Source organism: Hyaena hyaena, unplaced genomic scaffold (genome assembly GCF_003009895.1).
Source record: "Hyaena hyaena isolate Hyena2069 unplaced genomic scaffold, ASM300989v1 scaffold_1630, whole genome shotgun sequence".
NCBI classification, from domain to species: domain Eukaryota; kingdom Metazoa; phylum Chordata; class Mammalia; order Carnivora; family Hyaenidae; genus Hyaena; species Hyaena hyaena.
In genome coordinates, this window is record NW_024082280.1 from 77,596 (window position 1) to 144,574 (window position 66,979).

General features: G+C 41.8%; 2 protein-coding genes across 6 annotated transcripts in view; one reads left to right on the forward strand and one right to left on the reverse strand.

Annotated features, from left to right (window-relative positions):
* Positions 1 to 999, reverse strand: part of FGD1 (FYVE, RhoGEF and PH domain containing 1) — a 40,630-nt gene extending 39,631 nt beyond the window's left edge. For all 3 annotated transcript variants that reach the window (XM_039224462.1, XM_039224463.1, XM_039224461.1), the window contains exon 1: positions 627 to 999. In XM_039224462.1, coding sequence (XP_039080393.1) covers positions 627 to 933 — 307 coding nt within the window. In that variant the 5' untranslated portion in view covers positions 934 to 999. The remainder of the gene's footprint in view (positions 1 to 626) is intronic.
* Positions 1,000 to 33,442: 32,443 nt separating this feature from the next.
* Positions 33,443 to 60,599, forward strand: GNL3L (G protein nucleolar 3 like). 3 transcript variants are annotated; one of them, XM_039224466.1, is made up of 16 exons: positions 33,443 to 33,512; positions 35,697 to 35,833; positions 42,324 to 42,364; positions 43,262 to 43,369; positions 44,124 to 44,240; positions 45,002 to 45,085; positions 45,242 to 45,377; positions 46,223 to 46,326; positions 48,176 to 48,320; positions 50,697 to 50,784; positions 51,284 to 51,458; positions 51,541 to 51,683; positions 52,011 to 52,147; positions 54,170 to 54,297; positions 58,520 to 58,739; positions 60,305 to 60,599. In XM_039224466.1, the coding sequence occupies exons 2-16, from the start codon at positions 35,815 to 35,817 to the stop codon at positions 60,385 to 60,387; spliced, it is 1,728 nt and encodes a 575-aa protein (XP_039080397.1). In that variant the 5' UTR covers positions 33,443 to 33,512; positions 35,697 to 35,814; the 3' UTR covers positions 60,388 to 60,599. The 3 variants fall into 3 exon arrangements, with proteins under 3 accessions (XP_039080397.1, XP_039080399.1, XP_039080398.1); XM_039224468.1 differs by having other exon boundaries at positions 51,284 to 51,362; XM_039224467.1 differs by having other exon boundaries at positions 35,768 to 35,833.
* The last annotated feature ends 6,380 nt before the right edge of the window (positions 60,600 to 66,979 follow it).

Here is a 66,979-nt window from a genome sequence, read left to right on the forward strand (position 1 = left end):
AGAAGGCTTGGCATTAATTTCATGGTCTCCAACCTCAGTTTGGGGAAGGAGAAAGACCACAGACTTTGGACTCAAATATATCTGGTTTTGGATCCTGGCTCCATACTAGCTGTGGGACCTTGGGAAAGTTACTCAACTTCTCTGGGCTTCAGTTTTCTGCCCTACAAAATGATACCTACTTCACAGGAGGCTCCTGAAGATGAAATGAGAACCCATGTAAAGCACCCAGCCCAGTGCTTGGCGCAATGTAGGCCTTTGGCAAATTGGAGACTCCTTCTCTCCTATTCCCCCAAACAAACCCTGTTTCCCCAACCAAATTCCCCTTACTGCCTTGCAATCCTGCCCATTTTTCTCGGGAGTGCTCCCTCTCCCATTAGTCTCGGCGGATACAAGATAAGGGTGTGGGAAGGACTGAGGGGGCAAGGGGATGGAGAAAGAAGACCGCGGGCAGAGGTTGAAAGAACTGGACGGAAGAGGAGCGAGGGAAGGGGGTGGGGGTTGAGAAGACTCGAAGGGCTGGGGTGAGCGGGCCGGCCCCGAGGTGGGGCTTAGAGGGCCCGAGAACAAGAACCCGCTCCCAGTACCAGGCCCGTGGCCCGGGCTCCCATGCTCTTTCGATCACTCACCAGGCCGGGGCTGTGAACCCTCCAGGTGGTAGGAGAAGCGTAGGGCCCTGTGGTGCTGTGGACTGGGGCCGCAGGGTAAGACCCGGGGGCCTGGAGCAGAGCCCAGGTTGGCGTCCGACGGTCCGGCAAACTGGGGATCCAGGGGGCCGCCGAGCGCGGAGCCTGAGCCCCTAAGCACCGGCAGTCCGGACTCGGAGGCTCCAGGGTCCGTGTCGGCACTGACCGGTGGAACGGCGCCGGGGGGGTTCGTAGTTGGGTGTTCGGGCTCCGAAGGCCCGGCACCCCCTGAGGCTCGGTGGCCATGCATGGCCCGGGCCTGGGCGCGAGGCCCGGGCTCCCCGCTTGGCTCCAGCTACTGGGGCGGAGGCGCGGGCGGAGGAGGCCCGGCGCCCGGCAGAGCAGCGGCCTCAGGCTCGGGGGGCGGGGCTGCGGGCTCAGCCCCACTGCGGAGACTTAAGCCCCCGGCCCGGGCCCGGGCCAGCAGCCTTGGCAGCAGTGGCAGTACCAGCAGCAGCCGCAGCCACTGCCGCTGCCGTGCCAGGCATCGCCGGCCCGGGCCCCGCGCGGGGATTGGGCTCGGCGGGGCCGGTGGCCCGCTGAGGAGCGCTGTCTATGCGGCAGCGGCTGGGTGAGGGTCGGGGGGGGGGGGAGGGGGCTGCGCTCCGCTTGGGATCTCTCGTAGGAAGCGAGCCACTTCCGTGGCCCGGGGCGAGCGGTCGGTCGGTTCGGAGTGCGGGGTCTCTTTCTCCCCGAATGGGAATCGATCTGGGCTCTTCTGACTGGTCGGAATGGGTTCTTCCTCCCGCCGCAGCGGAGGCTGGGGGGCGGAGGGGAGGGAAAGGGAGGGCTGGGCTGGGGAGGGAGGGAGGAGAGGACGGCGGTGGCGGGGGGCGCGCGTGTGCGTCGCGCGCTTGGGCTGCGGGGCTCGCCCTCAGCCAATCCCTCTGGACGATGCTTCAGCCGCGGGGGCAGGGTAACAGCCTCGGCCTAGGTCTCCGCGGCGGCGGGCAGGAAGGAGCCGGAGAAGGGGGTTGGGGAGGCGGGAGCCGTTGCCGAAGCAGCCGCAGCCACAGCGGCGCTGGGACCTAGTTACCCGGCCCCGCCCCCCCGCCCGGGATTTGCGCTTGGCCACGCCCCCCTCTCTCCGACCTGCCGCACTTCTCTTGCGACCGCCCTCAAAGGCCCCCCTTCTATCCCTTAAAAATTTCCCTCAGCCTTCGTTCCCCATCCCTCCGTGGTCCCCCATAGACAAGTCTCTGAGCTCAGACTCCAAATCTGCTTTTCTCTCCCTCTCTCAGGTCTTCCTCTGTCTGCTCACAATCTCTTTTCCAGAAACCTTTCCATAGGTTCCAGAGTCTCCCTAGTGCTTGGCTCATAGAAGACTTGTCTTTGATACAATTCTCTCCACTCAAACCAGACCTTACGGTCCTTCGCCACTCTCCTGCCAATAGCCACAGTTCTCAGGATTGTTGCATCTGCCTGGCAACATCCCAACCTTCGATCAGCCCAACTGTCCGCTTTTTCCATGCCTGTGCAACGGCCTCTAAACACTGCTGGAGAAAACTATTCAGCCTCACAGCTTTGTGCCACTATAAACTCATGGTCTCCAGCTTCTACCAGGTCCTCAGTACTGACCCGCAACCCTACTGTGTCCCTAGTCGACTCTCTCTCCCATGCTCCACAGCAGCCCTTTCAAACCTCCCTTCTCAAACCACCAACTTCTCTATCTACTCTCAAGCCTCAGCAGATGACCCCACCTCTTACTTCACAGAGTAAACAGAGGTCACTGAAAGGAAGTTCTTGACTTCTTGCTACCAAATCTGCAGAGTCCTTGCTCCTTCCCTTCATCATCTAACCATACTCAGGTCTCTTCCATCTGAAAACAAGTAAACAATTACTGTATCCCTCTCCAACCACAACCCTCTCTACTCCTCTCTGTAAACTCCTCAGAAGAGTTTCCTACACTTAACTGTCTCAGTTTTCCCACTTCCCACTCAGTTTTCCCACTCCAGTCTGCCTCCACTACTTGCCTAATACTGCTCTCTCATCAAAGTCTGCCACAGCCTATGTCACAAAATCTAATAGAATCTTTTCAAAGGCTATCCTACTTGACTTCTTCATAGTATTTTGCACTTATGGCCACTCCCTCCTTCTTAAGCCACTTCCATGACACCACACTCTAATTTTTCTCCTACTACCTTGGTTAAATTCCTTTACTTTCCAGTATCCTCTTTGTCCAGCTTTTAAATGTTGGTGTTCCTTAGGGATTTGGCCTGAGCTCTCTTGTCTTTGTGTTCTTTTCTTCAATTATTACATTCACTCCCATGGCTTCGATTATCATCTTTTTGCTGATGACTCCCAAAATGACACCTCTTGAGGAGGTCCAGATATTTCTCCTGATCCATGCATTAAACGGGTTGTTAGACAGATCTACCTGACTACCCCAGAAGCATCTAAAACCTCAGCTTTTCATCATCTGAAGTCATCCTCATCCCAACCTGTTTGTCCTTCTTTGTACATCACTTTTGTGAAAGAACCCAGTTAAAGCAGAAACCTAAGTTATACCCCTGACCCTTCTCTCTTCTCCATCCCTATGCAATCACCAAATCTTGTCATTTTTACCTCCTGAATATCTCCCAAATTTATTTATGTAGCCTCTTCACTTCTCCTGATATGACCTTAGTGTAGGCCAGCACCACATCCAAACTGAAATACTGTCACAGCCTCCCCGTGTCAGTCTTGTTCCCTGGAATCCCTTCTCTACACTGTAGGCAGTACGATCTCTTGAAAAAGTAAATCAACTTATATCACTGTCATGCTTAGAATCCTTTAGTGAGTCCCCACTGGCTCAGAAGGAAACCTACCTTCTTCAACAGGGAAGATTAAGCTGGTCCTTTGATGATTTGTTTGGCATCTGCCAACTCTCAGACTTCATTCTTGAGTCTAAGCTAAAGTCTTAGACCATTCCTTAGTCTCTCTAGCCTCTCAGTCTTTGCATATGCTGTTGCGTCTGTGTGAAACTCTCCACATTTCCTCTATCCCACTTCATTTGTTCTTCAGATCTCTGCTTATTTGATGAATGTCTTTTGGAGCACACAAAATGGGCCAGGCACCATGTGAGGCACTAGCTATGCAGTAGTGAATGAGACAGACATGAATAAGGCCATGAGTTTATGGTCTGGTGCTGGAAAGGATGGGAGGTAAACAAACACATAATTACAACACATAAACACACACATAATTACAAATTGTGATAAGAGTGTATAAAGAGATAGAACAGGGTGATAGGAAGGAGAATAACGGGTGGGGACAATTTAGTCCGAGGGGGTCAGGCAAGGCCTGATATTTAAGCTGAGATGTGAAGGGGTAGGAGTTAGCAGATGATGGGTGGAGGCAAAAGTGTTTCACACAGAGGACAGAGCAAGTGGGAAGGCCCTGGGGAGAAAGGGAAATGGTATACTTAGGAACTTCAGGAAGACCAAAGTGGCTGGAGCATAGTGAGCTGAGAGTAAGAGAAGTGGGATATGAAGTCAAAGAAGTAGGCGGGAGCCAGATTATGTAGGGCTTTATAGGACATGGGAAGGAAAAAGGATCTTATTCTATGAACAATGGAAAGGTACTGAGGCAGTACTTTTAAATGTATGTCAAACTGCAGAAGGTACTGAAATCAATTTGAGAAAACAATAGAAAATACTAATGTATGATATAATTGTGTAAGAGAGTAAGTTTGTTTCATGAAACTTTTGTTTCAGTTTGTATCATATGAACTGGATCATGATAAAATAGTATCTCTTTTGTAGATAATTCACATCTCCCAATGCTGAAATACATTACATTGAAAGGTTTTTAATTTGGGACTGACATGGTATAATTTATTATTTTTTAATTTTTTAATGTTTTATTTATTTCTGAGAGAGAGAGAGAGACAGTGTGAGCAGGGGATGGTCAGAGAGAGAGGGAGACACAGAATCTGAAGCAGGCTCCAGGCTCTGAGCTGTCAGCTCAGAGCCGGACAGGGAGCTTGAACCCACAAACTGAACCGTGAGATCATGATGTAAGCGGAAGTCGGATGCTTAACCACCGACTGAGCCACCCAGGCGCCCCTTGACATGGTATATTTTAAAAGAGTACTTTGGCTTCTGTGGATTGGATTGGAGGTGGGCAAGGTTAGAAGCCTACTGCAGTCAAGATAATGGCAAGTGGACTAAAGTGGTGGCTGTGGAGATGGAGAGATGTAGACAGATTTGAGAGATATTTAGAACTGAAAGGGGTTGGGGGTGCCTGGATGGCTCAGTCGGTTAAGCGTCCGACTTCAGCTCAGGTCATCATCTCACGGTTCGTACGTTCAAGCCCTGCGTTGGGCTCTGTGCTGACAGCTAGCTCAGAGCCTGGAGCCTGCTTCAGATTCTGTGTCTCCCTCTCTCTCTCTGACCCTCCCCTGCTCATGCTGTGTGTGTGTGTGTGTGTGTGTGTGTGTCTCTCTTCTCAGAAATAAATAAAAGCATTAACATTTTTAAAAAAGAACTGAAAGGGGTTGGTGTGGTGGCTTGGAGTGGGAGGGAAAGGGAGGCATTAAAGATGCGTCCTAGGGATCTGATGTGGGCTACGTCATTCACTGAGATGAAGAAGACAGAAAGAACAGGTTTTCAGAGGGAAGATCAAGGGTTCAGTTCTATACTTCCTTAAGAGAATCAAGTGGGGAAGTTAAAGCAGGTAATGGTATATATATCCCAAAGGAGAGGTCTGGGTTTCAGATATAAATGAGGATTGTGAGTATAGAGATGACATTAAAAGTCATGACAGAAGAGGTCAGTGTGAAACAGAGCAAAGAGAAAGGAAGAGGATCCTTGACTGAGCTCCAAGGAACTCCAGCTTTAGAAATTGGGTGAAGGAGCAGGAGGTTGTAAAGAGACTGAGAAAGAGGTAAAAGAGATAGGGACATAACTAGGGTTGTTTTGGAGATTTTTAAAAAGAGTACTGAGAAGTCAACTGAGATGTGGATTGAAAAAGGTTCATTGGATATGGCAACATGGATATTGGTAGTGACCTTGATAGTAGTTTTGGTGGAGTGGTAGGGGTGAACACCAGAATGAATGAAGAGGGAATGGATACACCATTGGTGGGATACAACTACTTTCTAGAAAAAGTTGGATATTTTCTAGTAAAGCTGAATGATGCACATACTCTATGACCCAGCCTTTTTAAGTACATATCCTGAAGCAGTGGTTCTCACAGTGTGGTCTGGATTATCCTGGGGGCAGAAGTAGGGGGGCAGGGAGCCAAAACCATAATACTAGTAAGGTGTTATTTGCTTCTTTTACTCCCATTCTCTCAAGAACATAGAAAGGAGTTTTCTAGATATCACAACAGATAGAATACAGAAGCAGGTATGAGAATCCAGATGTCTCCTATTAAGCCATACAGTAAAGAGATTTGCAACAATTTAAAACAATACCACTCTCCTCACTGAATTATTTTTGTTTTGGAAAACAGTTATTTTTCATAAAATATTTGTTTAAATATGATGGATCTTCACACTGTTTTCCAGAGGGGCTTGCAGTTTTCATTTCTAATGTAGCAAGTATCAATTGATATAACCCACATTAATGAAAGCTCTTTGGGGGTCTTGCAGTGATTTTTAAGAATATAAAGGAATTTCTGAGTTTAAAAAAAGTTTGAGGATTTCTCCCCTAGAGAAATTCTTGTACATGTGTGCTGGGAGACACTACAAGAATATTCACTGGAGCCTGTTCGTAACAGCAAGAAATGGAAACAAGAGTATGGGATGAATAGATTCAGACATATTTATACAATGAAATACTATAAAGAAATAAATGAATGAATGAACTCTAGCTACATGTATTAACATGTATGATGAAACCCAGAAAACCTAATGCTGTTTCAAAAAAAGTTATAGGAGAATATGTTTATATAAAGTGGAAAAACATGAATAATTACACAGTATACAGATACGGTCATATGTTATAAAACTACACTGAAAAGCAAAGAATGAAAAATGAAAATTCAGGACAGTGGTTACCTCAGGGAGGGGAAAGAGATGTGACTGTGGAGGGTTACCCAGGGGGTTTTGTCATCTGGAAATGATCTGGTTTTTTTTTTTTTTTTTTTTTTATTTTTTTCTAATGTTTTTTTTATTTATTTCTAGGAGAGAGAGAGAGAGAGACAGCGTGAGCAGGGGAGAGTCAGGGAGAGAGGGAGGCACAGACGGAAGCAGGCTCCAGGCTCCGAGCTGGCAGTCAGCACAGAGCCCGACGCGGGGCTCGAACCCACGAACTGCGAGATCATGACCTAAGCGAAAGTCGGATGCTTAACCGACTAAGCCACCCAGGCGCCCCTGATCTGGTTTTGAAGCTAGGTGATGGTTCAGATATTTATTATTTATTCAAACAGTTCATATATATATATATATATTCTAAGGTATATAAAGTGTATCATGAAAAATAAAGAAAATTCATTTAACAAACAGGAATAATTGTGTAGAGTGCTGTTGAGAGTGTAAATTATTACAAGACCCTCCATGAAATCTGAGGAAACAGAACACCTCCCTCACCCCCATTGAAGTGGACCTGGGTGTGTAGGCAATTCCACTGAGAAGCTTTACTGTGAAGGGGAACAGAGCTCAGAGAGATAAGAAGACGGTAGGAGGAGGGTTAAAGAATAATTTTTTACAAGTTTATCTGTTTATTTTGATAGAGAGAGAGAGGGGGGGGAGAGAGAGAACAAGCAGGGGAAGGGCAGAGAGAGAGGGAGAGAGAGAATCCCAAGCAGAGCCTGATGCAGGGCTGGAAACCATGAGCCATGAGATCATGGCCTGAGCTGAAATCCAGAGTCAGCTGAAATCCAGAGTCAGATGCTTAACCAACTGAGCCCCCCAGGCACCCCAAAATAATGATTTTTTGAAGATGGGAGATAGTAGACTATGCTCATTTGTTGCTAGGAATGGTCCGGTAGAGGTGGAGACGACAAAGATGCGGAAGATAAAAGGAAAGGAGGGGTTGGGAGCTGGGGCGCTGAACCTCCAAGAGGCGGAGGGTCTTCAGGCCCCTCGGTTGTAGCTGGGAGGAACAAGACAGAGCTGAACACAGTTAATGGGAGATTTAGAGACTCAGTGGTGAGGAGATGAGCACCCAGTAACCATTCGTGATGTCTGGTGGCTTCTATTTTGTCACTGAAGCATGTGGTAAGGTCATTTTCTACAGAAAGAATAAAGACATTAGACTTTCTTAACAGAGTGGTGGGCAGAAATTTGTGTTTTAGAAAAGTTTCAGCTTCAAAATAATGTACATTTTTAGGATCTGTCAAATTTGGGAAAACTTCTGTTTAGTTTCTTTCATATATGAGCTGTCAGATGTTAAAGCATTTCAAGTTTCTTGCAAAATAACAAATCCTCAGTACTCTTTGATTTTTCACTGATTGTTAAGCAGAGTGTTAGAAGGGACTTGTGCAAATAAGGGGTCCTGAATCTTTACTGACTTCTTTTTTAAAAATTTTTTTATGTTTATTTATTATTGAGACAGAGAGAAATAGAGCATGAGTGGGGGAGGGGCAGCGAGAAAGGGAGACACAGAATCCGAAGCAGGCTCGAGGCTCTGAGCTGTCAGCACAGAGCTCAACACGGGGCTCGAACCCACAAACCGTGAGATCATGACCTGAGCCGAAGTTGGACGCCTTACAGACTGAGCCACCCAGATGCCCCATCCTGACTTCTGTATAAATCTGCCTCTGGCCTCATTGAACTACGCTCTCCTCCAGGAAGCATTCTCTGATTGTCTCAGGCTGGGGTTCTTCCACAGTTTATTACTGCCACTCATAGGACTTTTTTCCAGTCTCTCTGAGCTAGCCAGGTCAGCCTTTTTCACTGGATGGAGGGAGCTCAAAAGGGTAAGGAGTCACACATGCTTACCTTGGCTCAGTAGGTTTCCATCAGTGTCAGTAAGTCTTCACTGAGGCAGTGTGGCATGGTGGTCAAATGTGTAGACCCTGGAGCCAGGCAGACTAGAATCTGCTTGTTTGCACCTCAAGTTCATGATCAGGAAAAGATTCATCCTAATCCTTGGTTCATGAAATACTTTTGCCATTGGTCCTGGCTGGGGCTTCACTCCTAGTTTCTCTGTGTGACCTTGGGCAAGTTACTCATCACTTTGAGTCTTGGTTTCTCTATCTGTAAACTGGGAATGATGATAATAGTACCTATTACATCTGAGTTGTAAAGATTTTTTTTTAATGTTTTATTTATTTCTAGGGGAGAGAGAGAGAGAGAGAGAGAGAGACAGTGTGAGCAGGAGAGGGTCAGAGAGAGAAGGAGTCACAGACTCCGAAACAGGCTCCAGGCTCTGAGCTGGCAGCCAGCACAGAGCCCGACGCGGGGCTCGAACCCATGAACCTAAGCGAAAGTCGGACGCTTAACCGACTAAGCCACCCAGGCGCCCCTGAGTTGTAAAGATTTAATGGCAAACCCGTGCAACGCATACACAATTCACAGGACCTAATATTTAACAAACGGTAGTCCTCCACATGATTGGGAATATATTGTAGGTAGAGGATACAGTAGTAAATAATGAAGCCTTGCCTTCCCAAGCTCATAGTCTAGTGAGCACCACACAGCCCAGTGCCAGCCCTAATATATCCAAGATACTTGCAAGTTGTTGGATCAAGATGACTTTGTCTTTATTATTTTTTACTGTCTCCCCCTCCTCAAGTTCATCATCATTGTTAACCACCTCTCAGACAACCCCCATCTCTGTCTACATTTTGTTTTCTCTTATCTTTCTGGTTACATCTGTCTGGTGGTTTCTTTTTCCTGTCTCTCCTATTCTCTCTCCATCTCTCTCCTCTCCTTGATCCACTCTCTCTATATTGAGTATGTTGGGGGTTGCCTTGTCTCCATCCTGTCCCTATCTAACTCATCTTGGTCTGAGGCTCTGTCCTCATATATATATACATATATATGTATGTATTATGTATATTATATATACATATTATATATATATATATAATGTGTATATACATTATATACACATTACCCTACCTCATCTGTTTCTGAATTTCTATGTGTTCCAGATTTTCTGTCTTTTCTATTTCTCTTTCAGTTCTCTTTGGCTCCTTGGCCTCTTTACTGTCTGCCTTTCTGTCTCCACTGCTCTGTCCCTACTTCTCCCTGGATGTTTCCCAGTCCACATCTTTCTGTTTGTATTGCTGCATTCATCTGTCTCTATTCCCAACCTATCTTTATTCTCGCCTTTCTGTTCCATTCTATCATCTCCTCTCCTCACTGTAACATTTATACTCTTTGTCTCTATCTCTCACACAGCTTTTTGTTGGTGTTTTTGCCCTTGTTTTCCTATTTTATTCTCTCCTCATCTTTTCCTTTTCTCTCTCTTACCATCTCTCTTATTGGGTTGCTCTCCTCATGTGCCTGTTTCTCGTCTCCATCTCTCTGCCCCTACATGGGGCTCATCTGTTTGTTATCTTGTCTCCAGCTCCCCATTCCTCTGTCTCTCTTTGTAACTGACAGAGTAGTCAAGAGTACAGCACAGTGCTAGATTGTTTGAATTCAAATCTTAGTTGTGCTGCTGACTTGCTGTGCCTCAGTGTCATCTGCAAACTACGGTTGATAACAGTACCTGCTTAACAGAATTGCTATGAGCATTAAATGAACTAACACATGTCCAGTTCAAAGGGCCATGCCTCAGACATACAAATGCTCAAAAATGTCAGCTTCTACATCATCAGGCTCTCTCTTCATCTTCATCACTATCTGTTTCTATCTTTGTTTATCACATCCAGTCACCCTCTTCCTATAATATACCTGGCCGTTAACATCTCTGTGTCCCTCTTTGTCCTCATCTTTTATATAGCTGCCTCTCTGACCTCATCTCTCTCTCTCTCTCTCTCTCTCCCCTTCATGCCTCATTCCTATCAGTCCCTCTTTCTCCACCCTGCCCACTCCATCTCTGTATATCTGTCTGTCCCCATCCTTATTTATTTATCCTTGTTTCTGAGTATTTTCTCCCACCTTTCAGTCCCTGTTTCTTTGTCTTTGTCTCTTTGTCTTTATCTCCTGTTATCATTTCTGTATCTGTTCATCTCTTCCAAAATCTAATCTTTATTTACCTATTTACTTTAAAAAATCTTATTCTGTTTCTTTGTCCTCATCTCCTCGTGTCTTCCCCTGGCCTCTCTGGACAATTTGGATCAGAATTGGTCTGGTAGATAATGTGGAGCTATAAAAGCGTTTAGGAGGAAGAAGTAAGCCTGGCAAGAGGCAAGTGGCAGGGTGTGGAATTTCATGGCTCTGCCAAATCCTCCTGAAAGACAAGGCCTCTGAGGTCAAGGTTAGCATAAACCCCCTCAACTCAGCCTCTTGAAAAAAGACAAAGAATGCTGCAGTTATTGGGAGGACCAGGAAGGGGTATTTTTCTGAGTGAAATTCCATCCGGAAGCTGGAATCCAGAGCATTTCCTGTTGTAATGTTTCTTCCAGACTTGGAGAGTCTGAACTTGCCACGTAGCATGTGCACTCCGTGTATATATTTCTACAGTGAAACATAGAGATGCATACAGAATTCTCCCCACCCTTAGAAACACAGACGTGTGCAGAGACATAAAGATGCACACAGAATCACGAGCCCTCATAGTTGCAGATATTCTGAGACATGGAAAAACACACAGAATGAATCAACACGGGCAGAGATGCAGACATACACAGAGACACTGAGAGACCCATGGAATTACCCTCTTACAGCTCAGGGACGCATACAAACAGATAGAAAAATAGCTACACAGAGGATCATCCAGCTAATTTCCCTTTGAAAAATTGTTCTCTTTCAGTTTATTTTCATATAAATAGAAACATTAAAGCATCATGTCTAAACACACACATTTACAAAAGTGCACACGTTCATATACAATCACAAATATCCGGGGCGCCTGGGTGGCTCAGTCAGTTAAGCGTCCGACTTCGTCTGAGGTCATGATCTCACGGTCCGTGGGTTCGAGCCCCGTGTCGGTCTCTGTGCTGACAGCTAGCTCAGAGCCTGGAGCCTGTTTCAGATTCTGTGTCTCCCTCTCTCTCTGACCCTCCCGTGCTCGCGCTGTCTCTCTCAGACTCTCAAAAATAAATTTTAAAATTAAAAAAAAATTTACAATCACAAATATCCAAAGCAATAGAGAAGCACATAGTCATTGCTTCTCTGGAAGTGCAAAGGTAGCCAAACTCCCTCTGGTCCCAAATGACAGATATGCTGTTCCTTCAGTGCTCCCCTGTCCATGAAGGTACTAGGTAGTCCAGCCAGAAATCTATTAGGAATTAGATAAAAATAATTGGGAAATCTAGGTAAAACTTTATTCCTAGAAAAATATAAAATGACAAAAAAGGAATAGCAAGAAGTAAAAGAACTTGAATAGACCATTATTAATGAAATTGAAACGGTATTCAAGGACATCCTTTCCACCCAGAATCCAGGACCAGGTAAATTTACAGGTGTATTGTGCCAGAGTCATAAGTAATACTTACTTCCCTTCTTATACAAGTTATTCCAGAAAATAGATAAGGAGAGAAAGCTGCCTAGCTCATTATATTAGTCTGGGATAATCTTCAAACCTTGATTCTAAAACCAGATAAGGGCAATAATAGGCTCATTTCAATTATGAATATAGATGCACAGATCCCAAATAAAATATTTGCTAACTGCATCCAACAGTAGTATGTTAAAAAGTACATCACAATCGAATGGAGTTTATTCCAAGAATGCAAAGAGAATTTGTTCAACCTCAGAAAATCTATGGATGTAATTTACCAGACTAATAAAGGAAAATACTTATGGTATTATCTCAATTAATGTAGAGTAAATAAGTTACATTCCCACTTATGATGAAACTCTTAGCAAACTAGGAATAGAAGGCAAATTTCCTTTTTTTCATAAATAAGCTCTATGCCTAACATGGGGATTGAACTCATGACCCTGAGATCGAGTTGCATGCTCTACCAACTGAGCCAGCCATGTGCCCAGAAGGCAAATTTAACATGGTGAAGGTTACATATCAAGACCTTACAACATATTTTATACTAAATGGAGAAACTGAAGATGCATTTCCTTGAAGACTGGGGATAAGACTAGATACTCTCACCAATTACGTTCAACATAGACCTGGAAGTCTTGGTCAATACTATAATGAGAGAAAAAGAAATAAGGTGTATAAGGATTGGAAGAGAAGAAATAAAATCAACTGATTCAACAGACACACTATTAGAATTTAAAAAAAGGAGGCCAGGCACAAAACCAACTTATAAAAATCACAGTTGACACACAATATTACATTAGTTTCAGGTATACAACTTAGGAATTTGACAAGTTTATACATTATGCTATGTTCATCGCAAGTATATATAGCTAACCTCTGTCCCATTACATTGCTCTAATAATATCACTGAATGTATTCCTTATGGTGTGCTTTTTATTCCTGTGACTTATTCATTCTATTTATAGAATATATATCCCTGTATATCCCTCTCCCCTTCACTCATTTGACCCACCCCATCTTCTTCCTCTCTGACAACCATAGGTCTGATTCTGCTTTTTGTTTATTCATTTTTTAGATTCCACTTATAAATGGAATCATATAGTATTTGTCTTTGTCTGACTTATTTTACTTAGCATAATACCCTCTAGGTCCATCCATGTTGTCTCAAATGGCACAATCTCATTCTTTTTTTGTGGCTGTGTAATATTTTATTTCTATCTATCTATCTATCTATCTATCTATCTATCTATCATCTATCTATCACTTCTTCCTTTTTTCTCTTCTTCTTTCTTTTTTAGTTAACATATGTTGTAATATTGGTTTCAGGAGCAGAATTTCATCACTTACATATAACACCAAATGCTCATCATAACAAGTGTTTCCTTAATACCCATCACCCATTTAGCCCTACCACCACCCACATCCCTCCATCAACCCTCAGTATGTTCTCTATCGTTTAGAGTCTCTTAGGGTTTGCTTCTATCTCTCTTTTTTTCCCTTCCCATATGTTCGTCTGTTTCTAAATTCCACATGGGAATAAAATCATATGGTATTTGTCTTTCTCTGACTTATTTTGCTTAGCATAAATCACTCTAGCTCCATCCACATTGTTGCAAATTGCAAGATTCATTCCTTATGATGGCTGGGCAATATTCTATTGTATACATATACCACATCTATATCCATTCATCAATCAGTGGACGCTTGGGCTCTTTCCATAGTTTGGCTATTTTTGATAATGTTGCTATAAACATCGGGGTGCATGTACTCCTTCAAATCTATATTTTTGTATCATTTGGGTAAATACCTAGTAGTGCAATTGCTGGACTGTAAGGTAGTTCTATTTTTAATTTTTTGAGGAACCTCTATACTGTTTTCCAGAGTGGCTGCACCAGTTTGCATTCACACCAACAGTGTAAGAAGGTTCCCCTTTCCCCACATCCTTGCCAACATTTGTTGTTTCCCATTGTTCATTTTAGCCATTCTGACAAGTGTGAGGTGTATACCACATCGTTCTTATGTATTCATCTATTGATAGACACTTCAGTTGCTTCCATATCTTGGCTATTGTAAATAATGCTGCAATAAACACAGGGGCATATATATATATATATGTGTGTGTGTGTATATATATATATATGTGTGTGTGTGTGTATATATGTGTGTGTGTGTGTGTGTGTGTATATATATATATATATATATGATTTCTGAGAGAGAGAGAGACAGGCAGCATGAGCAGGGGAGGGTTAGAGAGAGAGGGAGACACAGAATCAGAAGCAGGCTCCAAGCTCTGAGCTAGCTGTCAGCACAGAGCCCGATGTGGGGCTTGAACCCATGAACCGTGAGATCATGACCTGAGCTGAAGTTGGACGCCCAACCGACTGAGCCACCCAGGCACCCCTATATTTTTGAATTAGTTTTCATTTTCTTTGGTTAAATATCCAGTAATGGAATTACTGCATCATATGTGGTTGTATTTTTAATTTTTTGAGGAACCTCTATACTGTTTTCCACCGTGGCTGTGTTCCACCTACATACTTTTGGTAGGTATGATACAAGTTCTTTATATATTTTGAATATTAACCCCTTATTGGATATATCATTTGTAAATATCTTTTCCCATTCAGTAGGTCTTCTTTTTGTTTTGTTGATGGTTTCCTTTGCTGTGCAAAAGTCTTTTATTTTGGTATAGTCCCAATAGTTCAATTTTGCTTTTGTTTCCCTTACCTTAGGAGACATATCTAGAAAAATGTTGCTAAGGCTCATATCAGAGAAATTACTGCCTGTGTTCTCTTCTAGGAATGGTGTTTATTTACATCAGCAATAAACAAGTAGGAAAAAGTTAATTAAAAATAAGATACCCAAAATTAGTCACTAGGCCAAAATATAAACTTTTCTAAACATCAGGGTAACTACAAAAATACCAAACAAAACAGACTACATAGTAAAATAGTTTTTTTTTTAATGTTTTTATTTATTTCTAGGAGAGAGAGAGAGAGACAGCGTGAGCAGGGGAGGGTCAGAGAGAGAGGGAGTCACAGACTGAAACAGGCTCCAGGCTCTGAGCTGGCAGTCAGCACAGAGCCCGATGCGGGGCTCGAACCCACGAACCGCAGGATCATGACCTTAGCGAAAGTCAGACGCTTAACCGACTAAGCCACCCAGGCGCCCCTAAAATAGTTTTTTTTAATGTTCATTTATTTTGAGAGAGAGAGAGAGAAATTACAGGTGTCCACATGTGCACATGAGCAGGAGAGGGGCAGAGAGAAAGGGAGAGAATACCAAGCAAGCTCTACACTCAGTGCAGAACCAGATGCAGGGCTCGATCTCATGACCGTGAGACCATGACCCAAGCAGAAATCAAGAGTCAGATGCTTAACTAACTGAGCCAGTCAAGTGCCCCTAAAATACTTTTAATATATAAACATATAGCTAAAAAAGAAAATAAAAGTTAAAATAATATGACAATATTAACACCAAACATCTTTTGTATCAACAAATATAATGGTCTTAACTTATTTGCTTAAAGAAAAATATTTTTCCATTGGATCACTGAGTAAAACCCAAATGCTGTATTCAAGAAAATCAATGAAAAATTTATTCAGAAAGGTTAAAAATACAAGAAAGGACAAATGTATACCAGTCAAATGTAAATAAAGAAAATATGGATTGTAATCTTAGTTATGAGATAAGTCAGGAACTCAGAATGAAAAGGATTAAGTGATTATCAAGGTCATGAAAAACAAGGATAGATTGAGGAAGTGTCACATGACTAAAGGCATTATGGAATTCTGGGTGGGAGTCTAGAACAGAAAAGAGGCATTAGTGGAAAAATTGGTGAAATCAAAATAAAGTCCAGAGTTTAGTTAATAGCTAATTTTAACCAAATTAGCTAATTTACTAATTACTAAGTTTAGTAACACTTAGTTTTGACAAATGTAGTCATACAATATATTAACATGAGGGGTAACTAGGTGAAGGGTATATGGAAACTTTGCACTAACTTTTCGGCTGTTCTATCAATTTAAAATTATTCCAAAATAGAAAAATGTTACCAAAAAAAGCATTGATTGACGCAAAAAGGCCACAATTCACAATGGGCATATAAAGTTATGGCTATTTTTGCACCAAATAACATAGAGCTTTCATAAAGCTGAGATGTTAAGGGATACAAGGAAAAAAAATAATAGATTAAAACACACTAAAAACATGAAAAATTTAACTCACCTTTCTCATTCCAGGACAGATGAAATCATCATTATCATCATCATCAACAACAACAACAACAAAACAGTAAGAATATAAACAACCTAAATAACAAAATCAATATTAGGCCAAGAAGAAAATCTTAACAAATTCTAAAAAAGTAGAACTAATAACAATGTTCTCTGATCACACTGGATAAAATTGGAAATCGACATAAAATCGATCTTCCATTTGAATATGTAAAATCTCTTTGTCACACAACTCTGGGATCTGAAGGGAAACTCAATTCAAAACTTCTGAATTTCTAGAAAATAATAATGAAAACACTACATATCAGAATCAATGGGTATAGATAAAGCTACTTTGTAGCCTTAAGATACTTGTGTTAAAAACAAGGGAAAAAATTAAATAAATAAGCATCCAACTAAAAAAATTAGAGAAATAAAAAAATAATAATGTTAAGGAAAGTGGAAGGAAAAAATTAACAAAGAGAAAACTTCAAGTAAAAGAATTAGAAAACATTACAGTAAAACTAATACATAAATAAATGAGCTGGTTCTGTTAAATAGAAATATATAAACCATCAAATAACATAATCAAGAAGGAGAAAGCACAATAAACAAAATAGGAAATGAAAAGTTGGACATAACCATAGTAAGAGGACATTTTAAACATAAAAGACTTCCTTGTCCAACTCTATGCAAGTTGTTTTAAATATCTGGAAGAAATGGTAAACACCATAGGAAAATATAATTTACTTTAATTTGACTCTAAAAGAAAAAGACCCATATAGGTCCATTTTAATGGAAGAAATAGAGAAAGCTATAAAAGAGCTACATTTCTCCGAAGGTTACCAGCCCATGATGCTTTCACAGAAGTCTAATCCTACAAAGTAGATAATTTAGGTGCTATTTTTATTTTCCTCAGTCTAGATAAAGAAGGAACACTTCCCAATTCTTTTAGAAAGTAAGTATAATATTGATACCAAGATCAGACAAAGATTCTACAAGAAAAAGAAAATGATACAGACCAATATTCATTTATGAATAGCTATGTAAATTTCTTTTTTTAGCAATTCAAAACTTTTTATTTTTTTATTTTTTAAATTTTTTTTACAAATAGTTTATTGTCAAGTTGGTTTCCATATAACACCCAGTGCTCATCCCCACATAGCAATTCAAAACTTTAAATAAAGTATTACCAAGCAGAATCCATGACTGTTGGGGATTTATTCCAAGAAAGCAAGAATCATTCACTATTATAAAATCCATGAATATAATTTAACATATTGTTAAGTTTAAGGGAAAAAAAATCACATCATCATTTTCAGAGATGCCAAAGAATCATTCGGCAAAATTCAATACCTATTCTTTTTTTTAATTAATTATTTATTTTTTAAAATGTACATCCAAGTTAGCATATAGTGCAACAATGACCCATTCTTTTTTTTTTAATGTTTGTTTATTTTTGAAAGAGACAGACAGACAGACAGACAGAGCAGAAGTAGGGGAGGGGCAGAGAGAGAGAGAGACAAAGAATCTGAAGCAGGCTCCAGGCTCTGAGCTGTCAGCACAGAGCCCCACTTGGGACTTGAACTCACAAACCGTGAGATCATGACTTAAGCCAAAGTTGGACGCTTAACTGACTGAGCCACCCAGGTGCCCCAATATCCATTCTTTATAAAAAACATTCAGTAAGAGAAATATAGGGTTTCTTCCTTGATATAATTTAATTGTGTGTGTGTGTGTGTATTTCCAAATCTAGCAATCCAACCTTTCACTTAGCCAGGAAACACGGGCAGTATTTATATGCTAAAATCAGAAACCAGGTAAGGATATCTACTCTCTCCACTACAATTTAACGTTATATTGGATGTAGCAAGCATTGTAATAAAAAAGAGAAAGAAATCATAAGTATAAGACTGGAATTGAGGTAAAGCTATCATTATTTATGGATGAATTTGTATAGCCAGAAGACCCAAGCAAATCAATAGAAAAACTATGACAAACAAGATAAGGTAGCAGGATATAAATTTAATATATTAAAATCATTTGGTTAGAAGATATATGGAACAGGGGTGCCTGGCTGGCTCAGTTAGTAGAGTGTATGATTCTTAATCTTGGGGTTGTAAGTTTAAGCCCCAAGTTGGGTGTAGAGATTACTTAAAAATAAAATCTTTAAAAAAAAAAAAAAAAAGAAGAGTGGCACCTGGGTGGCTCAGTCTGTTAAGCTTCAACTTCAGCTCAGATCATGATCTCACAGTTCGTGAGTTTGAGTCCCACATCGGGCTCTCTGCTGTCAGCCTGGAGCCCACTTCAGATCCTCTGTTTCCCTCTCTCTATCATTCCCCCACTCGCATGTGCTCTCTCTCCCTCTCTTAAAAATAGATAAACATTAAAAACATTTTAAAAAAGAAGATATATGGAAGAGAAGGCTCCTTTAGTGTGGTGACAGAAAAGGTAAAATACTGCCTTAATACGTTATGGCTGCTATAACAGAATGCCGTAGACTGGGTGGCTTATAAACAACAGAAATGTATTTTTCACAGTTCTAGAGGATGAAAAGCCCAAGATTAAGGCAGACATACTTGGTGTCTGTTTAGGGCTGCTTCCTGGGTCTAGCTGTGTCCACTGGGGCCTCTTTTATAAGGGCACTAATCCCACTCATGTGGGCTCCACCCTCATGACCTAATCACTTTCCAAAAGCCGTACCTCCAAATACCATCACAGTGAGGATTTGGTTTCAACATCTGAATTTTGAGGCACACAAACATTTATTTATTTTCCCTCTCCTCCTTTTCCCCCCTCCCCCAAGGCACACAAACATTTAGTTTATAGCAAATACTTAGAAACAAACTTAGTAAGAAATGTCCAAAACCTTTATTAGAAAACATTCATAACACTAAGAAGGAACAAATGGAAAGGCATTTCATGTTCTGAAACAGGAAGATTCAAAGTTATAAGGATGTCAAATTAATTTATAAAGTTAATATAAACTCATTAAAATTCCATTTTTCCTTTTTTCCTGAAACTAGACAAACTGAATTGAAGTTCAAATGGAAAAATAACAAGCAAGCATAGCCAGGATATCTCTGAAAAGGAAGAAAAATGATGCGGGACTATTGCTACAATAATGCTCTATAAAAAGACAAAATGAACATACCCAAAGCAATCTACATATTCAATTCAGTCCTTATCAAAATAACACCAGCATTCTTCACAGAGCCAGAACAATCCTAAAATTTGTATGGAACCAGAAAAGACCCCAAATAGCCAAAGAAATCTTGAAAAGAAAAGAGAGAAAAAAAAAAAAAAGCTGGAGGCATCACAATCCCAGACTTCAAGCTGTATTACAAAGCTGTAATCATCAAGACAGTATGGTACTGGCACATTGACAGACACTCAGATCAATGGAACAGACTAGAGAATCCAGAAGTGGACCCGCAAACGCATGGCCAACTTATCTTTGACAAAGCAGGAAAGAATATTCAATGGAATATAGACAGTCTCTTCAACAAGTGGTGCTGGGAAAACTGGACAACTACATGCAGAAAAATGGACCTGGATCACTTTCTTATACCATAAACAAAAATAAACTCAAAATGGATGAGAGACCTAAATGTAAGACAGGAAGCCATCAAAATCCTCAAGGAGAAAGCAGGCAAGAACCTCTCTGACCTTGGCTGCAGCAACTTTTTACTCAACACGTGTCCAGAGGCAAAGGAAACAAAAGCAAAAATGAACTATCGGGACCTCATCAAAATAAAATCTTTTGCACAGCAAAGGAAATAAATTAGCAAAATTAAAAGGCAACCGATGGAATGGGAGAAGATATTTGCAAACCACATATCAGACAAAGGGTTAGTATCCAAAATCTATAAAAAAGTCATCAAAGTCAACACCAAAAAAACAAATAATCCAGTGAAGAAATGGGCTAAAGACATGAACAGACACTTCTCCAAAGAAGACATCCAGATGGCCAACAGACACATGAAACGATGCTCAACATCACTCATCATCAGGGAAATATAAATCAAAACCACAATGAGATGACACCTCACACCGGTTAGTATGGCTAAAATCAACAAGTCAGGCAACAACAGATGTTGGTGAGGATGCAGAGAAAGAGGATCTCTTTTGCACTGCTGGTGGGAATGCAAACTGGTGCAGCCACTCTGGAAAACAGGATGGATATTCCTCAAAAAATTTGAAATAAAACTACCCTACAACCCAGCAATTGCACTACTAGGTATTTATCCAAGGGATACAGGTATGTTGTTTTGAAGGGACACATGAACCCCAATGTTTATAGCAGCGCTATCGACAATAGCCAAAGTATGAAAAGAGCCCAAATGTCCATCAACGGATGAGTGGATAAAGAAGATGTGGTATACATATACAATGGAATCAGCAATCAAAAAGAATGAAATTTTACCATTTGCAACTACGTGGATGGAACTAGAGGGTATCATGCTAAGCAAAATTAGTCAGAGAAAGACAAATATCATATGACTTCACTCATATGAGGACTTTAAGATACAAAACAGATGAACATAAGGGAAGGGAAGCAAAAATAACATAAAAACAGGGAGGGGGACAAAAACATAAGAGACTCTTAAATATGGAGAACAAACGGAGGGTTGCTGGAGGGGTTGTGGGAGGGTGGATGGGCTAAATAGGTAAGGGGCAATAAGGAATCTACTTTTGACATCATTGTTGCACTATATGCTAACTAACTTGGATGTAAATTTTAAAAATTAATTAAAAAAATTTAAAAAGATAAAATGAACATTTACGTATCTAACTTAGAGTCTGTGGATCATTTGAGAGGTTCTACAATCTGCATCAAGCTCTGTTGATCTCAACTAGGCTAGCCCATGTGTCTATACTAAGTTTATGGCTTGGCTAGAGATTGGCTACTATAGGATGCCTTGACTGGGAGGATAAGTCTCATTTCTACATGTCTCTCACATCCTTCCAAGGCTAGCTTAGGTATGTTCTTGTAGCAGTGGCAGGGGCCCAAGGGATGAAACAGAATAGGCAAGAGTTTTTAAAAGTCTCTTCTTATATCAAGTTTGTGAATATCCTGTTAGTTAAAGGAAATTATATGGCCACACTCAAGAGTCAATATGGGAAGGCACTATCAAAGAGTGTGGATACATAGAGATAATGAAAAATTGGGGTCATTAATGCAATCTATCACAAACAACGACTCAAAATCTAGAATCCATGAAAGAAAACATAGATAAATTTGTTTACATAAAATAAAATAAAACTTCCCTGGAAAAAATCCATTAGCAAAGTCAAAAGGATAACATATTGGGGAAAAAATTGACAAATGATATAATTCACAAAGGTTCAATCTCTCTATTTATGTAACAACATTCTAGAAATCAAGGAAAGGCCAATAATCCAACAGAAAAATATAGGATATAAATAGATACCTCATAGAAAAAGACATAAAATTGACACTTAAGCATATGAAAAGATGCTCAACCTCACTTATAAGAAATGTAAAATACCATGAGATACCATTTCTTACCTATCATATTGTTAAAAAAAAATCTAAGTCTTTAATAATATACTTTGTTGGTGAGGCTGCAGTAAAACTGATAAACTCATAAATGGGTGTTAAGTGCAAAATAGTATACCTATGGAAGGAAATTTTGGCAATATCTACCAGTTACAAATATAATTATTGGAATTTATCCTACATAGTTATCTGCGTATGTATGAAATGTCTATTCATTACTATTCATTGCACTATTTGCAATACCAAAAGACTAAAAACATCCCAAGCATCCATAAATAGGGGACTACAGTCATTAAAAAAAATTGAAAGAATTTAAATTCTCTTTTATTAAGCCATGGTCAAGTCATGTTCTTAAGTCCAACTTAACTAGCAGTAAAGACGACTGTTGATCAAGAAAACGTTTTTTAAACAATTTTTATAATGTTTATTTATTTTTGAGAGAGAGAGAGAGAGTAGGGGAGGAGCAGAGAGAGAAAGAGGGAGACAGAATATGAAGCACACTCCAGGCTCTGAGGTGTCAGCACAGAGCCCGATGCGGGGCTCGAACCCACTAACCGTGAGATCATGACCTGAGCAGAAGTCAGACGCTTAACCGACTAAGCCACCCAGTAGCCCCCAAGAAAACGTTTTTAATAAATAAATAAATTATCTCTCTTACTATCTCTACTTTTCTCTCTCTGATATAATGATTTTATAATGACCATTACAGATTTTTAAATATTTTAATACCCACAATCTCAGGAACATGTGTCATAGAAAACTTATATTTTTAAAATTTTAGTTACAGCATTTATAAAATTGACGAATAAATCAATAATTATTTATTTTGATTCTACAATGTGCTTATAGATTACTTCATGTTTAGGAAATTCATGCTATTAAAGCCTTAGAAAATTAGATGGCTATTTTCTTGGCAGTGCTGAATTTGAATGTTTGTGAATAAATATTTTGTACAAATGGGAAAAAAAACTATTGTATATCCACATAATGTAATACTTCAAATAAGTACTCTATACGCTTTCATACAGTGACTTTCTATGTACAGGAAACTCTAATGCTTTGATATAGAAAGATCTCCAGGATGTATTATTAGGAGAAATAAGCAACATGTAGAATAGAATATGCAGTATGTCACCTTTTGTGTAAGAAAGGAGGAGACGGACTAAGATACACTTATGTTTGGGGTGACTGGGTGGTTCAGTCAGTTAAGCATCCCACTTCAGCTCAGGTCATGATCTCGCAGTTTGTGAGTTCAAGCCCTACAATGGGCTCTCTGCTGTCAGCGTGGAGCCTATTTTGGATCTTCTGTTTCCCTCTCTTTGTCCCTCCCCACTCATGTGCATGCATGCCCTCTCTCTCTCTCTCAAAAGTAAATAAACATTAAAAATATTAAAACAGATATATTTATGCTTGTATCTGCATAAAGAAATACTGGAAGAATACAAAACAAACTAATAAAACTGGTAACTGAATCAACACAGTATGGTACTGTCAGAAAAATAGGCAATAGATCAATGGAACAGAATAGAGAGCCCAGAAATAAACCCATGATTGTATAGTCAGTTAATCTAAGACAAAAGAGGCAAGAATATATAATGGGGAAAAGACAGTCTCTTCAACAAATGGTGCTGGGAAAACTGGATGGCTATATGCAAAAGAATAAAATTGGACCATTTTTCTTATACCATACACAAAATAAATTCAAAACGGATTAAAGACCTAAATGTGAGATCCATAACCATAAAACTCCTAGAAGAGAACATAGGCCATAATTTCTTGGACACCAGCTATAGAAACATTTTTCTAGATAAGTTTCCTCAAGCAAATAAAAGTAAAATTAAACTATTAGAACTATACCAAAATAAAAAGCTTTTGCATGGCAAAGGAAACCATCAATAAAGTGAAAAGGCAACCTATTGAATTGTAGAAGATATTTGCAAATGATATATCTGAGAAGGGGTTAATATCCAAAATATATAAAAACTTATATAATTCCTCTCTCTCTCTTTCTCTCTCTCTCTCTACCTCCCCCCCTTAGAATAAATAAATAAACATTTAAGAAATATAGGAACACGTGTTTGGTTCAGTTGGTTAACTGTCTGATGCAGGTCATGATCTCGAAGTTCTTGAGATTGAGCCCTGTGTTGGGCTCTGCACTGATAGCACAGAGCCTACTTGGAATCTTCTCTCTCCTTCTCTCTCTGCCCCTCCCCTGCTCACTCTCTTTCTTAAAATAAATAAATAAACATTAAAAAAAAGAACTTACACAACTCAAAACCAAGAAAAAAAACCAATGTGATTAAAGAATGGGCAGAGGGCCTGAATAGACGTTTTTCCAAAGAAGACATACAAGTGGCCAACAGACCTATGAAAAGATGCTCAACGTCACTAATCATCAGGGAAATGTAAATCAAAACCTCAATGAGATGTCACCTCACACCTGTCGAAATGGCTAGTATGGAAAAGACAAGAAAAAACAAGTGTTGGAGAGGATGTGAAGAAAAAGGAATCCTTGTGCACTATTGGTGAGAATGCAAATTGGTACAGCCACTGTAGGAAACAGTATAGAGATTTTTCAAAACATTAAAAATAGAATTATATGATCCAGTAATTCTACTACTGGGTATTTACCCAAAGAAAATGAAAGCACTAATTTGAAAAGATACCTGTACCCCTGTGTTTACTGCAGCATTATTTACAATACCCAAGATATGGAAGCAACTCAAGTGTCCATCAATAGATGATGGATAAAAATTAAGTGAGATAGATAGGTAGGTAGATAGATAGATAGATAGATAGATAGATCTCACATCTTTTTTCTTTTATTAAAAATTTTTTAATGTTTATTTTTTGAGGGGGTGGAGGGGCAGAAAGAGAGGGAGTCACAGAATCTGAAGCAGGCTCCAGACTATGCACTGTCAGCACAGAACCCAAACACACGAACTGTGAGATCATGACCTGAGTTGAAGTCAGATGCTTAACCAATTGAGCCACCCAGGCACCCCTCATATCTTTTTTCATTTAATGCTTTCTTTTTAAAAAATTTTTAATGTTTTATTTATTTCTGAGAGAGAGAGAGAGAGAGAGACAGCATGAGCAGGGGAGGGTCATAGAGAGAGGGAGACACAGAATCTGACGCAGGCTCCAGGCTCTGAGCTAGCTGTCAGCACAGAGCCCAGCGCAGGATTCGAACCCACAAACCGTGAGATCATGACCTGAGCCGAAGCCAGACGCTTAACCAACTGAGCCGCCCAGGCGCCCCTCATTTAATGCTTTCTATTTCTTTTTGAGAGAGAGATCATGAGAGGGGGAGAGGCAGAAAGAGAGGGAGCAGAGGATCCAAAGTGTGCTCTGTTCTGACAGCAGTGAGCCCAGTGCAGGGCTCGAACTCCTGAACTACAAGATCATGACCTGAGCTGAAGTCGGATGCTCAACCGACTGAGCCATCCAGGCACCTTTCACATCTTCTTTATATATATATCACATCATCTTTATATATAATATACATTTGCATATACATTAAAATCTTGGATTGCAAGTAACTTGTTCTGTGAGTGTTCTGCAAGACGAGCAAACATTTCTAATAAAATTTAACTTGATAAATGAGTGATGTCTTGCAATACTGGTAGTATGTGATGCCAAACGTCATATGATTACAACTGAGCTAATGGTCTCTCTCTCTGTCTCTCTGTCTCTCTGTCTCTGTCTCTCTCTCTCTGTGGGATTGTGTGTGATCATCTCCCATGCTTGGATGCTCAGCTCTGTCTCAGGCCGCGGTGTTTGGCATAAGTCAGTGATTTTTCAGAAAGTTGAAAGGTGCCCACAACTGGCACTAGTGTATTTTTTGTCACTTCAAAGCACCTATGGACAGTCCTTTTCTTTTCCATATGAATAAGCTTAGGAATGCTTTGCTTCATTCTAGGTCAGGCTGCCTGCACATATAGACCCATTCCTCTGCTGCCTTATTGCCAGTTACATTAAATCCAGTATATGACAAGAATTTTTAAATATTGTACTGTAATCAATATCCGTGCAAGCATATACAATGGCCCCATGCAGAAAAAGACTTCATTGAGCCAATAGATAGCAGTGATTCCATTAGTGATCATGAAAGCTGTCTTATGCAATAACACTCGTGTCTCTTGTCTCCCTCCCACCATCAATGATGGTTTTTAAAAGTAAGTGCAGGTTGGGGCGCCTGGATGGCTTAGTCGGTTAAGCGTCCGACTTTCCCTTGGGTCGTGATCTCGTGGTTCGTGGGTTTGAGCCCCGCGTCGGGCCCTGTGCTGACTGCCAGCTCAGAGCTTGGAGCCTGTTTCAGTCTGTGACTCCCTCTCTCTGACCCTCCCCTGCTCACGCTGTCTCTCTCTCTCTCCTAGAAATAAATAAAAATATTTTAAAAAAAGTTGCTGATGAGCAATTAAAAGTAAGTGCAGGTTAAGTTGTTTATTTTTCTTTACATTTTGTATTTTATCATTGTGTATTATATTACAGTATTGTAATAATTTTTATATGAATATTTTTGGTTTGTGGAACAAATCATCTGAGTTTCCATTATTTCTTGTAGGGAAATTCACCTTGATATACAAGTGCTTTGGATTATAAGCATGTTTGGATATAAGCATGTTTCCAGAACAAATTGTGCTCACAAAGCAAGGTTTTACTGTACAGTATATGTGTATATATATTTGCATGTCTATATATATAGACATGCAAATATATATACATACATGCAAATATATATATATACTGTGTGTGTATATATTTGCATGCATATATGTATATATACATATATCTCACATCTTTATATATATATCACATCTTCTTTATACACACACACACACACACACACACACACACACACACACACGAGACAAACGAACAAACAGAAACCCAGACTCTTAAATTCAAAGAACAAATTGGAGGTTGCCAGAGGAAAGGTGGCTGAGGGGAAGAATGAAATAAAGGGGATTAAGAGTACACTTACCCTAATGAGTACTGAGTAATGTATAGAATTGTTGAATCATGACATTGTACACCTGAAACTAATATAACAGTGCCTGTTAATTATACTTCAATAAAAAACAAATGAAAAAAAAAAAAACCCTGGTACCTGCTAAGGTGTGTATGGTGGCAACCAGGTGGAATGAACAAAAGTGATACTTCTTAAAGTATATTTTTTATATGGTTTTGATTTTCAAATTTATGTGTATTATCTATTCAAAAAGAAATAAATTTAAAATATTCACAATAGTAGGAAAAAGTGCAAAGCAACTTGGAATTAAATTAGTAAAAACACAAAATTCTAAAGAGAAAACTTGAAATTCTTAATAAAGAACCCAGGTAGAAGGTGAACTGAACAAATGAGATATTCCATGTTCTTGGATAAAAAGAGTTAATATTTTGATGATGTCAACTCCCTCAAGTTAATCTATACTTTAGTGTGATCCTAATAAAAATTCCAGTAAGATTTTTGAAGAGCTTGATAAACTCTTTTTTAAAATTATGTGGAGGGGTGCCTGAGTGGCTTAGTCGGTTAAGCGTCCGACTTTTGCTTAGGTCATGATCTCGCGGTTCGTGGGTTCGAGCCCCCCGTCGGGGTCTGTGCTGACTGCCAGCTCGGAGCCTGGAGCCTGTTTCAGTCTGTGACTCCCTCTCTCTCTGACCCTCCCCTGCTCACGCTGTCTCTCTCTCTCTCCTAGAAATAAATAAAACATTAAAAAAAATTAAAAATAAAATAAAATAAAATTATGCGGAGATATAGCTGGCAATACTAAAAGAAGACTACAATGGAGGCACTTGCCCTACTAGATGTTACGTTATATTACAAAATATCAAAAATAAGGTAGTATTAATACAAGAACAGAAACATATTTGTGTGTGTACATTTCATAATATATGACAAAGGTGGCATAGCAAATCAATGAAAAAGTAAGAACTGTTTAGTATTTGATAGTGGGAAATATGGCTCATTGTGTCGAAAAAAATAAAATTGCATCCTTACTTATCACTTCATTTGAGAGTGGATTCCAGATAGATTAAAATCTAAGGGTGAAAGATAAAACTATAAAGTTAATAGAAAAAAAGCAGGAGAATATCTTTTTAAAATTAAAAAAGAATTTATTTCTGAGAGAGAGAGAGACAGCGTGAGCAGGGGAGGGTCAGAGAGAGAGAGGGAGACACAGAATCTGAAGCAGGCTCCAGGCTCTGAGCTAGCTGTCAGCACAGAGCCCAACGCGGGACTCAAACCCACAAACCATGAGATCATGACCTGAGCCGAAGTTGGACGCTTAACTGACTGAGCCACCCAGGTGCCCTGAGAATATCTTTGTGACCTGGGAGGAGGGAAATGCTTTTTATTTTTTTTTTATTCTTTTTAAAATATTTTTATTTATTGCTAGGATAGAGAGAGAGAGACAGCATGAGCAGGGGAGGGTCAGAGAGAGAGGGAGTCACAGACTGAAATAGGCTCCAGGCTCCGAGCTGGCAGTCAGCACAGAGCCCGACGCGGGGCTTGAACCCACGAACCGCGAGATCATGGCCTGAGTGAAAGTCGGATGCTTAACCGACTAAGCCACCCAGGCGCCCCAAGGGAAATGCTTTTTAAATAAAACCCCCAAATCAAACATCATAGAGCAAAAACTTGATGGATTTGATTATATAACCATTTTTGTTCAAAAAAAGGCTAATATGGACAAAGTTAAAATAGGGAGATAATATTTGCAGTGTCTGAAACTGATAGGGTACTAATAGCTAGACTAAATAAGGAACTCTAGCAAATAGATAGGAAAGACAGTAATCTCAATGGAAAAAAAATGGGCCAACTCTATAAGCAGGCAATTTACAGAAAGAGGTATTTAGCACACACATGAAAAGATTACTAAAAAAATTCATTAGTAATCAGAGAAATGCAAACTAAAACAAAATATTACCTTATACTTGTTAGACTGGCAAAAACTATAAATCTAGAAAATGTCAAGTGTTAGTGAGCATGTTGGGGACACAGGAATCCTTGTACATTGATGGTAAAACTGTGGACTGGTATAGCCCTCCCAGAGAACCATCTAGCAGTAGTGGTGTTCTTAGTCAAGTTAAGTATATGCACACTTTATGATGCAATCATTCTGGTTCTGAGTGTATGTTCCAGAAGAAATTCTCATACAGGCCAATAAGGGGACATGCACAAGTATGTTCATTGAAGTATTATTTGTGATATCAGGGAGCTGGAGGCAATCTGCTGTCCATCACTGGGGGAATATTCAGGGAAAGTATGAAAGCACACTGTAGTTAGCATGAGCAAGTAGAGCAATGGGTTGGATGTATACACAGTCATAAGTATAGATTTTAAAAACATAAAGCCAAATGAGAAAAGAAATGAGATACCGTTTATGTAAAATAAAAATGCACACATAAAGCTTCCTCCATAGTGGGACAACCTGATGTTATGTTCCTCCTGAGGTGATACAATATGAAGTAAATCATTATTGCTGAAAATATTTAACCTGAATCTAATCATGTCAAAAAAGCAGATGAATCTAGAATGTGGGACATTCTACAAGAAACTGCCTGGACTCTTCAAAAACATTAGTGTAATACAAAACACACACAAAAAAGTATAGGAGTACTGTTCTAGATTTAAAAAAGTTTAAAAAAAGGGGGGGTGCTTGGGTGGCTCAGTCAGTTAAGCATCTGACTTTGACTCTGGTCAATGAGGTCAGGCTCTGTGCTGACAGCTCAGAGCCTGGAGCCTACTTCGAATTCTGTGTCTCCCTCTCTTTCTCTCTGTCCCTCCCCACTCATGGGCTCCCTCTCTCTCTCTCTCTTTCTCAAAAACAAGAATAAACTTTAAAAACAGAAGTTAAAGCAATACAACAACCAAACGTAATGGATAAAACTTGGTTAGATACTGGAATCAAAAAATGATCAGATCTAAAAACATTTTGGACATAATTTGAAAATTTGAATATAGGGTATCTTTGATGGTATTATTGAATTATTGTTAAATTGTCTTAAGTATGATAATGGTATTGTGGTTGTATAGGAGAATGTCCTTCTTCTCGTAGGTGTTGCTGAAGTATTTAGGAGTGAAGTGTTACGTTGCCTGCAACTTTTAAATGGCTCATCAAAAAAGAAAATGTATACATACACATAAAAAAAGATGTAGAGCAAGTCTGGCAAAATATTAAGGGCATATGGGCTTTCACTGCACTAGTCTTTCAAGTGTTCTGAATTTTTAAAATGTGAAAAATAAAAATGTGGGGGAATTACATGCACACAAAACAGCAATACATATTTTGCCAGAACACATATAAAGAAAAAGATCCGCATAAAATATCATAGAATGGATGCCTACAGGAAGAAAATAAGAGTTTGAAGTAAAGATTAAGGTGAATTAAATAAAAACAAAACAACAAAAACCTCTCTGTAAAGTAATTCATATTCATTGACTATATGGAAAACACAGAAAAGCACAATGAAGACAACAAAATTCATCAATAATCTCATTTTCTCTGTGTGTAGTTCTCAAAATATGGTACCTGGACCAGCAGCAGCTGCAGATAATTCTCCTCTCTCTCCCCTCTTCCTCCTCCTCCTCCTTCATCATCATCATTATCATCATCATCATCATCACTTGGAAATTTGTTAGAAATTCAAATTCCTGGGCCTTACCAGACTTACTGAAACAAAACCTGGGTGTAGGGAACAGCAATCAGTGTTCTGACAAGCCCTCCCAGTGATTCTGATGCTGGCCAAGGTTTGAAAACCACTGATCTAGATTTAACCTTCATTAATTTTGTTATTGATACTTGTAGTCTTTCTAAAAAGAGTATGTAATATTTCAGGCATACAAATAGGTATAAAGAATAACATAACACACACCCATGTACCTACTACCTGGATAAAATATTAGACAAACTGTGTATCTCTCTCTCATTCTGTTCCTTTGTTTTCTTCTCTGGAACGAATCAAAATTCTGGATTTGGTATTTAATGTTTTTGAAATTTATCTGGGTTGATATATGCAACTGTTTCTTTTCTTTCTTTCTTTCTTTTTTCTTTTTTTTGCTGCTGTATAGTATCCTGTTGTATAGATGTACTGCTATTTATTCATTCTCTTGTTGGTGAGCTTTTAGATTGTTAATATTTTTTCTCTATTACAAACAGTTATGCAATGAATTTTCTTGCACATGCCTCCTTGTACATATGTTTAAGAATTTCTCTTGGATGGGTGGCTTAGCTGGTTAACCATCTGAATTTATCTCAGGTCATAGTCATGTGGTTCATTACTTTGCACCCTGAGTAGGGCTCTGTGCTGACAACTCAGTGCCTGGAGCCTGCTTTGGAGTCTGTCTCTCTCTCTTGCTCTCTCTTTGCTCTTCCCCCACTGGCACTCTCTCTCTCTCTCTCTCTCTCTCAAAAATAAATAAACATTAAAAAAAGAATTTCTCTAGGACTTAAAGTCTAGAGGTTATATAAATAGTTACCAGTAGAATTCCTGGGTCCCAGGGCCTGTCTTTAACTATTCTGTATAACTTCCTAATTGTTTTCCAAAGTTGTAACACCAATTTTCATTCTTATCAAACATTTCATTGCATTTTCCCCTTATAGTTTGCACATTTGGGACTTTGTTGAAAGTCTTTCACCATCTTATATGGAAATAAGTCAGGATCCAGTTTTATTTCTCTCTTTATGGTGAGCCAAATTTCCTAATGCTATCTACTAAACTGTCCATTTTCCATTGATTTGTGGTACAGGCCTATACACTCACCCATTTCACATATATTTGCTGAAGCCTCCCTTGTACTGATCTTGTGCTGGGTCTTGTTGAGATCTTGAAGATATATGGCCCCTAGTCTCAGGAGGTGAGACTGTATCTCCATTTGTGTGGAGATGTAGCCACATAAATGATCACAGCATTAAGTGGTAAGTGCAGAAAGGTGTTTTGAGTTTCTAACTCAGCTGGGAAAGTTCATAGAAGTGACCAGAGTTAGGTCTTAAACAGGAAGAATTTGCTAATGCAGGGAGAAGTGTGAAGGTGGTCAGGACTGGTTTGGAGTGCAGAGGAATTTTGTGTGTCTCCTGGGTGAGAGGTTAGAAGCCTTCCATGCGCATAGGCGCAGTGACTAGAGCACATGTAAGGGGTAGGAGTAGGCAGAGGGAGTCAGCTTCTGCTTGGATACTCTTTTTTTTAAATAGTTTATTGTCAAGTTGGTTTCCATATAACACCCAGTGCTCATCCCAAGTGCCTTCCTCCATGCCCATTATCCCCCTTCCCCTCCCCCCACCCCCATCAGCCCTCAGTTTGTTCTCAGCATTCAATAGTCTCTCGCGGTTTGCCTCCCCCCCCCCACTATTTTTCCCCTTCTTCTCCCCCACGATCCTCCGTTAAGTTCCTCCTAATCCTCCTATACATGCAAACATATGGTATCTGTCCTTCTCTGACTTATTTCGCTCAGCATAGCACCCTCAGGTTCCATCCATGTTGCTACACATGGCCAGATTTCATTCTTTCCAATTGCCATGTAGTATTCCATTGAATAGATAAACCACATCTTCTTGATCCCTTCGTCAGCTGATGGACACTTAGGCTCTTTCCATGTTTTGGCTCTTGTTGAGAGAGCTGCTATGAACATTGGGTACATGTGCCCCTATGCATCAGCACTCCAGTATCTGCTTGGATACTCTTGAGGTGGAGGGACACATCCCTGGGATAGTAGGGGCTTGGCCCCACCCCCAAAGTTTAGGTTTGAGGAAGAGGCTGTGATTAAATGATCACAAGGAAAGCATTTTCAGACTAATATTTACTATTTTTAAGGGGAGATCTCATTCTCCAGCCAGGTCAGGAGCTCCTCAAAATAGTTTCTAAAGAAATCCTTATTTGTACCCACTTCAGAGATATACATTCATTCCCTTCTTCATTTGCTGCTCTGGGGCCAAAGGGGAGGGAGGAGGAGGAGGGGAAGAGAGCAAACGGGTGGGAGAGGCTTCCAGTTCTTCCGCTCCTGGGCCTGGCCATGAATTTAAACTTCTGCAGAAGGCGCTGGGAGCGGCTGCCTCAGGGTTTGTTTGGGGCCCTACAAGCCAGAAAGAAGTTGGGAACGGCTAACCAAGTCACTTTTAGGTGGTGAGCATTCGACAAGACATGTGACCTAGGCGGCCATTTTATCACACCAGCCCGCGGCCATCTTCCTTTGTAGACAAAGGGACTGACTCCAACCCTTGTATGATGCGGCCATCGTGATTGCTTGGTCACTAAGATTCGGGAACACGCATATTTGGGCCCAGGCAGAGGCCACCAGACAAACTCTTGGCTTACGAGTAGGTTATATGGCCACACTAGTCGACCGGCCGCTCGCTCCCCCGCCTACCCCCTCTCGGCTACCCCCTCACACGGCAGCCGGGAGGCGGGACCAGACGGGAGGCGGGACCAGCGCGCCAGCGGAGTAGGGATGGGCGGGGGCGAGCCGTCAATCCGAAGCAAGGCGGGCTGACCAGCGCCGCAAGGCTGGGATCCGGAAGTCGGAGCCAAGCCGCGCGAGCGCAGCCTGTGGACCAACCATATTGTGGTGCAGTTCTCTCCTCTCTGATCCCCGCCGGAAGTGGAGGTAAGAGACGACTCTCCTCTTTTCTCGTTGTGAGCGTTCTCCCAGGCAGTCGCGCGGTAAGGATCGTATATTTGAGGTGAAAACTAGAGGTTTCCTCCACCCTGGAATAGAGAGGTAGAGAACCAGCTCTCATCCAGGGTAGAAGGGCCCAGGTGAGGGATAGGGGTCGCTCTGCACATGAGCATGTGCCCAAATGCACTCTTGCTGGGTAGAGGGCCATGTCCCTACCCCATCTAGGCAGATATAGAGCCCTGTACGCACTATGTATAAAGTCACAGACCCCATTTGTGTGGACAAGCATCGAGGGCCCTCCTCTCTTCAGGATACCATTCTGCACCCCTCCAGTGTAGACAGGCGTCTCCGAGTGGCGACATCGATCCCACGGTTATAGAGACAAACCCCCCACCCCCCACGCAAAAGCTGAGTGACGCGGGCCTTTATCGGCACTAAGGCACACAGATCCGCCTGGATAACAACAGTTCCCTTTGGATAGAGGCTTTGGTATATTACTCCCTCCGTACGCGTTCACTCCCGCCTACCCTGGTGGGACCGCCAATACTGGGGAGCTCAGAAACGTTTAATATACCGAGGCAGAAGAGCTAGAGACTTCCCTGCATAGCCCTCATGTAACCAGTTGCAGAAACGCCGCCCCTACTACCGCAGAGATGTTAGACCTACTCAGAGTGGTTTGAGGAACACCCCTCAGCCCATAGAGAACGTGCAGATTTTCTTCTCCTTGGCTAGAGTGAGACCCCCATTGTGGAAGACTTGACTCCTCCCCCCCATCCCATAAGGGGGCACTGGTTTACCGAATTTGTAATCGTCCAGCACCCCCGAATGCCCTGCAGGAAAGAGAAACAGCTTAACCTGGGAATGCTGTCGGATCTGCCCCTGGTGCCCCCCGCCCCCAAGTAGAGGGGCTCAGATTTGAGAGATCATTCTTCCTGTACTCTTTCACTCTTTCCCCAAGGATTTAGAATCACCAATTGTAGCAAAGGAGAGATCCCCCAAGGGAACAGAGAGGTGCAGCTCCTCCTCCCTGCAGTGTTGCGAGGCAATGACATCACTGATCATCCTACATTTTATGCAAATATCCCCCCCCCCCCCCCCCCCCCCCCCCCCCCCCCCCCAGTTACCCAAGGTAGAGGGCTCGGATCTCTATCTCCATCCAGGATAAAAACACAGACATAGACACAGACACACACCCGCACCGGCTCAAAGTGTAAGGGCTGATTCACTGAATTTATAGCTGTGTCCCTACCCCCCGCGCAGAGAACTAGAGGTCCTATTCCCTTCAGTGTTAGCACACTGCTGACTTTAACCCATATAAAAGATAAACAGATTGTCCCCCATCCCACCTCTCATGAAGGATCCAGTATAGCCCACTACAGGCAAGGTGTGGACCCCATTCATGCAAAGCTGCATGATTCCCTCCCCCTTCATTAGTGTGGCAACTAATGTCACCTTGCAGTGGAGACAGGCATATCATTCTCCCCTCACCCCATCCCTCCCCAGGGTAAAGAGACCCAGGACTCCTCCCTGACAACTTAGAAATGTACAGACCTTCACTTCTCTCCCATGCAGTGGAGATGCACACAACCACTCTATTGGTTTTCCCAGTTCCTCTGCACCCTGTAGTAGAGCAACAGAAGGCCTCTCCTCACCCCCATTCACCAAGAACAGATCCTAACCACACATGTAGGTATAGATTACCAGCCACCAAGATTTTGCACTGACCTGGCTTCAGTATAACATAAACACAGATTAAAAGCATTGTTCTGAGGTCCCTTTTCCCTAGGGTAGACTCCTGGTATCTGTCTTTCCCCTCACTTCCAGGGTAGATCAGACATAGAACTCTCTACTTGGGAAAAGAGGTAGTATTAATATTCTATGTAGAAACAGGTCATCCTTGCATACCCCCTCCCCTCAGCATAGAGAGGTTTAGTGCTAGGGTATATAACACTACAGGATGGAAGATTGAGGACCAAAGTCCCCATCTGATACATTGAAGCAGTGACTCCACCCAGTAAGAGAGGTTTAGATCTGACCTCCTTTTGGGTAGTGTGATGTTGCCATCCCTGTGTAGACTCAGCTATACCAGGCCCCAACTCCATTATAGCTCCTCCTGGTTCCTCTAATTGTCAGGACTTATCATGTTCTTCAACATTTCATTTTGCCTTCAAGGGGCTCAGAAGGGAGCTCGTGGCGTTGTGGTTCCTCTCTCTGTCTTCACATTGGTTCTTCCATTCTGACAGGACGAAAGCCTGCAGATTTGAACCTACCTGCTTTCAAGTCACCCATCATGATGAAACATAGACACAGTGAGTTTCTTTTACCACCCCCTCCCAATACTAAGCTTTAATAAATATTTAAAGTATTTCATGGCAACTTTAAAAAAAATTATTTCCTTAAAAAAATTAATTCCAGTAGAGTTAACATAGAGGGTTGTATTAGTTTCAGGTGTACAATATAGTGATTCAACAATTCCATGTGTCACCCAGTGCTTATCAGGACAACTGTACTCCTTAATTCTCATCACCTATTTCACCCATCCCCCAACCCACCTCCTCTCTGGTAACCATCAGTTTATTCTCTTAGTTAGGAGTCTGTTTCTTTTTTTTAATGTTTATTTTTGAGAGGGAGAGCAGGGGAGGGGCAGAAAGAGAGGGAGACAGAGGATCCGAAGCAGGACCTGTGTTGTCAGTGCAAAGCCCAATGCGGGGCTCAAACTCATGAACTGTGAGATCATGACCTGAGCCAAAATTAGATGCTCAACGAACTGAGCCACTCAGGTGCCCCAAGAGTATATCTTGGTTTGTCTCTATTTTTTTTAATTCTGCTTATTTGTTTTGTTTCTGAAATTCCACGTAGGATTGAAATCATATGGTATTTGTCTCTCTCCGACTTATTTTGCTTAACATTATACTCTAGTTCCATCCATGTTTTTGCAAATGCAAAAACATTCTTTTTTTTTTTTTTTTTTGGCTGAGTAATATTCCATTGTATATATACACCACATCTTTACCCATTCATCAGTTGATGGACACTTGGGCTATTTCCACAATTTGGCTGTTGTAGATAATGCTGTTATAAACATTGGGGTGCAAGTATCCCTTCAAATTAGTGTTTTTGTAATTTTTGAGTAAATATCCTGTAATGTGATTATTGGATCATAGGGTAGTTCTGTTTTTAAAAATTGTTCCGTACGGCATGAGGAGATGAGCAAAATGTGTGAAGGAGAGTGAGAGATACAGGCTTTCAGTTATGGAATAAATAAGTCATGGGATTAAAAGGTACAGAGTAGAGAATATAGTCAGTGGTACTGTAGTACCATTGTATGGTGACAGATGGTGGCTACACTTGTGTTGAGCATAGCGTAATGCATAGACATAGACTTGTCTTGTGGAATCACTATGTTATACATTGAAACTAGTGTAACATTGTGTGTCAAATATACTAAAATAATAGAAAGCCTCAAAAATTGCTTATTATGTACCACATCATTTAGTCTGTCTTTTACATATGGTATCATTATTGTCTTCCCAACTTCCTTGGACGTGGTGTTCCCCTTACCCCCATTCCCATTTTACAGTTGAGGAAATAGGCTCAACAAGGTTAAGTGACTTGATCTGAGGTATATAGCAGTATATACCAGACAGTGGAGACAAATTGCCGTTCTTTCTGCCTTTGAGACTCTTTTCCTCCCTTTTCTCTCATTCTTCAACTGGATATCTCTTGCTTGTTTTTCAGATTTCAGCTTATACATTACTTCCTCTGGGAATCCCTCCCGTTAAGCTCCTCCCTTGGTTTCTACCTTCTGCACCCGCAGGAACTGGGTCTATTGACACTGTATGATCAAGTCTGTCTCCTCCATTATGCTGTTAACTTCTCACCCACATCTGGCTTATCTTTGTGTCCCAAGGGCCTGGCATGACCAGCAGAGCTGTTTGGTACTTACTGTGTGCCAGGCACTAGAATGTCTCAGTGTGCTAACTCAATCCTTCCCCCTACCACTATGCTTTTATAGCCTGGAGAGAGAAGACAAATGTGATACATGGACTCTCCCTTTTAAGAAGGAAGGCAAGAGCATGAGGGCAGGTTTGGTTCTGTGCTTCCTGCCTTTGTCTTGCTGTAGTCCACATTGAAAATGACAGTATAGAGTGGACAAGAATTGTGCAACCCAGTGACACCATATTCTGTGTGAATGGTGGTCCTGCCTATGTGGGCTTGGTGAAGAAAAATTCAGTACATTTGCTTTATATATCATAGAAAAATTTCAACAAGAATCAGACCGTGGTTATGTGAATACCAAAAGCAAATAATCATTTTTTTCAACGCAAGAAAAATGAACAAAATTAATTATACTTTTAAAAATACCAAATATCAGATGATAATAAAGTTATTGATAGTGATGAAAAAGACAATAATTAGCTGTTAAATGAAGTAGAGTGTATGCATATAAAAGAACCCTGGCAGTTTAAAAGAAATGAAGTATTATAATAAAAAAATAAATGAAGTATTATATGGAAAGATTATATATAGGGAGTATTATATGGAAAAAAATATTAGATGGAAAGATCTCCAATATTTGTTAAATGAAAAAAGCAAGTTGTTAACAGGAGGACATACTATGTTATCATCAGTGGGAGAAAATGGGGGGAAATAAGATTACATATATTTTCATTTTCACTAATAAAGTAGTTTCTTATTGCAGTGAGGAGAGTGCCATGGCTAGAGTTAAGTGTGGAAGACCTCTCAAAATACACCTTTATATTTTGGAAACATGCAACTTATTACCTGTTAAAGAATAATCATACACATCTACATGAGTGGGAAAAATGGTGAATATTAAACAAAAACTTTACATGTGCTCACAAAACACAGACTTTGGTAAATTGCAGCTAAAGTAGTGATCAGACTAACTGGAATGACTGCAGTGGAAGATGGGGGAGGTGCCTCATGGTGCAACGACCCTCGCTCTCAGTCATACCTTGGACCCAAATGGTAACAATAATGATTAAATCTGGGGAGGTTATTGAGGAGCCCTACAGGGAGTGTTCAAATACAATTTTAATTGTACATTTTTGAATGGTTATTAAAAAGGAGTATGTGTTTTGTCACTTAAAAGATTTATAGCTGCCTGTGGCTAATAATCCTTTGTGATGACAGACTGGAATGTGTGCTGCACAGAGAGGGAGGGTAGGGGGATGGCTGATGAATATGGAATAGAGTGGAGGCTTCACTTTGGAAGACTCTAGGGGATGAGCAAATGAGTTTGAAGATGGGTCAGAGGGATGTTTGAGACTGCTTTCTGAAGTCCAGGCAGTTACAGATGATGATCATAGGCATCACCACAGCAATGAGTAGGCAGGTAGTGGGGATGTTGAGGAGGTGTGAAACCCATGTTGGAAGGGGCCCTGGAGTCACCAAAGATACCCAGGTTGATGATGGCAGGAGTCAGGTCGAAAGTAAAGCTATGTGCCAGGTGTGTCAACAAATGAGGAAAAGTGACTCATAGGTGACAGGGATAGTAGCAGTCTCAAAAAGAGCAGGGTTTTCCTCCCTTTTTTTTTTCTTTTTCTTTTTCTTCTCTTCTCTTCTCTTCTCTTCTCTTCTCTTCTCTTCTCTTCTCTTCTCTTCTCTTTTCTTTTCTTTTCTTTTCTTTTCTTTTCTTTTCTTTTCTTTTCACAAGAAGTGGAAGTAGTTTTAGTTTGACAATGGTGAGCCCAGAGGACACCTCTTCCATCTGTTGGCCCACAAAGTATTCGTGTGCCTGAGGAAACAACAGCCACCTTTCCAGAGGTGGGAAGGTGAACCAGGAGAGCTGAGTCTCCATTGAGGCAGAAGGTTGGGGAATTGTTTCCAAGGAGAGATGGAAGAATTAGGGTGAGAGTATGGGAGATGATGGGTGAATGGGAGATCTGCCTTTGAGTAGTGATGTGAGAGTTGGTAGATGGAAACATTGAGGCTCACAGAGATTTAAAAAAAAATTCTTCAGGGTCATGTGCTAGGCAGTTATTGAGCCAGAATGGAAACCTAGGTCTGGTTCTGTCTGGCTACAAAATCATAGTTGTTTTCTCTCTGAAGCTATTACAAGGCTAACATTGGCTCCTTAGTGCTGCAGTGCTGTGAGTGATGACTGTGTCCTTACTCTCTTCCCCGCATTCCTTTCTCTCTTCCTGCGTTCCTCTTCCCCTCTGAAGCAGACGTTTTTCCCCTTTACCAAGTGATGTATTTTCTTTAATTGTGTGCCTGCATTCAGCACTGGCCCCCAGTTTCTAGGGAAGTTAGGCAGATGGAAATTGTTGAGTAAAATGGCCAGTCTGGTTCATTCCCAACCTCACATTCTTTTCATTGCAACATGAGTACTTTGGAAGAAAATGGAGACTTGAGATCTGTTGTTGTTGTTGTTGTTGTTGTTGTTGTTATTGTTACAGGGAAATTTGATCCATTCACACTCATCATGGTAACTAATATGTTTGGTCTAATTCCTGCCATCTTATTTTATATTTTTTGTTTGTTTCCTCTTAGTCTTTTATTTAGTTACTTTTCAAGTTAAAAAAAAATCCTCCACCAGTAATTAAGGTTATGGTAGTAATTACATTCATGTTTATATCAAACATAACTAAACTTGAATCTCTCTGTCACTTTACCAAAATTAAATAATAATTATTATTTTTATCCTGCCCTTCCAAAGTAAGACATTAAACATGCTTTCATGATTTTGCTTTTCCAACCCCTATTGCTTGATTCCAGGATTTTTTTTTTTTTTTGAAATAATTTGGTATTTTGATGCTGAGCAATTTACTTATGATATGCTTCCTGGATTTTAAAAATCTTTTCTAAATATTTGTTACAGTTCTTAGCTACATTAGTAGCATTTTCAAAGATTTAATGGTAAGTTTTTCTGTTTTTTAAATTTAAAGCTTTAATAGATTTCCTGCCCACTATTACTTGTTTCCTTTAGCTTGACATCCTTATTCTGAGTTAATTTTTATTTTTGTTGGTATACTTCCTCAAGTACAGTTTACTTGGGGGTTGGGGGCCTCAAGCCCCTGTGCAGTCAAAAATCCACACATAACTTTTGATTCCACAAAAACTTCACTACTAATAAATAGCCTACTGTTGACCAGAAGCCTTACCAGTAACATAACAGTCAATGAACACATATTTTGTTGAATGTGTTATATACTGCATTCTTCCAATAAAGGAAGCTAGAGGAAATAAAATGTTCAGAAAAATCATAAGGAAGAGAAAACACATTTACAGTACTGTACTGTATTTGTAAAAAAAAAAAAAAATCTGTATGAGTGTATCCATGGAGTTCAAACTTGTGTTGTTCAAGGGTCAACTATAGTTTTACCAGAATTCAGGTGCTAATCTTTGCACATCTGAAAGTGTCTTTTACCTTCATGTAAAAGAAGGTTAGGTATAGGAATTTAACTTGTCCCTTGTTTCAGAACTTTGTAATGGTTTTTCTGTCTTGAGTGTTAAAAGTTGTAGATTTGACAAGGCTATCTGCTTCTCTTGCCTTTGTTGGAAATTCCTGTTTGGAAATTCATAAGATTCTTCTCTTTATCCTTGGAGTTGAGAAATTTCATCAGGGTATGCCTATCGTATGTCTTTTTTTGTTAACCTTGGTGCTCTATGAGTCCTTCTAATCTGAGACCTCAAGCCTATTTATAATTTAAGGAATTTTTCATCTATCATTTTAAAAACTAATTGCTTCTCATTTATACCTTTTTCTCATTCTAGAACTCCTGTTATTTAGATATTAACTCTCCTGAGTCCATTCTCCATTTTCTATTTTTACTCATAATTTCCATTTCTTTAGAGTTTTGTTTTAAGCAAGCTCTTCCAGCTTATTAGTTTGGTTGTTAATGATGTCTATTCTGTTTTTCACTATAACTATTGAACTTTTATTTAATATCAAGTTCTCGGAATTTTTTTCCTCACAGTTCCTTTGAAGTATCTTCTTGAATCTCCTTAAGAATTTACAATAGTATTTAAATTCTCTGTTTCCTATGTTAACTTTGCTTTGGTGTGAACCACCTAATGTGATTGGGGAGCCTCTGTCTGGTAATCCCAAACTGCCCCTTTATTTGTTTGTATATATCCTGACCTTCCAGAGCTTCCCCCCTAGGAATTCCTTTAGCCCCCCTTGCAGTTGGTAATAATCAAAGAAGACATTATTTCCCAAGAGGCCAGCTGTGAAGGGGGTGACAGATGGGACTTCTCATGAAGAGGGTGAGGTCTCTTAAGTTCCTAAGCTTTGTTTAGATGTGATTGAAGAAGGTGAGCTCTCTCTTCCTTGTATCCAAGGGAGGCCTCAGTTTGGCTAAATAGAGCACATCCTTTTGGAGGTGATGGCCAGAGCAAGGTCAGCAGGAATGAGCAGTTCTCTCCCCGTGTGCTGAGGGTATTTGTCCTGATTTAGCCACCTGGGACTCCTCAGATCACCTTCCCATGCTGTCAGCCCGCAACTTCAGCTTGGCGTGGCAATTGGTGAGTTGCCCCCAGCCAGAACTTAGGAGAGAGAGAGAGAGAGAGAGGAGTCACAAGCATGCACTCAAGTCATTCTTTACAGAATTCCCATAAGCATTGTTTCAGTTTACATTAAAATAATGCCTCAAATATTTTATCCAGTACTTCCTCTGACCCTGTTGCTGCCATCTTCATGTCTTTCTTGTTCTGAGTCTGGACAGACATGGTATCTGAGTCCTCCTTAGGTTCCCAGTGTGACTTGCCTTTGATTAAGGTATAAACAGATGTTGGGTAGGTGGATAATGGCTTTTTTTTTTTCTTTTGTAGAAAATAAAAAACCAGGTAAAGGTCCCAAAGGTTGCAAAAAGGTAAGTTGGCTGCACCCTCAAGTATGGTATACCCATTATTGGGGGTAGTTCAGGGCTGCCTGCCCTGGAAGAGGACTACAAATCCCAGTAGATGTTGTGTCATTCCGGATAGAGCACCACATTGGAATTAGAGGATCTGCCTTTTTCTCCCTCTTTAGTTGGCTGAAGTAGAGTCAGCGTTTATTAAGTTACCACCACAAGCCATGTACTACTTTGTGCTTGAGTTACCTTGTAGGGACTGCCATAGTCCCATTTTTAAGATGAGGAAACAGCCTTAGTGAGAAAGTTCCTTGGTTCAAGGTAGCACAGGTGGAACTTGAGTCTGTCTGATTCCCAAGTCCTAATTGCTCTTGTTGAAAAGGGAGACCAAAATATAATCTTTGGTTCCAGCTTCTGGTCCTGTTAGGAAAGGTGTAGACAGGTAAGACACACCAGAGCAGTGGTTCTCAAATTTTAGTCTGTTAAAGTTCTCAAACTTTAACCAGCCTTCCAGGTAGTTTTGGGTAATTACCTGAAGGACTGGTTAAAACACAGATTGCTGGCCCCTAGCCTTGAGTTTCTGATTTAGTAGGTCTGTCATGGCCTCCCATAATTTATATTTCTAACAAGTTCCCAGTTGATGTTGCTGCTGTGGTCCAAGCACCACACTTTGAGAGCTACTTAGCATTTCCCTTGGCCTTTAACTGGGAAATTTTTCCATTTGTCCCCACCTTTCCTGGGGTTCTTCAGTCAGCCCTTGTCTAGGAGAAGGAGGGTCTCTTTCTAGCCAGATGGGCAGACCTGTGGGGACGGAGCCCTTCTTTTTGCTTACTTTTGAGCAGCTTTAACCCTCCAGGATGAGTGATTTCCATGGATTCATTAGCTCTGTTTGATTGTTTCCTCTTGTGTGGTGACCAGACCATAAAGCAGAATGGAAAGAAAGCAGCTTCCAAAGTGACCTCTGCTCCCCAGTTTGTTCACTTCAATGATCATGCCAGTCGGGAAGCTGAATTAAAGAAGAAGAGGGTAAGCCCTGGACCTTGGGGGAGAGAGAGGGAGGGCCTGGCCTGAGTGCCAGGTCCACAGAAGTGGTGAATGGGAGGGCAAAGATCAGAATTGTTGGGGTTGTTGAGGCTGTTTGCAGAAGAGGGAAGAGAAGGTGGTCACTTTGATAGTTGATTTAGTGTCTCCATTTGCTCACTTCCCAGTCCATTGCTGTCCTACTGGGTTCCCACTGTTCCACTCAAACAACTCCTGTCAGCCTCACTGTCCGTTCATCCTCTGACTCATGGATAGTTTCCTTCCGTCATCTCATCCAAATTCTTAGGATTTGAGACCATGCTTTCTTTGGAACACCCTCACTTTGACTTTCTTGTCATCTCACTCTCCTGGATGTCTTCCTTCCTCTTTTCCAGTCTCCCTGGCTGCTGTTTTATTTTCCTGCTCTTTAAATGATGGAGCGTCCCAGGACCTTGTTCTCTTTCTCCCTCTGGTCTTAATTGGTTCCCTTTTAAGAACACATTCTGTCTCAGCTTCACATGTCCTCTTTCTTTTGTTCTCTGTCACACTTTCTCTTCCTTCATCTCTTGTTTCCTTTCTCTCAAGCCCCTTATCCTCTTGTCATATTTGTTCTCTCCCTGTATCCCTGTTCCTCCTACCTCTGCCATATCAACACTGTTTCTCCCCTCTGTCACCTGTTCCCTGTTACTTGAAGTCTGCCATCCCTCCCTTAGGCTACACATGTAGTCAGCTGTAGCTCTGGTGTGTGTTCACTTTTTAGGTTGAGGAGATGAGGGAGAAGCAGCAGGCTGCGCGGGAGCAAGAGAGACACAGACGTAGGACCATCGAGAGCTACTGTCAGGATGCCCTGCAACGCCAGGAGGAGTTTGAGCACAAGGTAAGAGAGCAGCCTTTGCTTCGGGTCAGACCGGTATGGGTTTGCTCAGAAGCATCTATTGCCATTGCTCTGTGAAAGGGAAAGAGGGAGAATGTAAGATTGTTGGAAGGAAAGTCGGGAATTCGTGTAGAGAAGATGGGAAAGCGTGGGAAGGGAAGAAGGGAGGGATGAGAAGGAGGCAGGAGGCCATTTTGAGCTTTGTCTGTGACTGGAAAACCCCTAAGATGGAACCCAAAGACAGGGTTGGGAGTAGGGGAAGGGAGACCTAAGACCAGGGGACAGCGGGGGAGAGAAGGTGTAAGTGTGAGGGAAAGGTTGACAGGAGTGTGTGTGAGGGGGATCTTTCTTCTTCAACTTCTTACTGCCCTCTGGCATGTATTCTCATCTCACAGAATATGCGCTTTCCAATTCAAAGTTCCTTTTCTAACATAAAGTGCATATTTTGCTCTTCCATCCCATGTTCTCCTCATGGGTTGTTTTTCTCACTTATACCTCCCTCTCACATTCTTTTCTTACATACACAGATGCATATTCCAGTCTCTAGCTAGTACTTGAGCACATACTTACACACAGGCACATACATGTACCATATAGGTCTATCCATTCTTCCAGTTCCCAGCTTTATTGGCTGGTCAAAGTTACTCTTTGGTGGGCTGGGATTCCTATAGCTCCCCCAGTCTGTCATGGTTTCCAAAGCCCTGACTTTCACTCTGTCTTTCCTCCCTGTACCATTCTTTCTCTGTTTTTTTTTTTTCCTTTAGGAGGAAGTTTTGCAGGAATTAAATATGTTTCCTCAGTTGGATGATGAGGCTACAAGGAAGGCTTATTACAAGGAGTTCCATAAGGTATTGGGACCCATTTCTTAAGGCTTTTTAGGGAGGGCACCAATACTATCCCATCTCCTCTGCATTTCTGTTTTTCCTGACTGAGATGGAGGCCTTTCCTTTGTTATTGATCCCCAATCCTTTCCTTGCCTTCATCCTCTGTCCTCTGCCCTATAGGTGGTGGAATACTCTGATGTGATTCTGGAAGTCCTGGATGCCAGGGACCCATTGGGCTGTCGTTGCTTCCAAATGGAGGAGGCTGTCCTGCAGGCAGAAGGCAACAAGAAGCTGGTCCTGGTGTTGAACAAGATTGGTGGGTTTTGGGCAGCATTGGGTAAGGCAGGGCAAGGACCAAACCTTCTTGAAAGACTAGCTCTGACCAGACCCTGAGACTCAGCAACTCAAGGGTAGTTATAACAGTTTTGCAAAGTAGGAATTCTTACCCAGTTTTAAAGCCAGGAATCTGAGAGATGAAGTCACCTGTTGAAAGATACACATACACACACACACACACACACACACACACACACACACACTATAACAGAGGTTGGGGGAGTTGCTGTCTACTCTAAGCTGGAACCCAAAGACTAGGGCACAATCACATGGGCTCAAGAGTCACTGAGATCTGGGTCTTATCCCAGTTGTACTGTCAATTTTCTCTAGGATCTTGGACAAGTCATGTCACATGAGAGCTTCCATTTCTTTAGCTGTATTGGGCTGTGATTGTTTCAGCCTCATAGGATGCTGTGAGATAATGATAAAGTGCTTGGTACATACATGGTTAGTACTCCACAAGTGGTAGCCATCTTCTTGTCAGAGTTATTCTTGACATTTGACCCAACCTAGAATGATCCACAGAGAGGATGGGAAACACAGTCTTCAGGAAGTCTGGCTTGGAAGGAAGGCATCTGGGACCAAACAGTTAATTTGCCCATTTTCCCTGAGGGACTGATGTCCCCTCAGGGAGGGCCAACTTGTCCCCTAGAGTAAATTTTCTTTTCTAATTCTAACCTGGGAACTGGACAGGTATGGTAGGGCGAGGGAGATATCTGTTGGCAGGAGGTGGGCCTAGCCTTGGTGTGGATGGATGTATATTTGGAGTGAGCCATCAAAGTGATGTTTTCCTTACTAAGTCCTACCTGTTTCTATTTTCCCCAGACCTGGTCCCCAAAGACGTTGTGGAGAAGTGGCTTGATTACCTTCGGAATGAGCTGCCAACGGTGGCTTTCAAGGCCAGCACACAGCATCAGGTCAAAAACCTGGTAAGCTGGAGCCAGGGGGCATTTAGCCTCTTTCAGGGTAACCTGGGGCCAGGATTGGAGGATCATGACTTGGACTATGGCCTCCAGCCCTTTGGTAATTGAACTGGGCCTTCAACTTTGAGCTTTTTGCTTTACTAGATGACTTTTTAATATTTGTTTCACTTTACTCCTTCCTATATTTTAGGTTTTTGGGAAGTTTTTTCCCCAGATATAAGGGTAATACATACTGTCCAAAGAAAACTTGGTAAATATAGTTAACTATTTGTTCACTTTTAAAAACCTGTCTCCGTTTTTCTGTTTAACACAAATCACATTACTTTCTAATTATATCATTAACACAGAAACACATTTTTGCTGTAAAATGTTAAAGTATTACGGAAAGTTTGGTTGCTTCTGAGGAGAAAAAACTGAGTGCTGCGTGATGTGTTTTCAATTTTGCACCAGGTATAGAACTTCCTATTTATGAAAAAAATAAAGTAGAAAAAATAAAAGCAATTACAGACAGCTTAAGTAGCTTTTCACCAGTACCCTAAATTCCAATCTCCTTTATCCACACCCAGAGGTAACCACCATTGTTAGCTTGGTATCTATTTTTTCAGATGTTTTTCTTTGCTCTATATATATGTAGATGTATATATAGAGACAAATAGAGAAGGAAATGTTTGAAAGTGTCATTCATATGTGTCATCCTGGGGCTTGCTTTTTTGTGTCGTAATTTTTTTTGTAGAGGTGTACTTTTCTTATACTAAATAAAATTAGTTTCTAATTTTTAATCATTATAAGTAGTACTTTAACACACACCCTTGCACATGTTGGCTGGTGGGTGAGTGTTTGTATAGGTTGGGTACTGAGTGGTGGAGTGGCTAGGTCATATATTTTATGTATTTTACGTTTTCCCAGACACTGACAAATTGCCTCCCTTCTAGTGGCTGTACTAATTTATCTACCTACCACTGGGGTAGATGAATGTTTGAGAGGGCTTATTTCCCTACATCCTTTCCAACATTTGATATCATTTTTTTTTTTTTTTTTTTTACAAATAGTTTATTGTCAAATTAGTTTCCACATAACACTCAGTGCTCATCCCCAAAGTGCCCTCCTCAACATTTGATATCATTAATAATCTTTACTAATTTGGGAGAAACCTGATATCTCATTTATAATTTTTGGCCTTCTTGATGGCAAAAAATATGGTGAGCATCCTTTTCTGACATCTCTTTCATTTGTATTCTACTTTAAGGATATATTTCTTTAACCTATTTCTTACTGATGGATATTTAGCTTAATTACTATTTTGCACTGCTACACTGGGTAAGTAAGGAAAGAGGAAGAGATGGAAGGGCACCAGAAGTAAGGAGTTGGAGGCTTGAATGGCCTTGTCCTATGTGAGGGATCAAGGGAAGGTAGGCTATAGGCCAGGCACTATATTGCCAGCACAGACAGGGAGGGTGGTGTACCTGTTTTGTGAATGAGGGCACTGAGGCCCAGAGAAGGGGAAAAGGATTTGATGCACACACACCTGTGAGAGGCAGAGCATGAACTCAAACCTGGCTTGACTAGAGGCCAGGATCCCATCCTTCCCCTGCTGAAGGAGGCAAGAGATCTGTGTGTCTAGAGAGAGGGAGGGGCAGAGAAGACTGAAGATGCAGTGACAATGGAAAAACAGGCCTTGTGCAAGCAGGGAAATGGCAGGTATTCAGGACCTGTGTGAGAAGCCCTCAGTTTCAGCCTTGGGGATCTTGATGATCACAGGGAGGTGGCCCTGAAAGTTTCACTGAAAGTTGGAAACCTGGACTCAGACCACATTTCCCACTTGATGCCTCTTCTTTAATAACCCTTCATTTTCTAGAATCGTTGCACTGTGCCAGTGGATCAGGCCTCTGAGTCACTACTAAAAAGCAAAGCCTGCTTTGGAGCTGAAAACCTCATGAGGGTTTTGGGGAATTATTGCCGCCTTGGTGAAGTGCGCACCCATATTCGTGTGGGTGTTGTGGGTAAGGCCTGGAGGGAGGTCATGGGGCCCAGGCTCCTTCCTTGGGCAGGGGTTTTGCTGGGTGAAGCATTCTGGGAGCTTTGTGTTACCCTTCTGGGGAAAGAGAGGAGCAGTTCAGGAAGGGTTTTGTTTTTTGTGATATGTATTGGTGAATGTAGGAAAGCATACTCAGAATCACCACCGTGCACTGAGTATTAGAGCCATGGACCAAATATACAGGGCTATGCTTGGTGTTGGTGCCATCTCATTTTACCAGAACTGTGAGAGAGGTGAGGGGGGAACATATTTCTTTTACAGATAAGAACACTGAGGCCCAGAGAAGGGAAGGGGACTTGAGGGGATCAGCCCTACATGAGACAAGGTAGAGCTAATGCTCAAACCTGGGCCTGTATGGAAACCAGGGCACTGAAGCAAGGATGATGGGAAGAGAGTAGGGAAATTGAGAGAAGAGATAAACTGTCAGGGAGAGGAAGTAAAGCCAAGAGAGAAAAACATTGGAGAGAGTGGGGCGCCTGGGTGGCTTAGTCGGTTAAGCGTCCGACTTTCGCTTGGGTCATGATCTCACGGTTCGTGGGTTCGAGCCCCGTGTCGGGCTCTGTGCTGACTGCCAGCTCAGAGCCTGGAACCTATTTCAGAGTCTGTGTCTCCCTCTCTCTCTGACCCTCCCCTGCTCACGCTGTCTCTCTCTCCTAGAAATAAATAAAAATATTAAAAAAAAATTGGAGAGAGCTGGACACTGAGAAAAAGGTATAGATACACAGACCTGAATAGACCTAGAAAAAGAACTGGGAAATGGTGGGATCGGTGGGGAGTAGAAAGGAAAGATTGATTTAAATGACAGAGGCATGTAGAGAGAGGGAGATAATGAAAACAAAAAGAAACCAAAAGAAACATAGAGACAGACATGGTCACAGAGACCTGCAGAGAGAGACATAAGAGGGCCAGACACTCCATGCATTTAGAGACAGACCTGCATACCAAAAAAAGAACGAGAAAGAGCAGACACAGGGATAGAGAGACAGATTGAGAGGGAAGTATACACGGAAAGAGCCAGGAACAAAGTGGTAGACATGGAGGAACACACACACGCGCGCACACACACACACACACACACACACCCCTGTGAACACATGCAGATCCACAAATACATGTATAGATCTATACTTGTGCAAACATGTCTAGACCCAGAGGCAACATATGCAAATCAAGTCCTTCCTACACACTCACCCCAACTTTGCTCCCTGCAAACACATAGAGGCACAGAGAGACACGTACCCAGATACGCTTTACCCTCAGACATAGTCACATACTCAGAGTCATAGGAGACAAATACACAAACATGTCTATGATGAGATAGATGTATATTCATAGAGAAACAGAGATAGAGAGGTTAGGGATGTAGATGGGGAGATAGAAGAAGACATAGTGAAACATGTGCAGAGGCATACAAACAGAGACAACCACAGGGAGAGAAGGAACACTGAAAGAGACTGAGAGAAGTTGGTATAGAGGGAATTAAAAAGGCAGAATTGGTGGGGCAAGGACAATCAGAAAGGACAATGGCTAGAATGATAGACAAGGAGACAAATCAGCAGAGGAAGAGGTGCTTAGACATACACAAAGGAAGAAATATATGATAGCGAAAAAGACTGAGTGGGAGAAAGTAAAAATGGGAAAAAATCAGTAACATTTAGAATGCGGACACCCAAGAGATACGCATGTGCGTGCATGCACACACACACACACATACACAGACATAGATGTACAGAGACTTCTGCACATAAGGAGTACACACACATAGGCATGTCCATGAGATAGTGGTCTGTGTATAAATTCTAGTGCACAGAGAAAGACAATGGTGAGAATGAGAGACCTGGTGAGGGAGTAGCACACAAAGACATCCATAGGCCTAAAAGTGCTCACAGATGCTTGAAGAGAAGAACATGCACCACAGGCAGACAGTTGCTCTGAAAGACTGACATCTGGAGAAAGCTTTCCCATTCCCTGCCAGCTGAATTTTACACCGGGACAGATGATTCTCTGTTTCACGGACATGTCCTGATATCTACCCTCTCTTGGATCATGTTATGGAGGCCAAGCATTGAGCACTTTCCCCAGGCTGGTTGTAGGTGGGAGGTGAGTGTCACTTCTAGAGAGAGTGACATGTCTACCCAGTATGCTCACAATTGGAGGAAAGGGTTAGGAAGGCCATGTTGGGGCTTGGCCAGGGCCTGGGATGAGAAGGCAGGAGGCCAGACTCTGTTTTTGGCTTCCGCACAGTTTGGTCATTGTCCTTGCCTGGGTTGCCCACATACAGTCTGGCCCAAGTGTTCCTGAGAGCCCTTCCTGCCCTGAGCCATCTGTTCTTCCTTTATAGGCCTTCCCAATGTTGGGAAGAGCAGCCTGATCAATAGCCTGAAGCGCAGCCGTGCATGCAGTGTGGGAGCCGTTCCTGGGGTCACCAAGTAAGCACCTCCCTGCTCACAGATCCTTGACCCTACCATTCCCCCATCTCCCACGACTGTAGCTCTTGCTCCTTCCTTATCTTGGCTCCTTACCTGATTCTTCCTCTGGGCATGGGAGTCTCACTAACAGTCCTTGATGTGGGTCAGGCACTGAGCTGGGTGCTTTCCCCCTTAGCTCCTTGAAGTCTCTTAGTAGCCATGTAAGATTGGGCTAAGATAAGCAACTCTACTTCTTTGATGAAGCAACCGAGGCTCAGAGAGTTGGAAGCTTGTCCATGGTCCTACAGCTTAGTCCTCAGTGCAAGAGACTAGACTAGAATTAGTCCCAGGTTTGTAGGCCCCAGAGCCCCCAGCCCCACATCTCTCCATTTTCATCTGTATACTATCTGCCCCTCACCCCTCTCCTAGCTGTGTGCCTGGGGCTTAGAGGGTACCAGAAAGACACATCCTTGCTCATCAGTGTCCTGTGTTCTCTCTTATCTCCTCTTTTCTGTCCTAGGTTCATGCAGGAGGTCTATCTGGACAAGTTCATCAGGCTGCTGGACGCCCCAGGCATTGTCCCAGGACCAAAGTCAGAGGTGGGCACCATCCTGCGCAACTGCATCCATGTGCAGAAATTGGCAGACCCTGTGACCCCAGTAGAGACCATCCTGCAGCGCTGTAACCTGGAGGAGGTACAGAAGGCTCTAGTTCATGCCCTCCCACACTCCAAGGGCCCGTCAGTTTACTTCATTGTTTCTCTTCTTTCTTCACCAGATTTCCAACTATTATGGCATCTCTGGGTTCCAGACCACTGAGCACTTCCTGACTGCGGTGGCTCACCGCCTGGGGAAGAAGAAGAAGGGAGGCATATACAGTCAGGAGCAGGCAGCCAAAGCTGTTTTGGCTGACTGGGTGAGGTGAGGAGGGGGCTAGGAGTAAGGGTGAGACCTGCTGAGAATCAGCATCTGTGATGCTGAGCATCTGTGCATAAAGGGGTGCATCTGTGTTTAGTGGTAGGGCAGTCTGACATCCTGGGTCCTAGGGCAGGGAAAGGCCAAGGCACCAGGTCATGTCCTGATCAGGAATTTATGGCTAGTGGTTATCCAGCAACTCAACTTCTTGTTGTTCTGAAGCCACTGTGAGTTTTCTTGTTGTTCCTCATTGTTTCTGACTTGGCAACTCATCCTCTCTTTGGTCATTTGTTCTCTTAATGACATCACCAATTTCCTTACCTCCTAATACAGCGGGAAGATTAGCTTCTATACACTCCCACCTGCCACGCACACTTTGCCTGCTCATCTTAGTGCTGAGATCATTAAGGAGATGACTGAAGTCTTTGACATTGAGGATACAGAGCAGGCCAATGAAGATACCATGGAATGTAAGTGGGGGCAAGTGGAATGGCCTGCCTGGCACTTTGTCTTCCCCTGGGTGGGAACCATACAGAACCAACAAAAAATCCCATGTTTGATCTCCCCACCTCCCCGCCCGGGCCCTACTCTGGCTTTGGGAAACTTGTTTAACACAATGGGGAGAGTTCTAATCTGGGCCATGGGGGTGGTTGTGGTCTCCTGGTAGATAGAAAAAAAGTCAGCAAAGTACTGTGTACACAATGGGGTACTCAGGAAGGAGGAGGGTCCTTTCCCCATCTCTTGGGACCTGGAATGGACTAAGACACTCCTATGCAAAACCCCTTCTTGTTGCCCTAGACTTTGCCTCAGCCATTGCATGTCTATTCCTAGATTTTCATTCTTACCCCCATTGGCGGGGAAGCATCTGGGTCACAGAAAGGTGATACTTGCTGAATGGTGCCTAGTTAGTGGCAGGCAGAGGTGGCATTTAGAGTAGCTCTTCTGTCCTGTTGTCTAAGACTGTCCTAGCCCAGAGTAGCTAAGTGGTTAAAAGAATGGACTGCCTGGATTCAAATCCAAGTTTTGTTTCTTACTAACTGTGATGCTGCGTAGGTTACTTAATTTTTCCATTTCTCAATGACGTCATCTGTAAAATGGGGACAGTAGCACTCACTCAATAAGATAAGATGGTCATAAGGACTTATTATTATGGAAAAACACTTAGAGCAGTGCCTGGATTATAGTACATGCTTGGCGAATATTAGGTATTATTAAGATGATCATTTGCTGGGGTACATACGTGTGGCTTTCAGAAATTCCTGTACGAAGTTTGTTCTCTTCAGATACTACCATTTGCAAACTTAACTTAGAGCTCCTCTCTCCATCTCTATCCCACCTAGGAAAGGTGACCAGTGTTCTCTGGGCCTGTGAACACTGGGGTAGTGGAAAGAGCTCTAGCTGGCCTGGCTTCTGGTTTCTCTGTTTCTCTTGAGGGCCACTAGCTTTCCTTCTCTGGGTCGTTTAGTGTCCTTGGAGTTTAGATCTAGAGGACAAGGGGACTTGTTTTCTTCAGAATTTATTCTCCATGTGGTTTTAGGCATGTCCATTCCCTTTCTGAACTTTACTTCCCTCTTCTACCAAGTGGGCAGTTGGGAGGAATTAGAACTCAACATTCTTTTTTTTTTCATTTTTAATATTTTTATTTATTTCTAGGAGAGAGAGAGACAGCGTGAGCAGGGGAGGGTCAGAGAGAGAGGGAGACACAGACTCCGAAACAGGCTCCAGGCTCTGCTGGCAGTCAGCACAGAGCCCGACATGGGGCTCGAACCCACGAACCGCGAGATCATGACCTAAGCGAAAGTCGGACGCTCAACCGACTAAGCCACCCAGGCCCCCTAGAACTCACATTCTTATGATGATGCTTGACCCTGGCTGCATGTGAGGGCAAAGGGGCTCCATTAATGAGAATGTGCTTTGGCAAAAGATTGAGCTCTGGGAAATTGAGGAGAGGAAGTTAATGGTGAGAGTTTCCCAGAAGAGTTGGTCCTAATGTTGTATCTTGAAGAGTGAGTAGGGATTAGAGGAAGGGGATGGGGGCCAAGTTTAGAAGTAGGTGGGGGGATAATGTGGGCCCAGGGCAATGGGTACATTAATGGTTTGCAGTGGAGGCCAACTCCAGGCAAGGGGCCAGAGGGAGGGGGAGAGAGGACTGGTCCTAGGGAGGGAAACCCAATGGCTGCCATTTACTGAGCAGTGTCTCAGACCAGTGCATTTCAGGCATCGTCTTCTGTGACAGCAGCCCAATGTCATTGATTTGTGTTATTCTTATTTTCCAGATGAGGAAGGTAAGGCTCTAAGAACAGCTCCCAGTAGGCAAATGCCCACATGCCTTTAATCCTTTGATATGTGTACTCCCAGCAGGAATGAAAGAGTTTTCCTTTCCAACTCCTTATGTCCACATATCCTTTCCACTGAGGCCTGATCAGTGGGGATCAGGAGGCTGGCCGCAGGGAGGAGCTAGGGCCCTTACAGTGGTTTTGTTTGTGTTAAAGGCTTGGCCACTGGAGAATCAGATGAACTCTTGGGTGACATGGACCCGCTTGAAATGGAGATCAAGTGGCTCCATTCTCCGATGATGAAAATAGCAGACGCCATGGAAAATAAAACCACCGTGTATAAGGTACCTGTCCTCTTTATTCATGGCAACTCTCTCCTCTACCCAGGGCTCTGGAAAGTAGTTGGTCCCTTCTGCCTGGCTCCCACAAGGTCTGCATACAATGCTGGGGAGATGTAGGTCATTCATTTCACTCCCTGTGGGCTCCCTGGGCATCAAGTGATGGTGTGCATCCTTTGCCAGGCAATGGCAGGTCCAAGGAAGAGGCATACTCTCTCAAGGAGCTTTGCCTGACTGGCTCCAGCCTAGAGAACAGGTATCTCCATTTAGCCCCCCAGTTGTTCAAGTTGCAAACCTGGGTATCCATGACTCTTCTCTCTAACTAGCATCCGATGTCCCATACAGTCAGTCAGTAAATCCTATGGCTTCTCTCTCCTAAGTCTCTTGAGAAGCTGTCAGCTTCTTTTGATCCCTACCCTTTCTGTAACCCTAGTCTAAGCTTCTAACCCTTTCTCACTTGGACATTTGTCCCATGGTTTCTAATGGTCCAGTCTGACCATGTCCCCTCCCCTGTCATGGCTCCCCAGCACCTACATGATTAAGTCAGTATGCCATGCTATGACTCCTGAGGCTCTCAGCTTTTTCTTCTGCCAGTCCCCCATTTCTGCCCTTTGAGAGGTTGCAGTTTAGTGAGTTTCAGACACAGACATCTGTAGTGTTATGGGAGACACACAGACTAGGGGTGGGAGAAGAGGCTGGGAAAGGCATGATCTGAGGGCCCTAAGCTATACTACTTGTGAGTCAAGGAAGTCTTCCTGGAGGCCTTGATGCTTGTGCTACCTCTTGGAGATTGAGGAATTCTCTGGGCAATTTGGAGGGGAGTAGGGGGCAGCTGATGCTAGGAGCTCAGCCAGTGCTATGCCAAGGCCCAAAAAGGAGAGTGTGGTGTTTTAGGGAAATCATTAGTGGTGTGGGGTAGTTGGAATGAGAGTGGAGGCAAGGAAAGATGAATCTGGAATCAGATCACAGCAGTCCTGTGTTTGACTTTAAGCTATGAATATTAGGAAAACATTGAAAGTTGGTTATTGTTTTTGTCAAAGCATTTTCTTTTTTTTCTGATTTTATTTAAAAAAAATTTTCCCCTTATATTTTGACTAGGTAATACATGTACATGGCATAAAATTTAAGAAGTGCTAAAGGGTATATACAGTGATAAGTTTCTCTCCTGCATCTGTCTCCCAGCCACTTTGCCTTCTCCTTGGTTGACAGACTTGAATGTCCTTTCATAGCTATTCCATCTTTATGCACACACATATATATGTTTAAGGAGATACAGAGATCTATTTTAGTTCAAATAATAGCATGCTATTTATATTATTCTGTATTTTGCTTATTTCACTTACAAAATCATCTTGTAGATTGTTTCACATGATTACTTAAAGAGCTGTCCTTTCTTTTTGATGGCTACGAAATATCTGGAAGGGTTTCATAAGCAAGGAAATGATGTGGCTAGGTTTGTGTACTACAACTATCACTCTGGCAGCCAGAGCAAAAATCAGGTTAGAACGAAAGGGAGCAGGGTTGGAAGCAGGGGGTCGAGAAAGGAAATGGTCATCTCTATTTTATAAGCGATGATGAGGCCTGCATTGAGGTAGTGGTAGGAATCATGCCATTCTCATCACACAGTTTTAAAAGATTTCCCCAGTGCTTTCTGGAAAACCAGTGTAAAGTTGAATGTTTAAGGCCATCCTCCGGTAATACTTCTTAATGAGCCCATAAGCTCTAGAACATACCATTTTTCCTCAGGGACCTATAGCAGTTCCTACTCTGTGCTACAAGTTTCAGACTCAGGTTCAGGGAACCTTGCCTTTTCTCCACTATAGTGTGGTGGGTAATCATACATACATATAAGCCTGACTGCTAGGGTTCTTTTTTTTTTTTTAATGTTTAATTTATTTTTGAGATAGAGATAGAGACAGCGTGAGCAGGGGAGGGTCAGAGAGAGAGGGAGACACAGAATCTGAAACAGGCTCCAGGCTCTGAGCTATTCCTCAGCATAGAGCCCGATGTGGGGCTTGAACCCACGAACCATGAGATCATGACCTGAGCCGAAGTCGGATGCTTAACCGACTGAGCCACCCAGGTGCCCCAGGGTTCTTATTTATTCCATTGTTTACTAGCTGTGTGACCTTAGGTGCTTTGTTTGTTATAGCATTGTTGCAAGGATTAAATGATTAATACATGTAAATGAGTTAATACATATATACACACACACACACACAAGAATATGTATTGAATATATATATACACACATATGTACATATATATATACACACACACACGAAAAGATGTTCAACATCACTCATCATAAGGAAATACAAATAAAAACCATAATGAGATACCACCTCACATCTGTCAAAATGGCTAAAATTTTTTTTCTTTACAAATAGTTTTTTTTTTTTTAATGTTTTTTATTTATTTCTAGGAGAGAGAGAGAGAGAGACAGCGTGAACAGGGGAGGGTCAGAGAGAGAGGGAGACACAGACCCTGAAACAGGCTCCAGGCTCTGAGCTGGCAGTCAGCACAGAGCCCGACGCGGAGCTCGAACCCACGAACCGCGAGATCATGACCTAAGCGAAAATCGGACGCTTAACCGACTAAGCCACCCAGGCGCCCCTCTTTACAAATAGTTTATTGTCAAATTGGTTTCCATATAACATCCAGTGCTCATCCCCACAAGTGCCCTCCTCCATGCCCATCTCCCCCCTCCCCCCCACATCCATCAGTCCTCAGTTTGTCTCTCAGCATTCAAGAGTCTCTCATGGTTTGCCTCTCTCCCTTTCCCCCACCATTTCCCCCCTTCTTCTCCCCCATGGTCCTCAGTTAGTTCCTCCTAATCCTCCTATACGTGCTGCAAACATATGATATTTGTCCTTCTCTGCCTGACTTATTTCGCTGAGCATAATACCCTCAAGGTCCATCCATGTTGCTACACATGGCCAGATTTCATTGTTTCTCATTGCCATGTAGTATTCCATCGTATAGATAGACCACATCTTCTTGATCTATTCGTCCGTTGATGGACTCAAAGTGGCTAAAATTAACAGCTCAGGAAACAACAGATGTTGGCAAGGATGTGGAAAAATGAGGAACACTTTTGCACCACTGGTGCAAATGCAAACTGGTGCCGCCACTCTGGAAAACAATATGGAGGTTCCTCAAAAAATTAAAAATAGAACTATCCTATGACCCAGCAATTGCACTACTAGGTATTTATCCAAAGGATACAAAAATGCTGATGTGAAGGGGCACATGCACCCTAATGTGCAGCACTATTGATAATAGCCAAAGTATGGAAAGAACCCAAACTTTCATCAACTTATGAATAGATAAAGATAATACAATGGAGTACTACTTGGCAACAAAAAAGAATGAAATCTTGCCATTTGCAACAACATGGATAGAACTAGAGGGTATTATGTTAAGTGAAATAAGTCAATCAGAGAAGTACAAATATATGATTTCACTCATGTGGAATTTAAGAAACACTGCAGATGAACATAGGTGAAGGGAAAGAAAAATAAGATTAAAAACAGAGAGGGAGGCAAACCATAAGAGACTCAAATACAGAGAACAGACTGAGGATTGCTGGATGGGAGGTGGGTGAGGGGATGGGTTAAATAGGTGATAGGGGTTAAGGAGGGCACTTGTTCAGGTAAGCACTGGGTGTCATATGCTGGATTCTACTCCTGAAACCATGACTATACTGTTTGTTAATTAACTTGAATTAAAAAAAAGAATCATAATATCACTTATCATTAATCAAGTAACTCTGCTTTTATATTTTATTCTTGTAGAAGCCATGCAAGCTAACCATTGTCTACCCCATTTGACAGATAAGCAAACTGCAGCTGAGAGATTAACAGAGCACCTTCTAGTTTGTGATGGTGCCAGCTTGGAGCTTAGTTCTACCTGTTCTTTTTTTTTTTTTTTTTTTTTTAAGTTTATTTATTTTGAGAGAGAGAGAGAACACAAGCAGGGGAGAAACAGAGAGAGGGGGAGAAAGAGAATCCTAAGCAGGCTTTGCACTCCAGTACAGTACCCAGTGTAGGGCTCAAACTCCCAAACCGTAAGATCATAACCTGAGCCGAAATCAAGAGCGGGATGCTTAACCCACTGAACCGCCCAGGCGCCCCAGGCTTCCTATTCTTAAGCAGACCTGTCCCTGCCTCCTCTGCAGAAGTCTTTGGAGGACCCAGACCTCACTGTTGTCCCTCTCTCTCTCCAGATTGGAAATCTTACTGGGTATTGTACCAATCCAAACCGTCATCAGATGGGGTGGGCTAAACGCAACGTGGACCACTGCCCCAGGAATAGTAGCACTGTGGACATCTGCCCTGTGGACCGCCGTCCAATGCTGCAGAGGATCATGGAGACAGACCCTCTGCAGCAGGGCCAGGCTCTGGCATCTGCTCTGAAGAATAAGAAGAAGATGCAGAAGCGTACCGGTGGGGGCACCTGACCATACCCCTCTAACCCATGCTCCAAAATTGCCCACTTATGCCTTCATTGGGGGCTCTTGAATGAACATTTCCATGTATTCATGGAAAGGCTAACCCTGATTAGGGGGCAGGGATTGGTTAGGAGGCTCACCTATTAGCACAGTAGTTCTCAAATTTTATAGCTTATTATTAGAATCACTTGGAAGACTTGTTAAAACACAGATTACTGGAACCCACTCCCAGAGTTTCTGATTGAGTATGTTGGCCATAGCGCTCGAGAATTGTGTTGCTTACTGGTTCCTGGCCGATGCTGATGTTGCCCCTCTGGGAACCACACTTGGAGAACCTAGTCTGTTTATCAAATAGCCACCATTTATTATTAGCTATTTTCTAGGAAGCGTACAGGTTATATATAATGTTTACTTTATCAATAGGCAATGTACTCAAAATCAAAGGTACAAAAGGATATACAGTGAAATGTTTCTCTCCTTCCAATCTCCTAGTCATCTAGGGCCCCTTGCAGAGGTGACCAGTTAATTTCTTATGTTTCATTCCTCAGATAGGTACACAGGCAAATAGCTATATATTTTTTATTCTCTTTTCCTATCCAGATGGTAGTCAACGGAGCATACAGTTTTGCCATAAAATGTTTCCATTTAATATGTAATGTCAATTCACAAAAGAACTTCCTCCTTCATTTTAATGGTGGTCTGTTGTGTGGTTGGCCAGTTTAGGTCTTCATGCTACACTAATCTTCACTCACTCACTGCAAGCCTTATCCCCATTTGGTAAGTGAGGCAACTGAGGCCTAGAGACATTAAATGATATATTCAGGGTAAAACAACTAGTATTTGATGGAGCAAAGATGTAAACCTAGGATTGATTGACTCCATAAGCCCAATTCTTTGCTCTTGGTCTGGTTTCACACTGAGTCCTGGGAATCCAGAGATGAAATACTCTTGAACTCCTGGTCTTATTATAAGGGAATGAGGAGGAGGTAAGAAAACAGACATTGGTAGCAGAATAATCACAGACAGAGAAAGAAGAGTGAGGAAACCGAACCCAGCCTAGTGAACCTAACCCAGGTGGTGGTGGGGTAGGGATGATCCGAGAATGCTTCCTGGAGGAGATGTTATCTGAGGGGAATCCTGAAGAACAGGCTGGAGGATGGAGGATGGGAGGTGAACATTCAGGCTCAAAGCCCCTACTTCCTGCTGCCCCTTTGCTGTGAGAACTTTGATGGTAGTGGCAGAGTGCTAAGCTCAACACAGTAAAAGAAAATAGCTGTTTTGGTACTGGAAAGAAGAAAAATACCTGGAGCCTAGTGAGTCTGACAGTCTGAGATAGACACTATGTTGGGGTGATCATTTCACGGGTAGACAACTGAGTCTACCTGTGAGCTTGTGCATTGGCTGCCAATCCTCCCGCCCAATTGTTTTGTGTAGTGGTCGGGGTGAGTGAGCCAGTTTGGGAGTTTGATGTAGATCAAGATAGATACAAGCCAGCTCCTGCAGGCCCTCCTGCTGGCAAGCCACCCATTAAGTGACTGCCTGTATTTCTCCCATTTGCAGATAAACTCGCCAGCAAGTTGTCTGATTCCATGATGTCTGTCCTCGACCTCTCTGGCAACGCTGATGACAGTGCTGGTGACTGATCGACTAATCTCACCCCCCTTTCCCCTCGAACCACAGTTCCAGTGGGCTGATGGAATACAGATGAAATGGTGTGCTTCTTCCTGAAGTACCTGCATATTTAAAGAACTCCTCCCTCACCACTCCCCCTTCTCACTATTCCCTCCATTCTTTAAGGAAAAAGAGTCACAGGTTGCTAGAGCTGGCAAACCTAATATCCTTTATTTAACCCCTACTCTGTTTTTCTTTTTTTTTTTTTAATTTTTTTAATGTTTTATTTATTTCTGAGAGAGAGACAGACAGACAGAGTGAGCAGGGGAAGGTCAGCGAGAGAGACACACACAGAATCTGAAGCAGGCTCCAGGCTCTGAGCTGTCAGCACAGAGCCCAACGCGGGGCTCGAACCCACGAACCATGAGATCATGACCTGAGCCAAAGTCAGACGCTTAACCGACTGAGCCACCCAGGCGCCCCCCACCCCCCACTCTGTTTTTCAAGGGAAATAAAATTATCACCAGATCCCTGATGCTAACAATTTATCCCTGTAGGTTGGGATGGTTAGAAGACTGACCCTCACTAAAACCTCTTGAATAGCTAAATGTGCAACTAGAGGTGAGGCTGCTGGTAACCTGGGAGTCCTTGGGAGGGTGATGATTTCTTTATCAGTCAGCAACAGATCTCAGGGGCAAGACATTCCTGTGATGGGCTGTAGGCTATACATCTTCCTCCCACCAAGTCTGCAGATCTTCTCCTGGGTCGCAGCGACAGTAGGGGGAGCAGTGATGAGTCTTGTCTGTGGAAGGGTCTGGGGATAGGATAGAGGGAAGAAGAGAACACAACCCTGGCTGGTTGCTGAAGTGTGGTAAGCACCACCTTGTTTACATGAAGGGAAAACAAGATGCTTATTGGTAGGGTGGCTACATGGAGTGGGGGCAAGCCACACCTTGGGGCATTTCTAGGCAGATTGGGTTGGAGGAATCCCTTGAACCGAGGCACTCTGGCTGGGGACCCACTGTTGCATGACCATTTATCATCCAGGACCAGCTTCAAATTCCATCATTCAAAGGGTTCTGGTGCCATTTATTCACAGGCTGCATTCTCAAGGGAGCTGCTGTATTAGGGTTCATTAGTTGAAGTCACTGTACCCCATTAAGATATAATTAGCCACCTCCTCTGGGGGTGCATACCCCATCAGACAAAGATAGTATCAAGGGGCCCTCCGAAGGGGACTGAAGTAGATGGCAGTGGATAAACAATCTTCTTACTTTACCAGGGTTTGGGCTGTGCACGTGACCTCTCTTCCAGCAATCTACTGGGGATGTATTTGAAGGGATTGGCTGTTACATCACTTCAATCTTTATCCTGTACCCGAAACTTCCATATCGTGTTTGGACCCACAGCCACATCTTAGTCTTGTCTCATGCTGTCACCCCCTAATTTACCTATTCAAATCCTTTTTAAAAAATTTTTAATGTTTTATTTCTGAGAGACAGAGAGAGACAGCATGAGCAGGGGAGGGTCAGAGAGGGAGGGAGATACAGAATCCGAAGCAGGCTCCAGGCTTTGAGTTAGCTGTCAGCACAGAGCCCAACACAGGACTCAAACCCACGAGCCATGAGATCATGACCTGAGCCGAAGTCGGACACTCAACCAACTGAGCCACCCAGGCACCCCGTACCTATTCATATCCTAAAAGCAGAATCACGTGATGGACTGGGGAGCCCTTGGCTGCAGGCTGATTGACGGGGAAGTGCAGACTACTCCTGCATTCTGGGGCAGCCAAAGAAGAGAAGTACTACTTGAACACACACCACCAAACCCTGGAAAAATTGTTAGCTCCTTTAATCCTCAACACAGCGCTCCCAGTAAGGGATTAGTCTCCCCATATGAAAGATAGGTTAAGAAAGTTGTTAGGACATCCCCATGACATGGTAAGCACCAGGATTGGAACCCAGATGTGATTAAAAAACAAGACAACCATGCAGGTTCTTTCCTCTTCATTGTGCTGGCTCCTTAACACTGTTTTAAACACCTACTTGTGTGCCAGCTTCTGTTATCAAGCCCTTTAGATATATACTCTCCTTTTTCAGTTAAAATAGTCTTGCTAAAACTCATTTCCAAGTCCCTTTGCATGGAGTCTAACTTATTTCACAGTATCTTATCAAACTCTCCTGGTAGGTAAATAATGTTACAATGAAAAATTGGATACCAGGATAGCTAAGGCCATTTTACAACTTAAATGTCATTTCATAGTTGAACTTTTGAAGTGTTTTCCAGGGGTGTTTGGGTGGCTCAGCAGTTGAGCGTCTGACTCATGATTTTGGCTCAGTTGTGATCCCAGGGTGGTGGGATTGAGCCCTGTGTTGGACTCTGCAGTGAGGGTGGAAACTGCTTAAGGTTCTCTCTCTCTGCCCCTCACCCCTGTTTACATTGTCTCTCTCTAAAATTAAAAAAAAAAAATATTTTCTAGTGTTCCTAAGAGATACTGGAAGCTAAGTACTAGACATAAGAGGTATCAGTGAGTAAGAAAAAGCCTGGGAGGGGCGCCTGGCTGCCTCAGTATGTGACTTGATCTTGGTAAGTTCAAGCCCCATGTTGGGTGCAGAGCTTAATTTAAAAACAAACATGGGGACCTGATTTGGCCTAAATCAAACAGAAGAACTAAACTAGTTATGTCAGGATAAGAATTTGGGACTCCAGATTCTCTACAACATACCACAACCTTAAAAAAACAAAAACAAAAAACCAACTCTTTCTTGAGTCTTTTCCCTCATTAAAAAAAATTAAGATTTGATGTATATACAGTAAAGTTCACCCTTTATAGTATAAGTTATTTCACTTTAGACAAATGTATACAGTAGTGAACTACTAATACGATCATGATATGGAATAGTTCTATCACCCCTTAAACACTAGGACCTTTTGTAGTTAACCCTTATTCTTACCTTCAGATTCTGGGAACTACTGATCTGTTTTCTGTCTATAGTTTTGCTTTCACGTGAATGTCCTGTGAAAAGAATCCTACAACATTGTAGGCTTATTTTATGCCTATAAGTTTTCAAAATTGTATTTAAAAGACTTATATAGGATAAAATTCCTTTTGGTGTACACTTCTGTAAGCTTTGACAAATGCAGAGTTGTGTGAACACAATCAAGGTGCAGAACAGTTCCATTTCTTGCCCTTCACCAACAAAGTCATTCTTGCTCCTTTATAGTAAAAACCTCTCTACTCCTAACTCCTGGCAACCCTGATTTGTTATTTGTCCTTATAGTTTTCTCTTTTGAAGAATGTCATATAAGTAGAATTATACAATATGTAGTCTTTTTTAAAGTTTAATTTTTAGACAGCATGATTGGGGAAGGGGCAGAGAGAGAGGGAGAGAGAATCTCAAGCAGGCTTCACGCTGCCAGCACAAAGACTGATGTGGGTCTCAAACCCACAAAGCTGTGAGCTCATGACCTGAGCTGAAACCAAGAGTCAAACACTTAACCAGCTGAGCCACCCAGGCGCCCCTACAGTATGTAGCCTTTTGAGATTGGCTTCTTTTAATAAGCATAATACACCTGAGATTCATCCATGTTGTGGGGTTTATCAGTAGTTCTTTTTTTCCAAGTCATACAACGCTGTATGGATATACCATGATTTGTTTATCTACTTCAAGTTGAGGGGACATTGGGTTTCCAGTTTTGGGTGATTACAAATAAAGTTGCCATAAACATTTGTATGCAATTTTTTTGTGTTTTCATTTCTTGAGAGTAAATATATAAGAGTTGGATTGCTGGCGTACGTGGGAAGTATGTGTTTAACATTCTCAGAAACTGCTACACTGTTTCGCAAAGTAGCAGTACTGTTTGTCATTCCCATTAGTGTGTAACAGTTAAAGTTGTTTTACATCCTTTCCAGCACTTGGCATTGTCAGTTGTTTGACCTTAGTTATTGCAGTAGGATGTAGTGGTATGTCATCATTTTGATTTGCGTTTCTTTACTGACTAGCGAGTTGAGAATATTTTCATATGCTTGTCATTTAGATATGCTCTTTGGCAAAGTGTTCAAATCTCTTGCACATTTTGTGTTGGGTTTTATTGTTGAGTTTTGATAATTCTCTATATATACATATATACACATTGGATACCATTTCTTTATCATATATGCTTTGTAACATTTTTACTATGGTTTTCCTTTTCATTCTCTAAATAGTGTTTTTTTCATTCCACAACTCTTAACAGATTTTTTTAATTTTTAAAAATTATGGTAAAATATATATAACATAAAATTTACCACCTTAACCACTTTTCCCCAATGAAATAAAAGTTTTCATTATTTAAAAACAGTAACTTCCTTATGTTGGTGCACTGGCCAAAATTCAATACTGATACAAATATGAATTTCTCAGGAGGTCAAGGTATATGTCAAGCAAATTTTCTGAATTTCTTCTTTTTAAAAAATTTTTTAATGTTATATTTATTTTTCAGAGTGACAATGCAAGCAGGGGAGGGACAGAGAGAGGGGACAACAGAAGATCTAAAGCGGGCTCTACACTGACAGCAGCAAGCCTGATGCAGGGCTCAAACTCAAAAACAGATTATGACCTAAGCCAATGTTAGATGTTGAACCAACTGAGCCACTGAGGTTCCCCTCTGAAATTCTTTTAAAGCAGAATTTTTAAGCCATATGAAACAATGTACATCAACAACATGTATAAATAAACCACAGTTCAAATTTAAGCTGAATATCCAGACCATGTACATGACCTCAACTACCATTTGTTAATATTTAAAGCACTGTACATATTTTCAATTACTTAAGTGAATGTCTATCACTCTTCCCATCTCCCAGTCTCCCCAGGAAGTACTTTTTTTTTTTTTTACTAGATTTAATCCAAATATTTACTTGGGAGATTCAGGCATTAACTATAGCTGAGTTTAACAGAAATATAGAAAACCACAAAGATGTATTGAGCATTCACAAATGATTATAGTAATTCCTTAGAAACTCTAGATGTTGTCCTCTTCCTTCCTTCCTTCCTTCCTTCCTTCCTTCCTTCCTTCCTTTCGTTCTAAATATAAGCCAAGTTAGTTAACATAGTATAATAATAATTTCAGTAATAGAATTTAGTGATTCATTATTTACATATGACACCCAGTGCTCATCCCAGCAAATGTCCTCCTTAATGCCCCTTGCCCATTTAGCTCATCCCCCCACTCAACACCCCTCCAGCAAGCCTCAGTTTGTTCTCTGTATTTAAGAGTCTTAGGGTTTTTCTGTTTTTATCTTATTTTTGCTTCCCTTCCCTTATGTTCATTGTTTTGTATCTTAAATTCCACATATGAGTGAAATAATATATTTGTCTTTCTCTGGCTTATTTCGCTAGGCATATTACACTCTAGTTTCATCCATGTTGTTGCAAATGGCAAGATTTCATTCTTTTTTGATTGTTGAGTAATATTCCATTGTGTGTGTGTGTGTATATATATATATATATATATATATATATATATATATATATATATATATACCACTTTTATCCATTCATCAGTTGAGGACATCTGGGCTCTTTCCATACTTAGACTATTGTCAATAGTACTGCTATAAACATTGGGGTTCATGTGTCCCTTTGAATCAGCATTTTTGTATCCTTTGGATAAATACCTAGTAGTGCAATTGCTGGATGATAGGGTAGTTCTATTTTTAATTTTTTGAGGAACCTCCATACTGTTTTCCAGAGTGGCTGTACCAGTTTGCATTCCCACCAGCAGTGCAAAAGGGTTCCTCTTTCTCCACATCCTCACCAATATTTTTTCCTGAGTTGTTAATTTTACCCATTCTGACAGATGTGAGGTGGTATCTCATTGTGGGTTTTGATCTGTATTTCCCTGATAAGTGATGTTGAGCATTTTTTCATGTGTCTGTTAGCCCTCTGAATGTCTTCTTTGGAGAAATGTCTATTGATGTCTTTTGCCCATTTCTTCCCTGGACTATTTGTTTTTTGGGTGTTGAATTTGATTAAGTTTTTATAGATCTTGGATATTAACCCTTTATCTGATATGTCATTTGCAAATATCTTCTCCCATTCCATCGGTTGCCTGTTAGTTTTGCTAATTGTTTTCTTAGATGTGCAGAAACTTTATATCTTGATGAAGTCCCAATAGTTCATTTTTGCTTTGATGTCTCTTGCCTCTGGAGACATGTCAAGTAAGAAATTGCTGTGGCCAAGGTCACAGAGGTTGTTGCCTCTTTTCTCCTCTAGGATTTTGATGACTTCTGATCTTACATTTAGGTCTTTCATCCATTTTGAGTTTATTTTTGTGTATGGTGTAAGAACTTGGTCCAGGTTCATTTTTCTGCATGTCACTGTGCAGTTTTCCCCACACCATTTGCTGAAGAGACTGTCTTTATTCCATTGAATATTCTTTCCTGCTTTGTCAAAGATTAGTTGGCCATGTTTGTGGCTTCATTTCTGGTTCTCTATTCGGTGCCATTGATCTATTTATCTGTGTTTCTGCCAATACCATACTGTCTTGGTAATTACAACTTTATAATGCAGCTTGAATTCCAGGATTATGATGCCTCTATGATGCCTTTGGCTATTTGGGGTCTTTCCTGGCTCCATATAA

What these genes read in the sequence shown, in the direction of transcription:
- GNL3L (XM_039224466.1), top strand. An exon ending in CCTGGTGTTGAACAAGATTG is followed by an intron (nt 45,378 to 46,222) that starts GTGGGTTTTGGG and finishes TATTTTCCCCAG; the next exon opens with ACCTGGTCCCCAAAGACGTT. An exon ending in GAAGATGCAGAAGCGTACCG is followed by an intron (nt 58,740 to 60,304) that starts GTGGGGGCACCT and finishes TCCCATTTGCAG; the next exon opens with ATAAACTCGCCAGCAAGTTG.